The sequence below is a fragment of the Molothrus ater genome, chromosome 3 (genome assembly GCF_012460135.2).
Source record: "Molothrus ater isolate BHLD 08-10-18 breed brown headed cowbird chromosome 3, BPBGC_Mater_1.1, whole genome shotgun sequence".
Classification (NCBI taxonomy): domain Eukaryota; kingdom Metazoa; phylum Chordata; class Aves; order Passeriformes; family Icteridae; genus Molothrus; species Molothrus ater.
In genome coordinates, this window is record NC_050480.2 from 92,517,356 (window position 1) to 92,588,860 (window position 71,505).

The 71,505-nt window shown below is 42.6% G+C and overlaps 2 protein-coding genes and 3 pseudogenes across 4 annotated transcripts in view; 2 read left to right on the forward strand and 3 right to left on the reverse strand.

Moving 5' to 3' along the window:
• Positions 1 to 563, forward strand: part of LOC129046651 (uncharacterized) — a 3,843-nt gene extending 3,280 nt beyond the window's left edge. Inside the window, exon 2 of the mRNA XM_054514437.1 lies at positions 1 to 563. This exon is cut by the window's left edge and continues 1,809 nt beyond it. Within this exon, the coding sequence (XP_054370412.1) occupies positions 1 to 285 (285 nt within the window). The 3' untranslated portion in view covers positions 286 to 563.
• A 1,247-nt stretch (positions 564 to 1,810) lies between these two features.
• Positions 1,811 to 3,932, reverse strand: LOC118684717 (inositol 1,4,5-trisphosphate receptor-interacting protein-like 1; annotated as a pseudogene).
• A 9,788-nt stretch (positions 3,933 to 13,720) lies between these two features.
• On the reverse strand, positions 13,721 to 15,257 carry LOC118684718 (inositol 1,4,5-trisphosphate receptor-interacting protein-like 1; annotated as a pseudogene).
• A 1,600-nt stretch (positions 15,258 to 16,857) lies between these two features.
• On the reverse strand, positions 16,858 to 18,394 carry LOC118684719 (inositol 1,4,5-trisphosphate receptor-interacting protein-like 1; annotated as a pseudogene).
• A 4,645-nt stretch (positions 18,395 to 23,039) lies between these two features.
• LCA5 (lebercilin LCA5) lies at positions 23,040 to 40,759 on the forward strand. 3 transcript variants are annotated; one of them, XM_036381249.2, is made up of 11 exons: positions 23,040 to 23,068; positions 23,360 to 23,431; positions 23,534 to 23,655; positions 24,244 to 24,304; positions 27,801 to 28,182; positions 30,665 to 31,194; positions 32,795 to 32,932; positions 34,149 to 34,245; positions 35,365 to 35,510; positions 37,389 to 37,527; positions 39,347 to 40,759. In XM_036381249.2, the coding sequence occupies exons 5-11, from the start codon at positions 27,984 to 27,986 to the stop codon at positions 40,144 to 40,146; spliced, it is 2,049 nt and encodes a 682-aa protein (XP_036237142.1). In that variant the 5' UTR covers positions 23,040 to 23,068; positions 23,360 to 23,431; positions 23,534 to 23,655; positions 24,244 to 24,304; positions 27,801 to 27,983; the 3' UTR covers positions 40,147 to 40,759. The 3 variants fall into 3 exon arrangements, with proteins under 3 accessions (XP_036237142.1, XP_036237141.1, XP_036237143.1); XM_036381248.2 differs by lacking the exon at positions 23,040 to 23,068 and having other exon boundaries at positions 23,258 to 23,431; XM_036381250.2 differs by lacking the exons at positions 23,040 to 23,068; positions 24,244 to 24,304 and having other exon boundaries at positions 23,258 to 23,431.
• The last annotated feature ends 30,746 nt before the right edge of the window (positions 40,760 to 71,505 follow it).

Sequence of the window (71,505 nt, forward strand, 5' to 3'; positions counted from 1 at the left end):
CTCAAATCTTTAAGCTTAGGGTCATGGTTACGTTCTATTGTTAAGGTTAGCATTGTAGTAGCTATTGTAGCTTTGTTGTTAATACTAATTTTGCCATGTTTTTGTATATGCTTGCAGAATATGGTGCGAAAGATGATAACTACCGCATTTAACCAAACCATGCTTGTTCAACAGAAAAACAGGGGAAATGTAGAGAGTTTTTTGGATAATTGGTTAGCTGAGAAAGGACATTTCGATGTGATACCGATGGATAAGGATAGGGGAAACAAGCTGGGGATTATGTAACCGGTGTCCAATCACTGACAAAGGTCATAGTGACCTTCGCTGAAACGGGAAGACGGGGGAGAAAATCGCTTGCCAGAAAATGTAGATATCCTAGGTAGAGAAGCTAGAAGAATGCAAACATAGAAACAAAATAATCATTAGAAGATAGAAGTAGGTGTGGTTGATCTAAGTGTGCTTTAACCAATAATGAGCTCAGCTTTTGCAATATGTATAAGCTTCATTAACACCAATATAAATATGTGTGAGTTTTCAATAAACTTTGGGATTTGTCATCCACGCATATTGTGTGAGGCATTTCTTCCGCCGTTCACGACAGTGTGGGATCACAACAGCCGAGGATGTGGGAGGGAAGTTGGAAAACAGATCCTAGGCTTCTGATTTCTAAAGATAGATAAGCATGAAGTAAGAAAAAGAGCGAGTTTTCAACAAAATAACACCTTATTTTGAAACAAGTATCAAAAAGTACAAGGAGATCATGAATATGTATAAAGTCAAAACACACGAATATTTATTTGCATTACACTATGAAATCATTTGATTATATGACTACAGATAGCTCCCAGTAATGGAAAGGATATGCTAATACAAAATGTATGGTTATGCTCAGGAAAATATTCCAAAATATATCAAGGAAAAAGCCTTGACCAGGACCCTGAATAAGTCCATATTCATGCTCTAATACAGAGATCTCAGTAATCTCCCAGGAAATCTCTATAGCAGTGGAAAGAGGGGGTGATTACCAGCAGGCAACTCCCACTGCCAGCAGTGTTCTGCACGTCCAACAATTTCATTTCTGCAGTGCCAAAGCCCAGCAGAGCATCTGGGATGGGCACGGCCTTCATTGTCACCCCAGTGAACGCAAGGAGTCACAGCAGCGGTGGCTCTTGTTTGGTCCCTGCCCAGCCACAGCTGCCAGGGAGCTTTGGAGCCCATGTGGAATGGCCATCATGGCCTGAGAGGGCAAGGACAAAACAGGGCAAAAATCATCTTTGTAGCTACCGTGGCCATCAGTGGCTGCTGCCCCAGGAAGACAACTGAGAGGAGCAACACAAAGGGATTATTTTGTGCGTTTGTTACAAAAGGCTTGCAAATAAGAGGGCCTACTCCCAGCCAGTCACAACTAGTGCAATTTACAAATGCACTAGTTCTGCTCCACTTCAAGAAGAGCTTGCACACTCCAGATACTGGAATAGCCAATTTATTGAAACAAATCCAAAGAAGGATGGGGATTGCCAAAGGCACTAACTAGAGGGTAATTATGTATCTATATAGTAAAGGCACTAACTAGAGTGTCCGAATACCTATGGTAAATTCAGTAACTACTGGGTCCTAATATATATATACAGTAAAGGCATTACTTATAAGGTATTATTAAATATAGTAAGAGCACTAATTACAGAATACTAATATATACCATAAATGCACTAACTATGGGAGGTTAATATATACAGGGTCAGTCACGAGGCCCCACAGGCACAGCTCTGTGCACCAGGATCTCCTTCAATGACTGTGGATCAGCAGTTGTTCAAACGGATGCAGCAGGCAATTCTTCTCCTGCTCGGCCTTCCTGCTTGGTATCCAGACTGCTGGCCAGGTGCTCAAGGAGATTGGGTGCTACAGCCACCCGGAGGCCGGAGGGCAAGCTGATCTCCATAGGAAAGCTCTCATTGCCAATGACAAAGTGGTGAAGCTGTTTTGTCTCCAGTGAGCAGCGGAGGGACTTCAGGATATCCATCAGTCACAGACCAAAATCCCTCCTGCCCCACCGTGTCGGGGGTGCAGTGCTCAGGAGGTGTATCACCACTGTCTTCAGGACACAGCTGGAAAAACTTACACCCATCAGGAAGCCCGTGAGGAGCTGCAGGCTGGGAGACCTGTCTGGAAACGTGCCTGAAGAATTTTGCCTCTGCCACGGCGTAAGTCTCCAGCCACGTTGTGCTTGGGATGCCTACTTCTGTAGGCTGGCTGCTCACAAAGACATCTGAGTCTCCTTGCCGCACGGCAAAGAACATCTCAACCGTGAAGCTTTCCTTGTCTTTGCTCAGCCGAAATTTGCAGGAGCGGCTGGAGGGCTGCAACCTTAAACGCCAGTGGCACGATTCAGGCAACAGCAGCCAGGCTACTCTCACAAATCGATAGAACCAGTGGACAGTTTTCTCCACATCTAGATAGCAGCCGGTGCAGAGGGTCTGCAGGAGGCTGGGGTCCTGTTTCCTTCTCAGCTCCTCCTCGGGGTGGTGGAGGAAACACAGCATGTCCTCCCCCAGCCTCTCCCTCCTGCAGGTGCACACCAGCTCCACACGGACACAGAAGTTCCTCTGGACCATCCCTGCAGTGTCCAGCTCCAGGTGGAAGGCATGTCCTGGAGGGGGACTCAGGGGTACAAGCAAACGGTACACAACACCTTGTGCATGGGCACTCCAGCCTTCAAAGGCGCTGCCCACTCCCATGGCTGCTTGTGGCACCGGGTAGAAACTGTTGGACAAGCCTTCTCCAAAGACGTGGATGAGTTTGTCCACCAGGTCCGTAATCACGGAGAATCCTTTGTCCAGATCCAGAACAGGCAACTCCTGTATGCGCTCCTCTGAAAGGCTTCCAAGCTTCCTTTGCACATGGTTACCATTGTCGTCTTCTCCGTTTGCCGTCTCCTGCTTGTCATCGACATCGCCCTCTTCCGCATTTCCAACGACGTTCCGTCTTTCTTCCTTGTGGTGTTCTGTTTTTGGTTCATCCCAGTTTTCCCCTACCCTGAGCAGCAGTGGTTTGTCCCTGCCTTAGGCAGTTTGCTGTCAATCTATTTCCTCCACCCAGGTTACCATGGTTTCTCGATGTATCCAAGTTCTCCCCACCCCAAGCCCCTTGTCTATCACCCAGCAACCCATCCCTTTCTTCTAGATTCTTCCCTCCTGGGCGTCGGGTGATTGGACAGGAGCTAGGGCTCCTCCTCGATTTTTCGTTGATTTGTTGAGTTGGCTGGTCACTCGCAACATGTATCTAAGTTTTGATGTTCCTATTCGTTGCTGTAAGTGTACACCCCTACCCACCCCCTGCCTTTATAAGTTGCTGCACTCCAGTTTTCTGGGTCTCAGGTTGCTCAGGCCATTCCAGGTTGCCCTTCCCCGTCCTGTACCCACCTAGTCAGACAATAAATCTGACTTTTCTCAGCTGCCTGAGTCCTCCCTTTCTTCTCGCGTGCTTCGTGGCTTTCGCCCTCCCGTGAACTGCGGACCCACGGGTGCGGACCTGACTCAGAGTCGGGCAAGCACCTGGACTGCGAGCTGGGCTGTGGAGTGCCGGGACTCCAGCCATCCGCGCGGCCGCAGACTTGGCGCCCAACGTGGGGCGGGAATAGGACGCCGCCGTTCCAGCACAGCTTCGAGGAGTCGCCCGGGGAGTCCCCCTGGAGAGCTGTCGGCTGGGACCGGAGCCTACCGCCTCGCGAAATTGGATTATAAATTTCCTGCTGGGCGACAAGCCGCCCCTTAGTGCAGCACGCCCTCGTTTTAGAGGAGCGGTGCTCCTGGGGGACAAGGACAGCACCTCCTTGCAGCACCTCAAGGAACTGTCCTGCACGCGAGACCTCCCCTGTACTGCAGCTTTCGTTGGACCCACCGGCAGGGTGAGTTTCCTGGGGCCGTTTGCGGCATCACCACCTTGCTCTCTTCTCCGTTTTCTCTTTCCTTCTCTTTTTGGAGCAAGGGCCGGGTTGGTTCCCCCTTTTTCTCTTTTCCTTTCGGTTTCTTTGACTTTTCCTGCAGTATTTGGGTTGAGCTGAGTTGCGGATTTCCCCAATTTCTATTTCCGCGGGATGGGTGCTAAATTGTCCGCAACTCAAAAGGGAATTTATTACCAAGTTGTGGGATCCCTAGAGGGAAAGAGTTTCAAAGTTAATAAGAAAGAAATAAAATGTTTAATTCGGTGGCTGACCTCCAACTTTCCAGACGTTTCTCCAGCCTCGGTCCTGGACCCCAGTTTCTTAAAAAGAGTCCAGTCTAAATTGCTAAAGGGAATCCAGACCGGGGAGCGTTCGTTAGAGAAACACCTATATTGGATTTCGCTTTTGATGTCTGTTCAAAAATCTAAATTCGATTCTAAAAGACAGCCACCAGATCCCCAGTTCTGTCCCAGTTCTCCCTGTCCCTCTGCCCCTGTCCCTCGTCCCTGTAACCCTCTTTCCCGCTCCGAGTCCCGGGGGAGAGCAGCCCGCGCCAGCCCCGCGCCAGGTGTCCACCATTCCCTGGGCTCCCCCCCAACTCGGACCCCTCGCCCCAGAAGACCTGGCCAGTCTCCTGAGGAGCCTAACCCAGTACCCCTCACTCCTACCCCCACTACCCCCGTTAAGTCCAGAGTTCGTTTTCGGTCTCCCCATCAAAATGGCTCCTCAAAGCCACAAGATGGCGGAGACCGCATGGTTGTGGCGGGAAACCCCCCTTCTTCTTCCCAAAATCCTCCAAACCCTAAGCCCAACCCCTTCCCTTCTCCCGCCCTTCCCTCTTCCTCCTTTCCCCTTCCTCCGCCTCCGTCTCCTCCCTCAACTCCTCCCCCTTCTCCTCTCCTCCCTCCGCCTCCTGCTTTCCTTTTGGAGTCGGCAAGCTCCTCCCAAGGGGGTGTGCAGTCTGCTGTAGATCCTCCCACCCAGTTCCCACGCCACGCCTCCTCCTCCCCCACTTCCAGTTCCCACGCCTCCCCTTCCGTTTCCCACGGTTCGGCGGGGGGGGGGGGGAGAAGACGTGGGATTCCGGAGAACGGGGCCGGCTGCTGTCCCATCAGCCGCCCCGGTCGCTTTTCATCCTGTGGGGGAGGGTGCGACGCTGGCGCAGTGGGTCCCCTTCTCCCACTCCTCAATGAAGGAGCTGTGCAAGGCCCAGAGGGAGTTCGGGCGGGACTCTGAATATTTTCGGGGACTCCTTCAGGCCGCTCTGTCGGAGTCGGCAGTAACACCAGCCGATCTTCGCAGAGTTTTCTCCTGCCTCCTCAACCCCACCGAGCAGGTGCTTTGGGAGGGGGCATGGAGAAAGGAAATCCTGAAGGTGCTCCCGTCCCTATGGGACAGCCCGAGCTCTGGCCTTAGCACAACAGGAGAAGTGCTTTCAGTGGATCTGCTTTTAGGGACTGGGAACTGGGCAGATGGCTACTCCCAAGCGAGAGCCATCCCCTTGGAGGCACTACAGCAGACTGCCCGAGCGGCAGAAAAAGCGTTTCTGGGGTTGCGGGCGGCAGCGCCTCAAATCCCATACTCCCAAGTGTTGCAGGGCGCGGAGGAGCCTTTCTTAGAATTTGTTGAACGGCTCCGAAAATCAATCAACAATCAAGTGGAAGGCGAGAGCGTGCGAGCCGAACTACTAAAGCAAGTAGCGTTTCTAAACGCGAACCCGGCCTGCCGCGAGGCTATCAACAGCCTTCCTCTGGAGCCGTCTCCCACGCTGCGTGAGATGCTAGAGGTGTGTGGGAAGAAGGTCCTGTTTCCATCACCCGCTGGGGCGCCGCCTGCTGTCATTCACCGCCAAAAGACGCCGTCTCGTCACATCGCTGCTGCCGCTGAAGAAACCACTCTGCCTGCCGACTGCTGTCCTGCCCTCAAGGGACCAACTCCATCATCTGCCCCTGCTCCCAACGAAACTGCTGCGCCTTGCCACCTGTGCGGCAAGGTTGGGCATTGGATGCCTCAGTGTCCACTGAGGAAACAGTTTTATGAGTTCAAGAAGGCACAGCAGGGGGCCCCAGAAAGGGCACCGCAAAAAAACTAGTTCTGCAGCGCAGTGCCCCCCTGCGCCAGGACAAAAATAAGGAGGCAGATCCTGGTACCGTAACACCTAGAGGAGAAGGGGGGAATGAAGGGAGTCAGCCTCCATCATCACCGGACTTGACCTTTCGCCAAACTCAAACAGAACTAACTCCTTTGTCTTGTGTTTCCTCCTGCAGGCTGCAGCTTGCGGAGCCACTCCATCTCCGTTCCGCCGATTTTCATCAGGTTGCTGTGCTTCCAGAGTGCCCGAAGGATTGGGAGCGGGTGCGCTGCAAGTATATCGTACTCGGGGACACAAAAACGACTCCACCAGGAGTGAACATTGTTCCGGGTCTGTTATCAGCAGGCTCGGAGCAATTTTCGCTCCTGCTGCACTGTGTCAGCCCTCCTCTTTTCCTGCCCAAGGGGCAAGTCATTGCGCAAGCCATCCGAGTGTCGGAACTGAGCCCAAGAACAGCATCCTCATCAAGCACTCGGCCTGCGTCAACGCAACAGTACTCGGTAGCCTGGGCACAAGTCCTTGGGCGAGAGAAGCCAAAAATAATGTGTCAACTTTCTAAGGGAGGAGAGAGAGTCGCAATGTGCGGCCTGCTAGACACCAGTGCAGATGTCACGGTCATTCCCTCTCGGGAATGGCCGTCGCATTGGGATCTGCAAAACGCTCCTGGGCAGATCCGAGGTGTAGGGGGTCTTCAATTGGCGAGGCAATCTAAGAGCATTGTACAAATTACGGGGCCTGACGGACAATTGGCCTCAGTCCGTCCGTTTGTCTTAGATTACACAGAGCCCCTGTGGGGAAGAGACCTTTTAGCCCAGTGGGGAGCCAGAATTGACCTACCTGCGGCTCCCCAGGTTTTTCGGGCGGCAGCCACTGGTGAGCACCCCACCTGGAAACTGAATTGGCTCTCTGATACACCGGTTCAGGTGGCCCAGTGGCCGCTCAATAGACAAAAATTAGCGGCGCTCAATGAGCTCGTGCAAGAACAAGTGCGTAAAGGCCATTTAGTGGAGTCCATGTCGCCCTGGAACTCCCCCGTTTTTGTTATCAAAAAGCCAAACAAAGATAAGTGGCGACTCTTGCACGACCTCCGGCAAATTAATGCCATCATAAAAGACATGGGGTCTCTTCAACCAGGGATGCCCTCCCCAGCAATGCTCCCCCAAAATTGGAATCTGGCCATCGTTGATATTAAAGACTGTTTTTTTCAAATTCCCCTACACCCGGAAGACGCGCCACGTTTTGCCTTCACGGTTCCCTCCATCAACCGTGAAGCCCCAGGCAAGCGCTACCACTGGACAGTTCTTCCGCAGGGCATGAAATGCAGCCCTGTGATCTGCCAGTGGTATGTCGCTTCCCTGCTGTCCCCGATTCGTGCAGCGGTGGAGGACGTTGTCATTCATCATTATATGGATGACATTTTGATTTGTGCGCCGACCGATGACTTGCTAGCCCATGCTCTTGACCTGACAACCAATGCGTTGGTTGCTGCAGGGTTTGAATTGGCGCAAGACAAAATTCAACGGATGCCGCCTTGGAAGTACCTTGGCCTTGAGATCACAAAGAGGACCATTGTTCCTCAAAAATTGGCAATTAAGACAAACATCAAGAGCTTGGCTGATGTCCATCAGCTGTGTGGGTCGTTAAATTGGGTAAGGCCTTGGCTAGGCATTCCGACCGAAGACCTAGCTCCCCTTTTCAATTTATTGAAAGGGGGAGAGGAGCTTTGTTCTCCTAGGACCCTTACTCCGGAGGCCCAGGCAGCGCTGGAAAAGATTCAAAGTTCGATTGCGGCCAGGCAGGCCCACTGTTACCAACCGGGCCTGCCCTTTCGTTTCATAGTGTTGGGGAAATTGCCACACCTCCATGGACTGCTCTTTCAATGGAACAGTAACATCAAAAAGGGCAAGGACCAGGGCTCGGGGGACCCCCTCTTGATAATAGAGTGGGTGTTCCTCAGCCATCACAGGTCCAAAAGAATGACACAGCCACTTGAGCTGGTGGCGGACCTGATCCGGAAGGCAAGATCACGGATCAGGGAGCTGGCTGGTGTGGACCTGGAATGCATTCACGTCCCTATTAAATTTGATTCGGGCCACCTCAAAATGAGGATGTTTGAGAACGTCTTTGAAACTAATGAAATGCTTCAATTAGCCCTGGATAGTTACACCGGCCAAATTTCGGTTAATCGGCCGGCCCACAAATTGTTCAATCAAGAATTTACATTGACACTCAAGTCAGTTCAAAGCAAGGTTCCCCTTGACGCCTTAACAGTTTTTACAGACGCATCAGGAGCATCCCACAAGTCAGTGATGACTTGGCGGGATCCTCAAACTCAGCGGTGGGAGGCAGACATTACGATGGTAGAAGGCTCACCACAAGTGGCTGAGTTGGATGCAGTCGTTAGGGCGTTTGAGAGGTTTTCCGAGCCTTTTAATTTGGTCACAGATTCGGCGTATGTTGCTGGTGTAGTATCCAGAGCGGAGGGTGCTATCCTCCAAGACGTTGCAAACATCCGACTTTTCGAGTTGCTCTCGAAGCTTGTCGCTCTAGTCTCCCACCGAGAGCAACCCTTTTACGTGATGCATGTCCGGTCCCACACTGACTTGCCAGGGTTCATTGCGGAGGGCAATAGGCGTGCAGACGCCCTTGCCTCCCCTGTTCAAGTAGCCCCGCTCCCTGATCTTTTCGGGCAGGCCAAACTTAGCCACCAGCGGTTCCACCAGAACGCTCCTGGCCTGGTTCGCCAGTTCCACCTCACCCGCGAACAGGCCAGAGCGATCGTGGCAACATGTCCCCAGTGTCAGTCCCACCAAATGCCATCCATGGGCCTGGGGACAAACCCTCGTGGTCTATCGAGTTGTGAGGTGTGGCAAATGGATGTCACGCACATCCCCGCCTTCGGCCGGTTGAACTTTGTGCATGTCTCAATTGATACCTTTTCCGGCGCTATCTACGCCTCCGCCCACACAGGTGAAAGGGCGGCGGATTGTGAGAAGCATCTGCTTCAAGCATTCGCCGTCCTGGGCATCCCCAAACTCATTAAAACTGACAATGGGCCAGCGTACACGTCCAAGGAATTGCGCCAGTTCCTGCAGCAATGGGGAATAGAGCATAAGACCGGCATCCCCTATTCCCCGACAGGCCAAGCCATGGTGGAGAGGGCCCACCAGAGCCTGAAAAAGGTTCTCGAACACCAGAAAGCGGCAATGAAGGTCGAGCCCCCCCACATCCGCCTCGCACGGGCAATGTTCACTCTTAACTTCCTGAACTGCTCGTTCGAGAACCTCAATCCTCCGATGGTAAGGCACTTTGGGAAACACAACCAGCTGCAGCCTGAATCCAGGCCTCCGGTCCTTATCAAGGATCCGGAGACCTGGAAGACGGAGGGGCCATTTAACCTTGTGACCTGGGGGAGAGGATATGCCTGTGTTTCTACTCCCTCAGGCCCCAAGTGGGTCCCCTCCAAATGGGTACGGCCTTACGTACCGAAAGGGGCGAAGCACAAGACAACGGTCGGGCAAGTCCAAGTTGCGCATTGGAGGCGGAAGAAGAGAACCCCTGACCCCCTTGTCATCCTCCCTGACATATGTTACCTGTTTAGCCCAGAATCCCCTTGTGGTTAACCTCTTGTTGTGCCTGACATCCTGTGTTTTTAGTTCTTTTCCAGACATGGCCCGGACCCAAAGCTACCTCCTCCTGCTCGCAACCATCCTGTGGTCCACGCAGTTCGTCATCTACGCGTGGATCGTCCCCCAGCCCAAGGCGAATGTCTGGCGCACTCTTGCGGAGGCCCTAGGACAAGATCACATCTGCCTGGACACCGGCGCAGCAAAGGACCCGATGTCGTCCTGCCTTGTGGGGATCCCTCTCCCCCCCTCAGAGTTACCCCCTCCTTTTAATTATGCCTTTTCGTTGTCCACCACCCGCGATGCTATCGCAACCTTCTGGAGCGCCTGGAGGGACGGAGTCCGAGGTCTTGTCCCCTTAGACTCCGAACCCCAAGAGCTCCATTTGCTCGGTTCCGCAGCTGCTCCTGTTTGTATTCAGTTTCGATTTACCCCCCGCCCCGGAGAGAAAGGGTACACGGTCCTGAACCCGTCCGATCCCAGGTATCAAGCCGCCCGGTGGTGCAAAAAACCCATTAAAGTTCCACTCTCTTCCACCCCGGGCGGGAAGCCGTTAGCCCTCCCCCGGGGCATCTTTTTCATTTGCGGAGACCGGGCTTGGGCAGGCATCCCCTCTCACCACATAGGAGGCCCTTGCGCATTTGGTCGGCTGTCGCTGTTGACCCCCAACATTACTCAAATTTATGATTGGAGAAACAAGAGTTACAGCCTGAATTCGACCTCTGATTCGGCCCGCGCAAAAAGAGACCTAAAAGATCTTGATCCAGACTGTGACTCAGTCATTGAACATTGGGCTAAACCGAAAATCGTAGCGCTCACCATCTTTTTGCCGTGGGTGTCTATTGCGAAGTCTCTAGGCGAATTGGCCCGCCTAGAGTGTTGGGTGGAAAAACAAGCCAACTTTACCTCAGCCACCCTTTCCGACCTCCTATTTGATGAGAAAATGACGCGGCAGGCGACTTTGCAGAATAGAGCAGCAATAGATTTTCTGTTGCTGCTCCACAATCACAAATGTGAAGAGTTTGAGGGCCTTTGCTGCATGAACTTGTCCTCTCGGGCCGAAGATGCAAGGGTCGCTATTGACAAGATGCATGGCCTTCTTTCCAACATCAAGCAACAAACTGCGGACTGGCTGGGGGACCTGTTTTCAGGGTGGGGGTTGTCGGGCTGGGTCAGTTCTGTCTTAAAATCAGTTGTCTATATGTGTTTTACTTTAATAATTATTTTAATCTCGGGGTCAATCCTTTGGGGTTGTGTTAGGAGACTCATTTTCAAGGTAGCTCACTCCCCAGAAGTTCTTCATCTTCAGCCTGTCAATCTCCCGGAAGAGAACTCTTGGGAAGAGACGTCTTCCCAATCAGAGATGAGTGGAAATTCAGGAGATCCTGGTGCCTCCGATGGAAATGACCCCGAGTCGGTTTCTCTCAGAGACTGATTTGCTGTGTTCGATGTCCAAAAAGTTTTGCTCTTCCGCCCCTCCCCTTTTTCTTTTTAAACAAAAAAGGGGGAGATGTGGTGTTCTGTTTTTGGTTCATCCCAGTTTTCCCCTACCCTGAGCAGCAGTGGTTTGTCCCTGCCTTAGGCAGTTTGTTGTCAATCTATTTCCTCCACCCAGGTTACCATGGTTTCTCGATGTATCCAAGTTCTCCCCACCCCAAGCCCCTTGTCTATCACCCAGCAACCCATCCCTTTCTTCTAGATTCTTCCCTCCTGGGCGTCGGGTGATTGGACAGGAGCTAGGGCTCCTCCTCGATTTTTCGTTGATTTGTTGAGTTGGCTGGTCACTCGCAACATGTATCTAAGTTTTGATGTTCCTATTCGTTGCTGTAAGTGTACACCCCTACCCACCCCCTGCCTTTATAAGTTGCTGCACTCCAGTTTTCTGGGTCTCAGGTTGCTCAGGCCATTCCAGGTTGCCCTTCCCCGTCCTGTACCCGCCTAGTCAGACAATAAATCTGACTTTTCTCAGCTGCCTGAGTCCTCCCTTTCTTCTCGCGTGCTTCGTGGCTTTCGCCCTCCCGTGAACTGCGGACCCACGGGTGCGGACCTGACTCAGAGTCGGGCAAGCACCTGGACTGCGAGCTGGGCTGTGGAGTGCCGGGACTCCAGCCATCCGCGCGGCCGCACTTCCTCCTCCACTAAGTTGCTGCTGGACCTCTCCTTGTGGCCACCTTTGTCTGGATCACATTGAATTTTCCCACGTCAAACCACAGCACCAAGAGAAGCGTGAGGATTCCACTCAGAGCCCAGAACTGCCACCCAAACCGGGCTCCCCAGGCGCCACCACTCTGCTCCAGCTTCATCTGCTCCAGTTCCTGAACCAGCTGAGTCATCTGCTGCTTCAGATACTCAGCACGCTGCTGCATGCGCTCCAGGCTGGCCTCGTCCAGCCCATCCCCGGCCTGCTGCGGGTACTGGATGAGGCCTTGCACAAGCAAGAGAAGGAATGTAATGGCAAGCATGGCCAAGGGCAGAGAGCAGGGGTTCAGTGGGGATGGCAGGGAGCTACTGATAGGGAAAGTGGGGACAGGAGCCCCAGGGATCTCAAGGCGGGATAGAGGGGGCCGGCCAGCTGGCAGCCTGCCAGGCCTGTGCTGCTGCCCCAGCACCGGCACAAAGGGTCTGGCCAAAGGCGCTGCCACCGGGGACTGGCCTCTGGATGCCCGCCGAGAAGCCGCTCCCCGACTACTCGCGTTTCTGCCGTGGGCCTCGCTCCGCCTTCAGCACAGCCTCCTGTCTGCGTGCACGCTCGCCCCTCGCCGAGGCTGCTCTGGGGCAGCGTTACCTGCTGCTCCTGTTGGCAGCTGCCCCCATTGTCACACTGCGGCTGTGATGTCACACGTGCCAGTGTGCATCCAGGCCAGGCCTGCCCCTCCCTCCATCTCTGCCGCAGCTCTGGGAATCCTAATGGCCCCTGGCAAGCAAAGACCTGACATGCAAAAACAGCAGACCCGTGGGTCGGCAATGGACACCCTGGCTGTTCCCTTCACAAAACATGTAGTAGGCCTCAAAGCCTTCGTAATCTGAAATTGCGTGACGTGACCCATGAGTGCTTTGTTCCTCGAAGTCTTCTGCTCAGAGATACAACTGGTTGCCTTGCTGCTGACCTGTGTGCTTTTGGGGTCACTCTTGCAACCTAAGTGACACCCCTGGGTGTGTAGTGATGAATGGCCTGGAGGTGACATGGGGCTTCTCCATAGCAGGATCTCTGTTCCTGCTGTGCCACGGCGAGAGGACCTTGATTCCCTGGAGACGCTTCGTAAGGATGATCAGCAGCTGTGGGGGAGGTGATTTCCAGCAGGCAATTCTCACTGCCCACATAGCACAGTGTTCTGCATGTCCAACAACTTCATTTCTGCAGTGCCAAAGCCCAGCAGAGCATCTGGGATGGGCACGGCCTTCATTGTCACCCCAGTGAACGCAAGGAGTCACAGCAGCGGTGGCTCTTGTTTGGTCCCTGCCCAGCCACAGCTGCCAGGGAGCTTTGGAGCCCATGTGGAATGGCCATCATGGCCTGAGAGGGCAAGGACAAAACAGGGCAAAAATCATCTTTGTAGCTACCGTGGCCATCAGTGGCTGCTGCCCCAGGAAGACAACTGAGAGGAGCAACACAAAGGGATTATTTTGTGCGTTTGTTACAAAAGGCTTGCAAATAAGAGGGCCTACTCCCAGCCAGTCACAACTAGTGCAATTTACAAATGCACTAGTTCTGCTCCACTTCAAGAAGAGCTTGCACACTCCAGATACTGGAATAGCCAATTTATTGAAACAAATCCAAAGAAGGATGGGGATTGCCGAAGGCACTAACTAGAGGGTAATTATGTATCTATATAGTAAAGGCACTAACTAGAGTGCCTGAATACCTATGGTAAATTCAGTAACTACTGGGTCCTAATATATATATACAGTAAAGGCATTACTTATAAGGTATTATTAAATATAGTAAGAGCACTAATTACAGAATACTAATATATACCATAAATGCACTAACTATGGGAGGTTAATATATACAGGGTCAGTCACGAGGCCCCACAGGCACAGCTCTGTGCACCAGGATCTCCTTCAATGACTGTGGATCAGCAGTTGTTCAAACGGATGCAGCAGGCAATTCTTCTCCTGCTTGGCCTTCCTGTGGGTATCCAGACTGCTGGCCAGGTGCTCAAGGAGGTTGGGTGCTACAGCCACCCGGAGGCCGGAGGGCAAGCTGATCTCCATAGGAAAGCTCTCATTGCCAATGACAAAGTGGTGAAGCTGTTTTGTCTCCAGTGAGCAGCGGAGGGACTTCAGGATATCCATCAGTCACAGACCAAAATCCCTCCTGCCCCACCGTGTCGGGGGTGCAGTGCTCAGGAGGTGCATCACCACTGTCTTCAGGACACAGCTGGAAAAACTTACACCCATCAGGAAGCCCGTGAGGAGCTGCAGGCTGGGAGACCTGTCTGGAAACGTGCCTGAAGAATTTTGCCTCTGCCACGGCGTAAGTCTCCAGCCACGTTGTGCTTGGGATGCCTACTTCTGTAGGCTGGCTGCTCACAAAGACATCTGAGTCTCCTTGCCGCACGGCAAAGAACATCTCAACCGTGAAGCTTTCCTTGTCTTTGCTCAGCCGAAATTTGCAGGAGCGGCTGGAGGGCTGCAACCTTAAACGCCAGTGGCACGATTCAGGCAACAGCAGCCAGGCTACTCTCACAAATCGATAGAACCAGTGGACAGTTTTCTCCACATCTAGATAGCAGCCGGTGCAGAGGGTCTGCAGGAGGCTGGGGTCCTGTTTCCTTCTCAGCTCCTCCTCGGGGTGGTGGAGGAAACACAGCATGTCCTCCCCCAGCCTCTCCCTCCTGCAGGTGCACACCAGCTCCACACGGACACAGAAGTTCCTCTGGACCATCCCTGCAGTGTCCAGCTCCAGGTGGAAGGCATGTCCTGGAGGGGGACTCAGGGGTACAAGCAAACAGTACACAACACCTTGTGCATGGGCACTCCAGCCTTCAAAGGCGCTGCCCACTCCCATGGCTGCTTGTGGCACCGGGTAGAAACTGTTGGACAAGCCTTCTCCAAAGACGTGGATGAGTTTGTCCACCAGGTCCGTAATCACGGAGAATCCTTTGTCCAGATCCAGAACAGGCAACTCCTGTATGCGCTCCTCTGAAAGGCTTCCAAGCTTCCTTTGCACATGGTTACCATCGTCGTCTTCTCCGTTTGCCGTCTCCTGCTTGTCATCGACATCGCCCTCTTCCGCATTTCCAACGACGTTCCGTCTTTCTTCCTCCTCCACTAAGTTGCTGCTGGACCTCTCCTTGTGGCCACCTTTGTCTGGATCACATTGAATTTTCCCACGTCCAAACCACAGCACCAAGAGAAGCGTGAGGATTCCACCCAGAGCCCAGAACTGCCACCCAAGCCGGGCTCCCCAGGCGCCACCACTCTGCTCCAGCTTCATCTGCTCCAGTTCCTGAACCAGCTGAGTCATCTGCTGCTTCAGATACTCAGCACGCTGCTGCATGCGCTCCAGGCTGGCCTCGTCCAGCCCATCCCCGGCCTGCTGCGGGTACTGGATGAGGCCTTGCACAAGCAAGAGAAGGAATGTAATGGCAAGCATGGCCAAGGGCAGAGAGCAGGGGTTCAGTGGGGATGGCAGGGAGCTACTGATAGGGAAAGTGGGGACAGGAGCCCCAGGGATCTCAAGGCGGGATAGAGTGGGCCAGCCAGCTGGCAGCCTGCCAGGCCTGTGCTGCTGCCCCAGCACCGGCACAAAGGGTCTGGCCAAAGGCGCTGCCACCGGGGACTGGCCTCTGGATGCCCGCCGAGAAGCCGCTCCCCGACTACTCGCGTTTCTGCCGTGGGCCTCGCTCCGCCTTCAGCACAGCCTCCTGTCTGCGTGCACGCTCGCCCCTCGCCGAGGCTGCTCTGGGGCAGCGTTACCTGCTGCTCCTGTTGGCAGCTGCCCCCATTGTCACACTGCGGCTGTGATGTCACACGTGCCAGTGTGCATCCAGGCCAGGCCTGCCCCTCCCTCCATCTCTGCCGCAGCTCTGGGAATCCTAATGGCCCCTGGCAAGCAAAGACCTGACATGCAAAAACAGCAGACCCGTGGGTCGGCAATGGACACCCTGGCTGTTCCCTTCACAAAACATGTAGTAGGCCTCAAAGCCTTCGTAATCTGAAATTGCGTGACGTGACCCATGAGTGCTTTGTTCCTCGAAGTCTTCTGCTCAGAGATACAACTGGTTGCCTTGCTGCTGACCTGTGTGCTTTTGGGGTCACTCTTGCAACCTAAGTGACACCCCTGGGTGTGTAGTGATGAATGGCCTGGAGGTGACATGGGGCTTCTCCATAGCAGGATCTCTGTTCCTGCTGTGCCACGGCGAGAGGACCTTGATTCCCTGGAGACGCTTCGTAAGGATGATCAGCAGCTGTGGGGGAGGTGATTTCCAGCAGGCAATTCTCACTGCCCACATAGCACAGTGTTCTGCATGTCCAACAACTTCATTTCTGCAGTGCCAAAGCCCAGCAGAGCATCTGGGATGGGCACGGCCTTCATTGTCACCCCAGTGAACGCAAGGAGTCACAGCAGCGGTGGCTCTTGTTTGGTCCCTGCCCAGCCACAGCTGCCAGGGAGCTTTGGAGCCCATGTGGAATGGCCATCATGGCCTGAGAGGGCAAGGACAAAACAGGGCAAAAATCATCTTTGTAGCTACCGTGGCCATCAGTGGCTGCTGCCCCAGGAAGACAACTGAGAGGAGCAACACAAAGGGATTATTTTGTGCGTTTGTTACAAAAGGCTTGCAAATAAGAGGGCCTACTCCCAGCCAGTCACAACTAGTGCAATTTACAAATGCACTAGTTCTGCTCCACTTCAAGAAGAGCTTGCACACTCCAGATACTGGAATAGCCAATTTATTGAAACAAATCCAAAGAAGGATGGGGATTGCCGAAGGCACTAACTAGAGGGTAATTATGTATCTATATAGTAAAGGCACTAACTAGAGTGCCTGAATACCTATGGTAAATTCAGTAACTACTGGGTCCTAATATATATATACAGTAAAGGCATTACTTATAAGGTATTATTAAATATAGTAAGAGCACTAATTACAGAATACTAATATATACCATAAATGCACTAACTATGGGAGGTTAATATATACAGGGTCAGTCACGAGGCCCCACAGGCACAGCTCTGTGCACCAGGATCTCCTTCAATGACTGTGGATCAGCAGTTGTTCAAACGGATGCAGCAGGCAATTCTTCTCCTGCTCGGCCTTCCTGTGGGTATCCAGACTGCTGGCCAGGTGCTCAAGGAGGTAGGGTGCTACAGCCACCCGGAGGCCGGAGGGCAAGCTGATCTCCATAGGAAAGCTCTCATTGCCAATGACAAAGTGGTGAAGCTGTTTTGTCTCCAGTGAGCAGCGGAGGGACTTCAGGATATCCATCAGTCACAGACCAAAATCCCTCCTGCCCCACCGTGTCGGGGGTGCAGTGCTCAGGAGGTGTATCACCACTGTCTTCAGGACACAGCTGGAAAAACTTACACCCATCAGGAAGCCCGTGAGGAGCTGCAGGCTGGGAGACCTGTCTGGAAACGTGCCTGAAGAATTTTGCCTCTGCCACGGCGTAAGTCTCCAGCCACGTTGTGCTTGGGATGCCTACTTCTGTAGGCTGGCTGCTCACAAAGACATCTGAGTCTCCTTGCCGCACGGCAAAGAACATCTCAACCGTGAAGCTTTCCTTGTCTTTGCTCAGCCGAAATTTGCAGGAGCGGCTGGAGGGCTGCAACCTTAAACGCCAGTGGCACGATTCAGGCAACAGCAGCCAGGCTACTCTCACAAATCGATAGAACCAGTGGACAGTTTTCTCCACATCTAGATAGCAGCCGGTGCAGAGGGTCTGCAGGAGGCTGGGGTCCTGTTTCCTTCTCAGCTCCTCCTCGGGGTGGTGGAGGAAACACAGCATGTCCTCCCCCAGCCTCTCCCTCCTGCAGGTGCACACCAGCTCCACACGGACACAGAAGTTCCTCTGGACCATCCCTGCAGTGTCCAGCTCCAGGTGGAAGGCATGTCCTGGAGGGGGACTCAGGGGTACAAGCAAACAGTACACAACACCTTGTGCATGGGCACTCCAGCCTTCAAAGGCGCTGCCCACTCCCATGGCTGCTTGTGGCACCGGGTAGAAACTGTTGGACAAGCCTTCTCCAAAGACGTGGATGAGTTTGTCCACCAGGTCCGTAATCACGGAGAATCCTTTGTCCAGATCCAGAACAGGCAACTCCTGTATGCGCTCCTCTGAAAGGCTTCCAAGCTTCCTTTGCACATGGTTACCATCGTCGTCTTCTCCGTTTGCCGTCTCCTGCTTGTCATCGACATCGCCCTCTTCCGCATTTCCAACGACGTTCCGTCTTTCTTCCTCCTCCACTAAGTTGCTGCTGGACCTCTCCTTGTGGCCACCTTTGTCTGGATCACATTGAATTTTCCCACGTCCAAACCACAGCACCAAGAGAAGCGTGAGGATTCCACTCAGAGCCCAGAACTGCCACCCAAGCCGGGCTCCCCAGGCGCCACCACTCTGCTCCAGCTTCATCTGCTCCAGTTCCTGAACCAGCTGAGTCATCTGCTGCTTCAGATACTCAGCACGCTGCTGCATGCGCTCCAGGCTGGCCTCGTCCAGCCCATCCCCGGCCTGCTGCGGGTACTGGATGAGGCCTTGCACAAGCAAGAGAAGGAATGTAATGGCAAGCATGGCCAAGGGCAGAGAGCAGGGGTTCAGTGGGGATGGCAGGGAGCTACTGATAGGGAAAGTGGGGACAGGAGCCCCAGGGATCTCAAGGCGGGATAGAGGGGGCCGGCCAGCTGGCAGCCTGCCAGGCCTGTGCTGCTGCCCCAGCACCGGCACAAAGGGTCTGGCCAAAGGCGCTGCCACCGGGGACTGGCCTCTGGATGCCCGCCGAGAAGCCGCTCCCCGACTACTCGCGTTTCTGCCGTGGGCCTCGCTCCGCCTTCAGCACAGCCTCCTGTCTGCGTGCACGCTCGCCCCTCGCCGAGGCTGCTCTGGGGCAGCGTTACCTGCTGCTCCTGTTGGCAGCTGCCCCCATTGTCACACTGCGGCTGTGATGTCACACGTGTCACCATGCATCTACGCCACTATTAAATTCTGGTGGACCTAGTGATCTTAAAACTCTTTTCTGAGCTTAATGATGCTGTGTCTTTCTTCCATAAATATCTCCCTTGCTACTGGACATTGATAAACCACTCCTGGCTACCCAGACCTGCTTTGAGCCAAAACCTCTATAGTACAAACTCCTCAAATCTGAACAAAGACGTTTTTGCTGATGTCTATGGATATACAGCTTTGGTGTATATGCAGCTTGATGTATAGAAGGGTTTATGCACACAGAAGGCACTCTCATATGGCCTATTCTGAGGGAACACGTGATAAAACATGAGGCCTGAAGGATTTAAAAGGGGTCTTCTTTGGTACTTTCTGCCTTTTCTGATAGTTTTAACCAGCCTTTGATCTTATTCAGAAACTGAATATCTAAGTCTGAATCTCATGTGAATTTTCCCATCACGTACTCAGGTTAACCAAGCAACACATCCCTTTGATTCCATCATTTGTATGACCATGCACTTTTTTATGTCCCCACTTTTTATAGAAATTGTGGTACTGAAAGCAATACTAGAAAGGTATTCCCTTTTCAGATTTGATCATCATCTTTGTTGTGTCTATTCAGGGAATCTATTTTATCCACCACGTTAGGTGCTGTTATTGTCATAGTTCCCACCGTGTTTGCCACAGCTATTACTATGGTGCAGTAGAAATCAATAGCATTTTTTCCATGCATCAGGGATTTCTCATCAATACTTTTGTACAACAATTAAATGAGCACAGGTTCCACTCATCTGAATAAGCCTGGTAGCTTTATCCTGTTTTGGAACCTCTGGAAGTAGCAAACTGTGACATTAGGACCTGATTTAGTGTGTGACGGTTTCCACCCCCCTTTCTAGAGCATCCCTCCCCTCAGTTCAGCTCTGAGGCTCAGGCTGTTCCTTCTGAGCCTTCTACTTCCCCCTCCAGCTCTTGAATTTAATACTCTGTTTAAATGACATTCCCAACTAAGCAAGCAGTTAAGACATCAAACTTGCTTTACACAGACTTAAGAAAACTTTATGTCTTGCTCAGGTGATTCATCTATTTGTCCTGTCTAAGGGAATGTGAAATACAGCACCATCAATTATCTGCTGTGTATCGACTGTTAGGTTGTTAGGACTACATCTAAAATACATTATTTGTAGTTTTTAGACTAACAATTTCTATCAATTTTCTATCAATTTTCTATCAATTAATCCCTATGTCAACATTTCACAATATCTGAATTTATTCCAGCTCAGCAGCTAATTCAAGTCTGTTGGCATTATTTTGGATGGAGCATTTGATGGAGAAATCTGATGTCATTTGTTGTGAACAACAGACCTGTTTTCATTATAACTCAATACCTGTATTAAATACTTGGATTACACATGCACACTGCTTAAATTCAATACCTGTGTTACCCATATTCAGTAAGTAATGCTCAGTTAGTCACTAACCAGGCCTCAAATGGTTAGCCATGGCATTTAGTCTATAAATCACCAACACAAAAAAAAAGGTCTCTCCCACATATTTTAATGCTTTCTTCTGTTTGTTTGTTTAATTGCTTTTTCTGCTTACAATTTTCCTAGCTACAGTGGGCATGGAGATGGATTATGAATCCCTTTCATCCTATTTACAGCAGCAACAGCATCTCAAATTTTAGCCTGGCTTGCTGCCAGATGCAAGCAATACATTTCCTCCAGTTGCAAGCTATAAAATTATTCTGTCTTTGTCATTCCCTGGATCTTTTTGAAGGACATCAATGATTCTCTGCCAGTGTTGCTGTGATGAATTATATGCTTTTGCTGTCTAGCACAAGGGTGAGCTACACAAAGCCACAGAGGATGAATTTAAAAAAGATCCACATGAGTTTTTATTGTTTATTGAAACCAATTTCATAATAGCAATGCAAGTACAGCAAAAATATTACATGCAATTAGGGAGACAATTGAAATTAGGAAATTCAAAGACATTGTTGGAGTTTTTTGCATACTTCACGCCTGTTTTCTTGCATAGTAGGATCAAAAAATGACTTGGGAGACTCCATGTCAGGTTTATGCCACACAGCTACTTCTGTGCTTCTGAAATACCAGCATACATATCCTCTCCTTTTATAGGAGTTTATGCTGACATATTTCTGACTGCATTCTAGCCTACTCACTAAATTAAATTTTCCAGTAATTTAATTAAACATATTCAGAGTTCTTGTGCACAATACACATAATTTTTGAGGATCTCTTAAGTCTTTCATAATCATGTTTGGTTTTCTTTCCTTTTTCCTCCTAAAATTTATAGTTAGGGAAGAGGGATGGCAATATTTTAATTTCAAGTGCATTAAAACTGTATTTTCCTCACATATTTCCTTATTTTTATTGTGAAGTGACAGGTTGTGCCTGAGAAATATTGCCTTGGTTAAGAAAAACTGGTAAACAAGAATCAAAACTTTGTCCTGTTCCTCCATTTTTATTATTTTCATTTAATGGTCACTGAGTATTTATTTTGAACATTCAGAATTGTGGAGACATACTTCTGCCAAGACTAAATATGTCTGCCTCTCAAGAATGTCCCATTTATATTTTCCCATACAGGCAGGTTATAATCTTCGTCTGAAATGTTCTACTTTATTCTACTCCACCCAAATTCTTGTGTTACTTTCATCACTGTGCTAACATAACATACTCCAGCAAGGGAAGCAAGCAAGATCTCCTGTTTCCTTTTCCCTTCCTCTCTCCACAAAGAAATTTGCTTAACTACATTTTTTAATAAAGATTAGCATTAGGGGGAAAAAAATAGCAGTAACTTGGAGTAATAAAAGCCAATGTTTAGAAACCCTCTTACTTTTTTGTGGAATAAACCACAACAGCCTCATTACATTGGGCCTGCCTTTGAATCCAAGCCTTTTTGCCAGCTTTTTGGAATATTTTCATCCTTTTGTCAGTACAATCCATTCCTGCTCCCCCCTTTTGCTCTCATCCCTGACCTGTCATTATCCCCAGGTGCCACCCTGACCCAAAGCCTTGTGTTCAAACTGGCAATGCCAGAACGTGCCCAAGGCTCCCCAAAGGCTTCCTTGGTCCCACTGCCCGGAGGGGACACAATGGGTCTCAGCACTGTGGTAGGCTGCTCTGCTACCCTTGTGCTCCTGGGCAGCTCTCTGAACAAAATCACAGATATAATTAGGTTGGGAAAGACCTCTGAGATCATCAAGTCCAACCTATGACCGAACAACACCATGTTAATTAGACCATGGCACTAAGTGCCACATCCAGTCTGTCCTTAAACACCCCAGGGATGGTGCCTCTACCACTTCCCTGGGCAGCCCATTCCAATGTCCAGTCTCCCTTTCTGTGAAGAAATGCCTCCTAATGTCCAACCTAAAGCTCCCCTGGAGCAGCTTGAAGGAAGCTATGTCCTCTTGTTCTGTCATTACCCGCGTGGAAGGAAAGGCTGACCCCCACCTGGCTACAACCACCTACCAGGGAGTTGTAGAGAGCCAAAAAGCCTCCCCTGAGACCCCTCCTTTCCAGGCGAAACATCTTCAGCTCCCTCAGCTGTGCTCGAGACCCTTCACCAGCTTCAATGCCCTTCTCTGGACTACTCCAGCAGTTCGATGTCCTTCTTGTAGTGAGGGACCCAGAACTGGACACAGCACCAAGGTGTGGCCTCACCAGTGCTGAGTGCTCACAATCACTGCCCTGGTCCTGCTGGCCACACTATTACTGATACAGGCCAGGTGCCTCTCGGCCACCTGGGCACACTCTGGCTCATGTTTACCCGGCTATCAACCAGCACCCCCCGTGCTTTTCCATGGGCTGCTTTCCTTCGATGGCACAGAGGCGCCCAACAGAACCAAGATGGTGAGGGCAGGCCAGGGCGGGGTTTCGGGGCCCGCCGCTCTGGGGGCACAGCCCCGAGGAGGCGGCCCTGTCTCCCCTCGGCCGCTGCTCGGCGGAGCTCACCTGGCCCCGGGCCCGGCCCGCAGCGCCCCCTGCAGGCGCTGCCGGGGCACAGCAGCGAAGAAAGGCAGCGCCGCAGGGTTCAGCCCCTTCATATTCCCGCCTCTTTAGCAGAGTCTCAACCAATCAGCAGCCAGGGCTCGGCCTCCCGCCAATGGAAAGAGCGGCTGCCGCCAAGCTGGCAGGGCGGACAGCCAATGGCTGACGAGGAGAGCCCGCCCCGCCGCCGGTTGCCGGGCAGCCGCTGTCAATGGCCGCCGCGCGGCCCCTTTAAGCGTAACGCGGCAACCGCCGGCGCGTCCTCCGGGCGGGCCGAGGGGCCGGGCAGGTACCGCCGAGACGGGCCGGGGGCGGCGGGCACATCGCGGACATCGCGGGGCGAAGGGAGCGCCACGGGGGGGAAACAGGACTGCCGCGGGGCCGCCTTTTTCCTGGGGGCTGTGGGGGCTGGGAACGAGCCCGGGCCTAGGCCTGGGGTTGGCCTCCGAAAGGTCTCGGGCCGCTGGTGTTCAGTTCCTTTCCTCCGAAGTCGTTTAGTGTATGTCGGTTTCGGTGATTGCATTTAAAATTTGCCATCGCGAAGTGCTGCTTGAAAATAACATTCAATGTGTTCTTCAAGAGCGTCTCGGCTGAGTGAAGGAAAGCTTCGGGAAGCGGAGGGCTGCCCTCGGGGCTGGCTGGGCTGAGCTGGGTAAGTCCGCACGCACCGGGCTGGGGGTGGGAGTGTGAGCGACGGCACGGGCTAACGTGATGCAGTCTGATTTAGAAACATAATCTCTGCTCCTCCATTTAGGACTGGCCTGCATGTGCTCCGTTTGAAGTGCCATTTCCTCATTTTTGACCTGGGACTTAGAGCAGCTTCTTCATTTTGAGATCTGACACAAGTAGCGTTGCGGCTTACTGGGGCAGAGCCAGGTAAATGTAACATAGGCTTTTAAAATCATAGAGCGTTTTAATTCACCAAAATGCAGGACAAGGCAACAATCTTAAACTGTTCCAGGGGAGATTTATTTATGTTGGACATTATGAACAATTTCTTCACAGAAAGGGTGATTAAACATAGGAATGGGCTATTCAGGGTGGTAAAGTCATCATCCCTCGAATTGTTTAAGGAAAGACTGGATGTGGCACTTTGTGCCCTGAATTAGTTGACATGCTGATGTCCAGTCATAGGTTGGACTTGATGATATCTGAGGTCTTTTCCAACCTAATTGATTCTGTGATTTTGTTAAAAGCTAGTAAACCTAGAAAAACTGCATACAGTTAAGCCAGCAGCTGCAGTACCTAATGAAGTTTTACTTAGTCCTCACTAAGGCTCATCACTCAGTATGTTTTGATGTCATAAAAGTAAATAATTTTGCTTGGCTCTCTTCTGTAAAACCTAAAGTATTTGGATATGAAGAAGATGGATGCAGGGAGAGGAGGGAGACAAATTTCTTTTGAAATTATTCTTAAGTTCAGCACTTCAATGACTTGGATTGATGCTTTTGTACTTGTCTGCAGCTGGTTTTCTTGCAGTGTCCCTGTCTCAGAGCAGGTGGAAGAACTGAGCGGGCCATTAGAGGTCAGTGTTTGTGCGGGGAAGTGCCATTCGGTGACTAGCAAAAGCACTGAGCTTCCCCTGGTCTGTGAGGGGCAAAGGACACTCAAAGTTCTATGATTCTTGCACTACAGGACTAAGCTTTAGATGCACTGCATGGGAAGAATTGCTGAGTAATTTTCCTTGCTTTCTATTGCATAATACCTGTAATCCCACGGTTCAATTTCTGTTTGTGTGATTTACTTAGGAGTAATAGGGAATCTCCTGTCACTGTTGCAGTTGTTTTTTGTTCTCTGTTTTGTCTGTCATGTCCTTTGCAGTGACCTGGTGCTTGATTGTTTTTTGTAATGATGAACATGGTTTTGATACAAAATATGTAAATAATAGCAATAGACAGAAGAAATGAAGGAGTATGAAATCATGGAAACAAAACCCTTTCTAAAGTTCATGCAAGTTCCAGATTTCCTTCAGCCACTCTGTATTGATGTGATCTCAATTCATTAGGCTTTTAAAAGCATGCCTTGAGCTTTTGAGGGGACAGGATTGGGATTTTGGTGGTGGTGGTGGAGCTTAGTAGACCCACTGCTAATCCATAATGTTTCACTCATCACAACTTATTAAACCTACAGTGGAAAATAGATATCTTTGTGATCTTATTCACATGAGTTAAACTCTCTTTATAATCAACTCAAACTAGTTTGTAACAATTGGAAAGTCAGGGAACCAAAACATTTCTTAATTAAACAGTCCTTAGGCTCACTGAAGTGAAACTCAAATATCCTAGTTACTCTTTTGTTCTTAAAATAAACTGCGCATTCTTTTGTTAATCAAATTGTATTATAAAGTGTTGGAAAATTAATTTGGCAAGACTTGACAGATTAAGGTTTTTTTGTATTGTATGGAAAATATGATAATATTACCAGTTTATGGAACTGAAAACCATTTGAAGATCCAAGAGATGTTTTTGGGTATTCCTCAAGAGGGCTTTCTTTGTTTTACCTTTTTCAATTTGTTTTCATTCCATTACTTTTCAAGTACTTGCAAAATGCATAGAAAATTCTTGTTCATTTATATCACTGTCTGTCAAAATGATACTTAGCAAAATATTCTCAGGAGTGGGGAATATCCAGTACAGAAGTGGTGGATAATTCTAATCCTCCAGTTCTTAGAATTTGTTTGTTTTAAATATACTGAGTTATGAAAAGCATTCTTCAAAAAGATTATTGCCTCTTCAGTGAACTCTTGTGAGGCTATAAAATAACTGATCAGCTTTAATTTGGTACGTGGAAGTGAGGGCTCTTGTTTTATATATATAATTAGACATGACTGTAGGCATTTATGCTTTCCTTAAATGTAAGAATATGAGGTCTGTGCCTCCAGAGTACTATTTTTATATCTCATTTTATTTTAGTACTTTAATATAAATATATTTGTTTATATTTTTTTGCATTCCCTGAAATTCTGTCCTGTGGAACCACACCTGATGCAGTCTTGCCTGTGCATCCTCTAGAGAACAGATTGTACCCAAAATGCTGCCTATTCAGGCTTGTTTTGCTCTTCAAGGAGCAAAATCATATCCATTCTGCACAGGTGTTTGTGGGGCCAGGAGTTAGGCAAGGAAGTGTTTGGGAGTAGGGAAGCACCCCGACATGTTCTAATATTCTTACATGATCTTAGTTATAGTTATGATTAGGTATGTCCTTTTGAAATTTTAATAACTCCACTATCTTGTAAGGAAAAAGAAAAATCATTCCTGATTATTTGAATGTTCACAATAATGATACCTTTCAGCATGTGTTTAGCAATCTCTAGGACAGGTGATCTCAAGCATAGCTTATTTAACTTTCTAGGCTTTGCAGTGAAATTTTAGTTTTTCTCAGATTCTTTTGACATAAGTTTTTGGCATCTAATTTTTTTGGATCACTTTGAAAATATTTGGGTGTTTTAAAAACATTATTTTGGAAAGTTACTTCCTAAGTAACAAAAAATACTCTTTTCCAGGTAATTCAGTATTCATTTCCAACTATCTTCCTAATTTAGAAACCTGATGGGATATTTATTCCTCTGATTCCTTCTGTATAGATTATGAGGCCAAATGGATTCCAGTCACTAGAGACAGAGTTGTGCTAACACTGAACTGAGCCAGAAAGCTTGAATTTGTAATGAAAACTGTCTTGGCAGCTGACATTTCTGTTCTGCTTGGCTCTGCAATAATGCATGTATAGGCAGTGAAGGCTGAGAAGAAGGCCAAGTTTATTTTATTTGGGATATAAAAATATAGTGAAAAATTTACAGCTCATTTACAGGTATGTTGAATGTCCTGCAGCATAGAACAGTTTTGACTGAAAGCAGCTCAATTTTTTGGTGTGTAATTTGCTTTGCCATTTAGAAATCAGCTAGGAGGTTATGTCATTCAACAGGTGGAACTGATGGGCTCTGATGCAGACCCTATTTATTCACCCACTAGAGGCATGATATCTCAAAAGAAAGAGATGGTGAAATTAAGCTTGAAAGCTGCCAAGAGTGGTGAGAGAGCCAAAAGACAAGGGAAGCCAAGCACAGTCAGTAAAACACATCTAAACTATTGAGAAAATTCTTTTGACCTTCTTTGAAGGTGAAGAAAATTTAGAATATATTTGCTCCATTACATTCTCAGGAAGTGTCTCCAAATACAAAATGGGATGATTTTACCTTGAGATATGGGATTTTTCAGTTTGCATCAGGCTGCAGGAATAGCCCTTCTTATTTTATATCTGCTTCAGATGTAATGTTTATCATGTACTGGTGTTGTGGTCTCTCTTATCAGATACAAAAAACATATAAATATAGATGTAAATATATAAATACACATGACACAAATGTGTTTGCTCTGGCCAATCCTTGAAGGCATGAAGCACCAGATGTTGTAGGGTATGGGAGTACTTTTCGGGGTGAAGATTGGGATAGATAGTGCAGTCTCATTAGGGGTTAGGGACTGGATGTTTTCCAGACAAATGGGCCAATTGATATTCAAGCCCATTATTTAACATTGTTGGAATGTCAAAAATTGAGAAATGGAAGATTTACTCAAATTTTACAAATATCTCAATTCAAGTCACACAAATAAGTTGTTAATTCATTTGGTTAAAAAGTTTTAAAACATGTCTAAATTAGTTTCCTGAATATCAACAAACTTTCACTTGTGTTCTCTTTTGTTTTTCAAATTATTCTTTTTCCTTCTCTAACTTGGGAGTAGTTTCTTATTCTGGATTTGGCTGTGTTAATATTTTGATTTCTCTTTTGGGATTGAAATACCTCAGACTATTGAATGTAATGCTAGTAGCATTCCTAGAGTGATGCCTGTCACATTTAATATAAATAATTAATGTAAATATAATTACTAATATAAACAATAGGTAGCACAGTGTGTGTCGTAAGGTTATAGGAGTCATGAATAATTTTACAGCTTTTTTACTTTTCTTTCTTTCTTAAAACCAAAGCCATTCTCACTGGTTTTTTTCCTCTCTCTAAATTGTTGCAGAAAAATGCATTCTGAATGATAGCTACTGCTTGCTGAACTGAACTGCAGAGATCTCGTGCTTGGAGATGGAGATGATAAACCGGAGGAAATAATCAAACTGCTGCCATTGTGACAACTAAAAGATCCTTTGTGCCAAAATGAGCAGTCTTTGAGAAAATCCTGGAACGCCGTTAAACCTGAAAAATGGGAGAAAGAGTAAGGAGCCCAGATTCTGAGCAGGAGAGGAAATCAGAAGAGGATAAAAATAGTGACTCCTATTATTCAGATGAAGGGAATGCATCTCATTCATCCAGCCAGTCGCCAGCACTAAGCTCTCCATCTACAAACCAAGAAAAAAGACATCACAAAACACAGACTTCAAACAGCCTGTTGCACTACCAAGGTAGGTAGGTAGCAGAAATTGCTGCTTTGTAACTGTTCCAAAGAGTTAATTATCTTTGAAAACTCAAAATAGAGAAACTAGCATTACGAGCATCTACAAGTACAGTTCATGTGAATTATACTACAGATGGCAGGTAGACAGTAGCTGCTCCATTGAAAATTGAAATTAACCCTCTCCTGCATAAGGAGAAATTTTGGCAATTTTCAAAATTCTTCATAATTCTCTAAGCAAGTGAATATGGCTTTTATACTAGCCTTCTGTTGTTGCTGGTGTTTTCTTTTTGTCACTGACAAAAAGCTCAAGGCCAAAAACCCAAGGCGTGTCCTTGCTGTGCAGTCTGTAAAAAGGAGACAGTTGTTAAAATTTCCCTGACCAAATAACCTACAGATACCTGTCTTGTGGAAGTCTAGTTGACTCAGCTTTACAGGATAATACTGTGACTTTAAATAAACAAAAGACTGCTAATGTGGCAAAAAAAAAGAAGACGTTTTTGGTGAAAATTAGGTTCAGATGGAGATTCAAAAGAAAGCTTTTCCTGCTGCTTCTCTGAGGGTAAAATATTTCCAATTTGAGATGACACAACTCCACTTTGAGCTCCCTCACAGACATAGGCTGCTTTTTTGATTGTTTGTTGGGAGGTGAACATCTCTGCAAAGAAGAGTAGCATGGTTATGCAGGCCCTGGGCTGAAGTAGGGCTGTAAAGGCTTTCTGCCACACTTTGACAGCTTCTTCTAAATAATTGTATACATTTTTCAGTGAAGTCATAGCGTGTCCTACCTTTCTTGGGCAGATGTTTTTGCTCACTGATAAATGCTTGATAGTGTGTGAATCATTTGGTCTGTGTTACGATCTAGGCTGTGCCAAAAGGTCTGACCTTAAGTGTTTAATTTGCTCAGGGAATGTATCTCTACCGATCCTTAACAGTGTGGGTATCCTGCTGCAACTGGTGTTTTGCTGAGCATCTCTGCATTCAGAAGTGGCATCTCCTCCATGGTAGTTATGGGTTGACTGTCTGGGAACCAAAAGCAGCAGTTCCAACATGCTGTTTAATTTGGAGGGGGCAAATGTGTGACCAGTTCTTTGTTTACATAGCCAGAATTGAATATAATTATTACATGAAGGTACTGTGAATGTCGTATTACATTGTCTTGAAATCCACTATTCCCCAATGTAACTCTATGATCAAAAGTAAAATATTGGTTGTGGAATTTTATGTGTGCCCTAAATAAGGAGAAATTCTTACAGGGACTGCAAGTCTAGGGTTAATGGGAACTCCCTTAGTTGGTGATAGGAGTGGCATCATTCCTGCAGTGCATGTATTAGATAATCTTTTCATACTTGAATGTGACATAAGTGTTCTTTGTAAAGGAAAAAACACACCTTCTTTTGTTTGCCCAAGCTGTGGAAAAAAATGAGCACCGAGCAGAAAATGAATATATTTGCAAAATGTCTAGAGGAAATTATAAGAAGGTATTTTTAAGCCATTATTTTTGCTAACAAGTATTCTCAGTAGAATAGAAACATGGTGAGTGGCAAAGGTAGGAGGAAGAATTTGCTGTCACACACACTGTCCGTGTACATGTAACTGGACTAGTGCTGTATCCCAGCTTTCAACCCAGAATTACAAACTGCTGCTTGGATTGTAATTGCTTCTTTCAAACACTGATGTACCTTAAGGAATTATGCACTCTATTAATTAACTCTATTAATTCAGTCGTTTTAAGAGATATTTTTAGTGGATTATATGATTCATTCTTTGAGCTTGGCATGATAGGCACATAAGATAGAAACAAAATGTTCAGCTTTTATGTGTGGGGATGACAATAATAATAATAGCAATAAATAGGAATGCAAGCAGTGCATACAAGTAATCAAATGAGAATACTGTGTGGAAAATAATTTGTGATACAAGAATAAATTACTCAGGGAGAACTGAATTTTCATGGGATTTATCATTTTGCTTTGGAAGCTTTTTGCATTGAGCCTTTGAAATCTGCTGTTTTGTCTGTAAGCATGGCAGCTGGATTTGAAAATACTACTGCACTTGTCTGGGAGAATTACATCTGGCATAATACATAACTGGTTAATGCTCAGCTAATTGTTGCCATTTTAAAAGGATGTGATAATTTTGTATGCATTTACAGTATAGTATTTCTAAACCATTTTAATAAACAATATCAAATATTAACAAAATATGACTCTTATTTCTGATACGATTTGCAGATTATTACTTTACAAGGGTCCTATATTAATGGCTGCAGATATTACCTCCTACAGTAGATCACAGACATAAATCTCCATTTTTCAGCTATCAAAAGGAGCATAACTCTCATATATATGCCTTTTATTGTCTAGTTTGAAAGCTGCCATCTCTGCTAGATATTGTATGATTGTTTCAAGCAGAGCTTGGTTCCAAGGACGTCTGAATAGACAAACTGCATTGTCTAATAGTAAACATGCTTTTTATTTTTCCTCTCTCAGCCACAAAGAAATTGGATTCCAAATATGCACCAAGCAAAAGAGGGACACGGTGGGGTTTCCGTTCTCAGAGCCTCACTAGGGATTCTCCTGCAAAAGATATAGATCTTGTTACAAAAAGAGTTCTTTCTGCTAGGCTGCTGAAAATCAATGAGCTCCGAAATGAACTGACTGAACTCCACATCAAACTGGATGAGCTGCAGAAGGAAAACAGGGCACTGAAGAGGCTTCAGCACAGGCAGGAGAAAGCCTTGAATAAGTTTGAAGATACAGAAAACGAAATCTCTCAGCTCCTTGCTCGGCACAACAATGAGATTAGAATATTAAGGGAGCGCCTACGAAAATCTCAGGAGAAGGAACGTGCAACTGAGAGACAGCTGAAAGATACAGAAGATGAACTGTACAGGAAAAAAACTGTCTTGCAGAAACTGAAAAAACTGTCTGCAGATAAGCACCTTGCTGAAAGAGATGACCTGGCAAAGAAACTAGCCTTAGCAGAGAGCAAACTGGAAGACAGGGAAAAAAGAATTAAGGTGGGATGACTTTCTTTTTGCAAGAAATTCTGGTACAGATATTTCTTTCCACAATGACTTGTAATTTTACACAGCTGTGGAGCAAATAAAAAACCAGTATTTTTTGGTTTTACCCATAAGTAGAATCAAGTAAATTATTTCTAAGGTGATTATATAGTTACATATGAGATAATTGTACATTCAAATTTCTCTTTACAAATTAAGCATATTTTGTCAGAATATATCCAGTGGATTTGTGCTTTTAAATGTTTTTATACCTAGCAATAACATTTCAGATGTAGGTGCAGATGTAATACAACTTTATGCAATCTAGTTTCTCCTTTTTGAAGGAAAGAGTTTGTAAAATTTTCTGCGTATTTAGGAAACTTTACACTAAAATTCTAAAAAAAAAAAATTATGTAATAATTCTTTTTCAATTTTTGAAGAGCATTCATACAATGTTTGATTGTCCACTATTCCGCACATCTAAGAGCGCAGCTGGACAAAATTACATCATGTTTTTTAAATACTGAAATATCTTTAGACCTTTTTATAGGTATCTATTATAAGGAATTTGTCCAATATATTTTAATTTCATCCAGCAAAAATGTTTATATTTTTGTAAACATGTCTAAACATGTCATAAACATATTTACAGTGTATGTAAATGCTTACATGCTTTTACATACATTTACAGTGTATGTAAAAGCATGTATGCATTTACATACACTGTAAATATGTTTATGGACTCATTTTACATAAATTGTGTTAACACTATTAAATCTGTTGGTAGTTGTACTATTTTGATAGTAGATATATTTTATATATTGTATATAAATTTTATACTATTCTTAGCTTAAGTTATGCCATTGAGATGATGGTTTGGTGTCTATATTAGTAATTAAACCTAAATTATATTACAGAGATTAGAGATCTGGAAATCCAAGGATTAAGCTGGAAACTAAGCTTTCATAAAATAAATCCCACAGTACCAATATATAAATGGCTGAGTTAGTTAAACCACTTCATCCTGTAGTGTCACCATCTGTCATCTGTACTTTTATGATTAGGTATTTCAGCATTTATATACTGGATCATGTTAAAATGAATCATGCTTTAAAAAGTAAGGGATTTTCTTCTAGTTTTTTCCCACTTTCATCAACACAGCTTCACTTAAAACAGCTATTACAAGATGAGGGTGTGTAAATGAAATCAAAATCACAAGCTAGTTTTCAGTAGAAAGGTTAAAAATTCCTTCTTGTTTTCTTCCTTCTAATGCTGCACTCTCAGGGAAGGATTCTCTCTCTTACCCATCAGTAGGAGATTTGTCTTAGAGATCTGGAGGTGATCTAGAGATCACTGTGGCAAGAGCCTTGCAGAAAGTAGTGTGAGTTTCTATTATGTCCTCAAATCACCTCTGAATGCTCAAAAGGATGAGCTGCAGCATCTGCAGGTGCTTTGCCCCCTCAAAGTTAGGATTAAAGGTTTAAATTATTTCAGTGTTAGCAATGGTTGAGCCCATATCTAAACTCAAGACGCTGGTTTACTTAATTTTATATAAGTAATTTGACTATAAAAATTACTTCAGTTATTAAAAAATATTATTTTGTTTTAATTGAAGGATCTGGAAAGAAATCTTGAATTAAATAGTAGCAGTTTTCAACGGGAGTTACATTCAAAGAAAAAAAAGTTGTATGAGGCTCAAGAAGAAAACAGAGTTCTCCAAGAGGAGCTTAATCATCTAAATCAGAAGCTGAAGGTAAAATGTGAAAAGAATTGAAGTTGCTAACCATGTTCTGGGATTTTATCTTCGAGAGTATCTGTAATCAGGTTTGAATAGTTAACCAGTAGCTGCACTCTCTGATGTGTATTTAATTATATACAACATGTGAGTTCTTTTTTTGCATTAAATTGAAATGTTCTGTGCTCTGACCCTACAGTTTTTATAACAGGAATGCTTCTGTGTTAATCATTATTGTTAGCACTAGTTAAGAAAAGCAAGATCAAATACTTGGTCAAACATTGAGAATAAACCACAAAATCTATGAAAAAATAGATTTGAAGGCTTGAATTTAAAATTAAATCTGCAGGTGTAAATAGTGCTTTGTTACTAATATACTTGCATTAAAGTAGGTTTGAATGAAGATTAATGTACTTTATTTGTGATATTCACATGTGTTGCTAAATGTGTGCAAATGTTTATTTAGACCCCACACCATCATCATTGTTGTCCAAATTCTCAATAAAAGTACTTAAAATATTGTTATGTTCTTCTTAGTATATAAAGTACTTTGTTTCTGGGAGAATTTTCCTCAAACTCCAGGTCTCAATATGTTGGAGATGAACCAGTTCACCATGTTCCCAGCTATCCAGCAAATAGCAGTAATGTTAGTAGCTCTAAAATGTTTATAGTAAGAGTTTTAAGATTTGTTAGTGGAGAGTTTACAGTTTGAAAACCTTGTCATTGTCAGATGAATTCTGATAACTCGCTGTTCATTTCTATACTTTATTCAGTAAATGTGCTAAAAGAAAAGTATCTCTACCTGTATGATGCAATGGGCCTCTGCTAACTGAGGCTGACATGCCCTGTGAAAAGTATCATTGCTTGCTTTGAAATGTTTAATTCTTCACAACACTTAAAATTCAGTTGTGCAGTCTATACACATGGTGTAAGTCTTGTTCATGTTTATGGAAGCACTGACATTTAGTTTTATTTTCACTGCAGAGATAGGGTTTTTTCCTTCATAATATTTTGTTAAGGAGTTTTTTGTGGGGGGAGAAAGTTGTCTATTTTCTCATGGCATAAACAGAGTTAGGAATGTGATTGTTATCCTTAAAACAGAAAGAGTGGATGGAACAATTGTTTATCTGTTTCTATTTACCATATCTATTTTTAATTTAATTTACAGCTTTTCTAGTGACTGGTAAATAAAATACTAGTGACTTGTTCTTATACCTACCTCTTCCATTCACAGGAAAAAGAAAGAGAACTTGAAGCAAAAAATATATATGCTAATCGTATGTTGAAGTCATCACCTAGAAAAGACACGGATATTGTACAAAGAAAAAGAGGTAACTTGTATAAAGCAGTAAAAGCAGAAAAATGATTAGCATCACTTTGAAATGTCTCAGCTGGGTTATAGCTTTCATGCCACTCAGTGCTCAACCCTGATGCTGCTTGTTCAAGCACATTTACCTTTTTACACTTCTTTCAACACAGCACTGGTGCAGAGCTCTGGGTTTTTGTCTGTTCCCTAACACAGCAGAGCCAAAACACTGAACTTCACCAAACAGCAGTTTTAACTCCTTTCATACCAGAACTTCCTCAGTAAAGGAGGAGGGGAATGTTGGTAGTAAAATCTCCAGTAGATGATATATATTTATTCGACAATAAATGAGAGAGGCTTTAAAAATACATATCTCCACTGCTAAGAATATTTTCATGATCTGTTTTATTTATTTTTTACTAATTCAAATGTATTGTCTGTCAGATGAACTGCACTTATTTTTTCCTCAGAGTATATGTGTCCCAGAACATAATCTTTCTAAAAGTATCAGTACAGTGATTTCTTCTGGTGTGACAAGACAGTCTCAAACCTTATCCTACCTACATAAATATGTGTATCTGTGTGTGTGCTGAGGCTGTTTTCACTGGATCAGTAGAATCTACTTGTCGGAAGAAGCAGAAATTTATGGGACTGTTTTAAATATTTCATGCCAGTATTTCAAACAGTTTGTCTGCTGCTTGTTTTATTATAGATGCTCTACCATTATTCCATTTTAGGTTCAGATTTTTTTTAATGTCATTCCGTAGAGATAAGTATATGTGTTTCAAAGATTCAAGTAAGTGAATTTTAATTTTATGAGTTGGATTCTGTGACAAGCAGTAAGATGAGTGAGATATTTTGTGGGGGTTTTTAACTAATATTCAGTGCACTGTAATGACCCTATAAGTAGCATTAAGGTGGGGTTTAAATTATTTTTTTTCAGTAGAATTTTTGCATGCATATTTCTTTATGATTAGGTTTTACAGATGCTGAAAACAACTATGTGAAATTCATCAATGCTTTCCACGCCCACTGACTTCAGTACAGTCTTTTGTTTGCTGCAAATCATGAAAAATGAGAGACAGGTATATAGTGAGATATTTTCAAGTGAAAACACCATTTAATTAGTTTGTATTTTCTACAGCCAACAACCAAAATATAAAAAAGGGACTACAGCTCACAAAAAGTGTACAGACCAGTGGATGTTTCTCACCAGCAGAACTTCTTCCAGAATCAGAACTTGCCTGTGGTGATGCAGCAAACAAGAAAGAGGGAATTCTTCCTAAAATAGTGAGTTCCATAAAAATTTGAGACCCAGTCCAATTCACCTATCAGATTGTAAAATGCAGAGCTTATATTTTAGAAAATGTGTAATATACATGTGTAAATATATAGAAAATACAATTTCAAAAACATTCTGTTCTTTAAGACAAGATCTACCTTTCTAGAAATATACTCCATTTTTTAGAGAGTTTGTCATATTCTTTGTCTTACTGAGAGCCATTAGCTCAATTTATTTTTTTTCCTGCCACTGTTACTTCTTTGAAGTTTTTACGACTTCATTTTCATTTTCACCCTTTTTCTTTGTTTCTAATGCTTATTTAAGGAATCTGTTAAACAGTGATAGCTGCCTTCTCTCTGTTTTCAATTTGGTCTTAATTGTGGTTTCTTTTACTTTCCAGAATTATTTCACAATGCATAAATCTAACACCTTCTCTTATTGTCACAGTGCTGGTACTTCTTCTGGCTTTCCAGCTTTGTCAATATGCTTGGGTTTTTGTTTTTTTTTTGTTTTTCCATTTCCCTTTTTAGTACAAAATAGTACCAATTAGAAGTATTGCTAACACTTTTGTGTATTGCTAACCCTAGGCTAAAATCAGAGATTTGTAAGGTATTACAAATCAGAATGACATATCTGACAAATCAGATTCTGGTACAAATTTTACAAATTCTGATTACATGAGGGTAGGACCTTTTTCCAGAAATAAAAGTCTGAGGATGGTCTTGGCTGGCTTCCTGCTAGGCCTGAAGCTTTTTCATGGCAGTTTATTTGTATGTTTTCTCTTCCCAAACCCTTTCTGTAACTATGGATGCAATTTAATGTATTCTTGCAGTATATCCTTGGGTGAGTAAGTTACAGAACCACCCAGCTGGTACAAGTGCAGCTCATGGAGTCCAGCTGTGTGTTTTCTATATGTCTATTGCTTTAAATAATGTAAATTAGATTTGGGTAGTCTAGGCTTTCATCAGTTCTTAAAGTCAAGCATTTTAAATACCTGGCCACCATCTCCTTATGTAGTTTATATTTTTTAATATAACAATGATAACCTTGTTCATGAAGGAAAAATACTTGAAGGTTTTTTGGCTATCAGTCATCTTTTCTTTGTTCATTAAGGAGTAACTATTTCTCTTAGAAAGGTATTTTTAATCTAGAAGTTTTTGTTCTAAAATAAGCACAATATACAAAGTTAACTCCCATGTGTTGGACTATGCAGACTTTCTCTTCATTGCCATTACTTTTCTGTGTTAGTGATTTTGTTTTAACAGCAGATTAACAACCGCTGTTGTTAAGATCACTTCTGCAGGTTCTTGCTTTTTACATATGTATGTGTAGTCACTAGCTAAAATTGTCATCTGAGATTAAACCTTCCTCTTTGATTGTTTGTTACTTAATACTCCATAAATTTAAGTACCAAAAGGAAATTGTCTGAATCTACAACTGACTCATTTGAATTAAAAGGTCAGACTGTAAAAGTAGAGGGCAACTAATTGCTTGCTTATTAAGAGAATATGATGGTGAAATGTGGCCTTCTATTAAACTGCTTGAAGAAGACAATGTCTGGTTTCTAAGGAGAACCACCCTGGGAGTGATAATTTTGCTTTATGGCATTGGAGCTACAACTTCCCTGAAAGGTGGAATACAAAATAGAGTTGATTGTCTATTCATTTTGTTTCAGGTGTATAAAAGTATTCTAGAGGTGATAATATTTTGGGACCAAACCCCTGAGTCATCAAAGCTAGTTTGGTTTAAGGTGACTTACTCATTTTACGTTTAGCAGTAAGAATGTGATTTCAAACTGACATAGAAGTTCTTATGATTTTGTTAAGTGGTTCATTTTATTGACTGCTTTTCCCCATCAGCTTCAGTTTTCTATTAATTTATTTCAGGAAAAAGAAACTCAAGACAAAGCATGGAAAGAACAAGCAGAACTCCTAAGACAAGAACAAGACAGGGAGAGGGAAGAGAAACTGAAACATTTTCAGGAAATGCAGTCCTTGGAGGAGAGGGTTCCAAAACTTCCTGACGGTAAGGAAATGGGCAGCTGAAGGCTGAAAAATGCACCATAGAATACTAATCAAGTGAGGCTGCTGGTTTCTGGTGAAAAGAGCAAAATGATTTTGCAGAGATCACTACAGTGGAAAATTATTTTCAGTTATATTATGCAAAGAAGAATCAAAAAGAAATACAGGATATAGAATAATCCATTCCCTGTACTCAGCTGTGATTAACTATGCAGCAGCAAAAAACGCTGTCCACAAAAAAGTATTGGAGTCTGAGAGACTGTGCTTTACAAAACAAGAATGACATAGAAGGTAAATGCTGATGTTATCTCTCACTTGCTAAATGTTATTGAGGTAGGAAGTAGATTTTTAGTATTGAGATTTGAGTTACTATTTTTACTATTGTGCTATTATAGTAGAACAAATATGTTTTCCTTAATATAGCCCTTTTTTTCAGTACTTTCTACTGCCTTATATAATTTGAAATTTTAGTTTATCTTTTCAGGTCTGGTTATCTGGATCATTTGGTCTGGCTATTTGAGAAATGTCAGTTTGTATCATTATATATTAATACCGCTTTTTTATTCATTTAGTTTTCACAGCATCTTAATCACTTAAATGCACAAATCAATCTCAGGTATTTTAGATGGTCTGCACCCTGTCATGTTAAAGAACTCTTTCAGTGATTGCAGCTAATGAACAGTAGTACTTATTCTATATGAGAGGAATTCTAAAAATCTATAGCTGTGTTCAGAAGTAAAATCTTTGAAAAATCTTCTATCATGACTTACATAAGCTAAGAATCTGATTTTATGTCTCTGAATAAGATGATTTACCCACCTTACACATCATTTGGAATAAGCTGGTAGTTCCCCCACCTTACAGACAGAAACATGGCTCTTGACTTAACTTGCATAATGATCTGCTACTGAAAAAAATCTCTATGTTAAATATATTAATTAAACTACAGCAATTGTTTCTGAAAGCCTGAGCCAAAGTACAGTTGGTAACAGGGAACTTTGTGAAAGCCTAAGTCAGAAATTTGAGTAAAGTGTTCAAAGGAGAATGCCACTGTGTTGGAGGGACCAAGTAGTCCCTCACATTCAAGTTTTGGCCAAATATACATCTGTTATCTTGGGGGAAAAATATTTTGAAGAGAGAAATATTTGAGAAGCTTCCTCCCTCTTCTACACATGAACATTACCAGGTTCTGTCCATAAGTTGCTGTTTTGTACCTTTGGTGTCCCTTCATAGCTGTGCACAGTCACTCTGAGTCCAGGCAGTGAAGCACAGAACACTCATGTAAAGGTCTTTTCTGTATGCAACTGATGCAGGGTATTTTAAATCATTCACTGCTTGAAACAGGTGATGACTCCTATGACTTTGAGGCCTGATTACTTCACAGAAATTATTCCCTTTATGGAAAAAAAACGAACCCACACAAACATCCCAGTACTGTCCTAATGTCAGCAGTGGTGAAAAATAAAAATAAAGTAAAAAAGTTCTGCAAGTCAGAACTATTAAAATCAGTAATGTTGTATTCATCTTCATTCAAACTCAGGAAATGGGAAGGCAATTGGCTGAAATCAAATTGCTTTGAAAATTCTGAAGCATGGGTAATGTCCTTTGGAAGATGACAGTAAACTTTTATATCTTATCAGAGAACCAGGAGTGGATTTAGTTGCCATTTTTGAAGAATTTATTTTTGTAGCAGAAAAATGTTATTGTACATAGAAGAGCATGTTAAAAACTCAATGGCTTTTTGTGCTTGCATTATTTTCAAAATCTTATAAGGGTATTTTAAAATTAAAACATTTTAAATATTGTTCAAAAATTTTTTGCAGAGTGGCAAAGGAAAGAATATGACAAAATTAAAAAAGAAAGCAACTTTTTATTGGATAAAGAAGAGAAAATAAAGATGGAGACAGAAATTCAAAAATCTGAAGTAGAGAGAGAAGGCACTGAAACGCTGGAAGAGCGGCGAAAAAGAGAGTTCCTGCTTGCTAAAATGCAAGAAATTGATAGAGAAATTCAAAATACAACAAACACAAAACCAACTTCCCAAGCACCACTCATAAATACAGCAAGAAAATCTGATTCCTTGGAGAAAAAAGAGAAAATGAATCCATTCTTTGAGATTCCTGGGAAAGTTACTAATGGATTTCCTGTAAAGGACAGCCAGGATGATGGCACAAGAGCACAAGGGCAGAAGCAGCGAAGCGTAAGGACTGTAGATTTAAGTGGTGAGTTAGCATTTGGTAGTTATGTACCTTCCTTTGGGAAGGGATCAGGGAGACCAAGTTGGCTTACTCAGAAAAGTGACAAATTAGAAGAAAATGTTAAGGAAAATGCAGATTTCGATAGTAAGAAAGAAAAGAAGTCCAATTTAATGGAACAACTCTTTGGAAGCAGTGCCAGTACCATTCTTCTTTCTAAAAATAACAATACACCACCTTTGGACATAGATTGGGGCTCTAGTAATAAGCCTTTTGTTGATAAAAACAGTAAAGTCAAAGAAGACAATGGGCTGTTTGGTGAAGGAAGAAGCCTAAACAGACACCGTCTGCAATACACTACAAACAAGCCAGGAATTAATACCCTTGGTTCTTTAGAAGATGAAGTTGAAGAAGTAGTCTTACAGTGATCGTGTTTTACATGTTTCATATGTAAATACTGAAAAACTATTTTCTTGTAATATTTATTAGGTATAGATTTGAAATATTTCAGATTTAATGTAAAGCCTTATGAAGAAATAATTTACATAGATGGGTATGTGTATAGAGGAGAGATGCAGAGGAGAGATGCTTGGGGTTTTTTTACTTGTATTTTTACCTGTAGGCTGCTCACAGTACATTGCTTTTCATTTGGAATATTTCTTTTAGGCCTCAGATACTTTCTTTATTGGGCATTTTAAGAACCTCTTAACTGTGCCAGGAGAAGGCATGTGTAATATCAGTCAGGAAATGAGTAGAAGAGACATTCTTAGCACTAATTCTCTTAGAAAGAGTATCTTACACTGCTGCCATGTTATCTCAGAAGAATATCAAAAAAAGCACAATTAACTCAGGAACAGCTGCTCTCTCCTTTTGCGTAGGTTTTTGTGGACCTTACTACCAAATGTGTCACTCTTCTCATATATTCAGATTATATTTATTATACGATGCCATCTTTTGTAATTTCTGAATTTTCTATGTAAAATTCCAATCATTACTAAGTAATTTTTTAACAAAATGGTTTTATTAAATGAGTTGAGTAAATTTCTTGTGTGTAGATCATCTTTAACACAAAGTTCTGACTTCTTATATCATATTATTGTTATTGGGGGTGATGCCTTGTGAGGGCTGACTTGGAGCAGAGACTAGATGAAGTTAAAGTAGGTATTTAATAGAAGGCCTCAGTGGATACACCTTGGGCAGGACAACAACCCAACCAGGGCTACACCCAAGATAAACCCAAAATGGTCACCAAAATGGATGACCAGTCATGGGGTCTCACACTTTTATATGTTCTGGTCCATTTGCATAGTGGAGTTAATTGTCCAATTATAGCTTCAGGTCATGAAGTCCCATTATGAAGTTACATCCTTCTTGTTTTTCTCTCTTCAGTCTGCATTGCTTTTGGGCCTGAAATGTAGATCATTTGTCCTTCCAGCTAGAGAAAGAATTGTTTTGTCTACCTACTCTGTGAAGAAGCTTACTATCCCCTAATATGAAGCTCAGAATTACACACTAAAGCAGTACAGAATCTGAAAAATACAAAGGCTAAAACCTGAGGCATCAGGGGGAGTTGGTTGCAACTTCACTTGTGATGTTATTTACTGGTTGTGCTGTGTGCACAAATGAAAAAGGCAATGAAGAATTTAGCAGTATTCCAGGAAATAAGCTGAAGGTCATTCCTTAAGCTGAAGGTCATTCCTTACTAGAACAAGAGATTTTCAAACACCCTCTGATATGCTCCCTCTGAGCCTGATTCAAAACACACTAAAATACAGAGAATTCTTATGATTTAAAGATGTATTGAGTCAAGATTTTTCTGAACACAGTGGCTCTTCTGAAGAGAAAGGCTGGTGTCTTCATCATGCAGTAACTCTCTTTGCTCCCGTCATTCAGAAAGAAAATTAGTCACAGATTGTGACCGTGGTCACAGGGGTTTTCAGGTGAAGGAAGAGACGAGAATGTTGACTCCATGATCAGAAGGCTTGATTTATTATTTTATGATATACATATATTACATTATCAGTATACTAAAAAGAAAAAGAAGGACAGGTTTTCTCAGATGCTAACTAAGCTAAGAATAGAAAAGAAAAGAATGATAACAAAGGCAGCTCTCTCAGACTCTGTCCGAGATAGCTTGGTCCTTGATTGGCCATTAATTATACACATCCAAGATGGGCCAATCCCAGGTGGACCTGTTGCATTCCACAGCAGCAGACAACCATTGTTTACATTCTGTCTCTGAGGCCTCTCAGCTTCTCAGAAGGAGAAATCCTAAAGAAAGGATTTTTAGTGAAAAGATGTCTGCGACAACAGATCCAGATCCAGGGTGTGGGACAGTTCTCACCAGGTGCCCAGTAGTGAAGAGCAGCTCATGTTCACCTGCTTGCTTACAATCCCAATTACATTCATTGTGGTACTACAGAACTTATCTGGCTCATTTTGCCTGCAGATGGTCAGAATATCAGAAATATTTTAACCAGCAACAGTGAATTTAACTCTGTGTTGCTTTCCTGCAATGACTTTTTGGGGTGAATACTGTGGTGTAAGAGGTAGGAGAGGGCTGTAGGTAAACACTGTGCATGTTTGTGACTGGGTAGTTACTTGTCTTGTCCTACCTGTGGGTGGTGTTGCCTGTTTGGAAGCAGGTGCTTTGCTCTTGAAGATGACATTGAGGTGGATTGTTTATTTTTATTTCCTGTGGTTGAGGATTATAAGGCATAAAACAATAATGTATCTGCTGCAGGTATTAAGAAGGGGACTATTGGTTTTGTTTAGAAGTCAGCTCATTAACAACTGACAAATTCCAACTATTGAACTGAACTGATGTGCTGAACTGATGTGCCCTGCTGTTTCAATTACAAATGTATAGTTTCTAAGCTGTTTTTTATTATCAGCCCTTTCTTAAGCTCACAAATATTCACATCCTGTTACCAGCCTCTTCCTAAAGCAAATACTGTGGTGACTCACACCAAAAATAAAAGGTGTATCTGCATTAGGAAGGTGAAAATAAATTGATCTGATGGTAACAGTGTTGCAGGTATAATTTCTCTTTTCCTCTCATGTCTGTCCATCTCTACAGTTTATTCTTTTCTCTTGCCGCACTTTCTAGTTTTAGAGTTACTGGCAAAAGTACCATTACAGATAAAATGTGTGAAAGCACAGGTAATCTTCTGATTGTGGGAGGAAAACTTTGTGTCCTTGTAACATCTGTAAGTAGCATTTCTGCTGTGGAGTAAAGTTTTCTGCTCACTGGAAGAAACTTTTGCAAGGTCTTAAAAGGCTCTGTAGACCTTACAAATGGGCACATTGATCCCCTGTAGTCCTCTGGACCCCTGGTCTCAGCTGCTGTAGCTGGACAGTCTGCATGTTTTAGTGCTTTTTAGTGGTAGCAGTGTCTTAACAGCACTTGATTGACTGCAAAAAAAAATCCAGCTTTTGCAGTAAAAAGTAGGTCACAACAGTTTTTGATGGCGATTTGTGTATGAGTTGATGTTTTTGCCCAGTTGTAGGTTCTGTTTGATGTTTAGACCATATGGCTATTACATCTGTTCTTGCTTTCCTTCTGAACCATCAAAGGTGATGGAAGAAATTCCTCCATTCCAACAAGGAAGGATCATTAAATTTTGATTAACAGTTTTAGTACAATATTCAGGTTCATTATTACTGTCCTGGAAAAAATGGCCTTACAGTTCTGACCCCCAAGAGAGTGGTCATCAAACAAAAGTATCTGAGGAGCATCTGATGAGGGTGGTCAGGTGTCAGGGCTCACCTGACAGAGAAAACAGGAAGTTTTAAGAAGGAATATTTTTCTCTTTGAAAGAGGAAATGAACCGGTGAGTGTGTTGGGGGGAGTAGAATACATGTTCTGTAATCCAGAAGAAATGTAAACCACTGGAGGAGAACTTGGGAGACCCTTCACAACTTTGAACTGAAGCCTCTCAGCTGAGGTAAGAAAAGGGAAGTGAGAAATGCTTAAACACCTTTAGTATTTTTCCCAGATCTGTGGAATATTTGGGCTAACTAAAAAGTGGGACTGGGGGGGGGGAAGTGATTTTCTATTACCTTATGGGATATTATATTTGTGATTTTGCTTTTTCTGTTGCACCTGTGCCTAAAGAGGTGAATTGCAAATCTGATGCTTCCAAAACAAGGACAGTTAGAGAGGATGAGCTTAGGCTACTTGGTAGCCCCAAGTTCATTGCTGGTCCTGAGACAGAAGGTCTTATCCAGCCAGGCCTGGGCCTATTTGCACTGTCAGGAGGTGGGACAGAATATCTAATCTGGCACATTAGGAGTACCAATTTGATTTTGGGGCAGGTGGCTACAGGAGCATCAGCAGGGCTTTCACTGATACTAGTGCTCTACAAAGTGCTTTGGGTGAGCCTTTGCTATTCAAGAGAATAGTAATAAATTCTGCATAGTGCTCTGAAGCAGAGACCAGCACAAACCAGTGTGGCAGACACGAGTGCCTTCAGGAGAGTCATGGTTCCAGGAAGGGAGGTTTTGTTCCCAGCATCACACGGCTCTGCTAAGCCTGACCTACTCTTGTTCCAAGATGACAACTTTAGGCATAAGAGATGCCCCGGGTGACATTGCTCATTTATAAAATTCCCTTTTGTTGGATCAAATTTAACGTGGTCTCCTGTTTCGAATTATCTCTTTGATTAGCTGCAAAGTTTTGATGTCTGCAGGAGGAGAACAATTGCATCAGTGTGTGCTGTCAGCCGGGACTCGTGGCTGCTGGGGAGTTGCTAGGATACCTCTCTAAAAGGTACGATTCACTTGATTAACCACCAACCCAGTTTGCATGAGAAATATTTTTCCTATCTTTGTTTTGTGCTAGCATCAACTGTGCATTAGATGTGCATGTGTGTTTAGAGCAAGCTACAGGTTGATTTCATGTGTGTCCATTTCCTCCTTTTGATATGCAATAAAACCCTCTCTTCTTCACAGCAAAGAATCCAGAGCAGTTAGAGTAGCAATTCCAGTAATCTGTAAAATGAGCATGGCTTCCAGAGGGGACCATCAACCTAGAGAACCAGGGGAAGGTTTGACTTTGGATATGAATTTTTGGCATTATAGCTAAAGCTTCATTTTATATGTGTGAAGATGCAAGGGAATTTTAATCTCCTATGTATTATTTTCTTTCCCCACTCTGAGCAGGGGGTTGGACCAGATGACCTGCCACTGTCCCAACCAAAACTATTCTATGATTCTGTCATCCTTTCCACATTCCTCTGGTATTAATGCTCCCTTCCAGTGGAAATGCCTTGCACAAAGCTACTTTGTTACACTTGCACAAAGTTGTCTCAGAATACCTCCTGTGTGCCCGACTGTTCCTGAATATGGGAGTATTGTATTCAGGATGCAAACCCTAACTCAAGTCTCTCCCCAGTAGCTGCTTCCTACATGCTTACCTTTCCAATGCCTTCTTTTTACCTCCATTCTCCTGTTTCCTGAAATGTATTGTTCAAACATTAGAGCGTCTTGCCATCATTTCTGTGAATCCTCTTTTGTCCCACAACTCTCTGTACTTTCCCTCAGACTTCCATAAACTCCTTCTGTTGCTTCCACCATGTCTTTCCTCTGATGGACCATCATTCCTTCCTTCTGTCTGAACTGACTTCTGCTTTTCATCCCCTGAAGGATGAAGAAAAGGCATGACAGGGGATGTTCTCCCTATGTTCCCTTTATCTCCTCTCCCGTGGTTTCTTTCCCCACTCTCAAGCTCCTGAGGAGCTGTGCTGTGGTCCCTCTCACCTGTGGGTGGAAGTAGTGTTGCAAGAGGGTAGGAAAGACACTGGAAAGAGATGTGACCTTGTTTTGGAATGGAGTTGCCCACACATGAGCACTAAGAGGCAGGTGCTGGAGCACTCTGCCCAGCGAGCAGGTACCAAGATATGGATACTACCTAGAGCATAAGGCTTGCCTGCTCAGAAGTTCTCCTCAATCTTCTGTTCACTCTTTTAATTGGGGAGAGTGGCTGCCTTTGGAAGTGCCATTTGTGTCCTTTAGGAGCTGCCCATCTTATCCCACCTCTGCAAGTCATTAGGTTTTCCTCACTGTCCTTTCTTGCCTTCTTGAAACTGCCAAGTGCTCCAGGCTGTTCTTCCCAACATCCTCCCTCAATGGCATATCTGTTTTAGTCTGGGTATAGATCACCCCTGCTGTTCCAAGCAACCAAAAAAGCTGCACATTTCTGTGCTAGGATCTTGATGGCCTGCTAATCTGAGTGCCTCTGACAGCCCTTCTGCCAATCCTCCTGCTGCTCCCACATCCCAGCCTTCCCAGTTGTTTTTCCTTTTTGCAGTCTTCTTGTCTCCACTGCTGTGATATATTGGGAGTCATGGGACTGGGGCTGTGTGCTGCTGTGTTGTGCAGAGCTTCTAACGAGCTGTGAGCTTCACAGTTTGCTGCTTAATAATTCTCATGGTAGCAAGGATGGGTAACGCAGGTGCTGTTATTCACTGGAGATCACTTAATTACTAGTACTCAGCATGAAAAAATCATGTTCAGATTGGCAAAGGGCACACACTGAACTCCCATACCTGACCTTCCTCTTGCTGTAAAGCTAACTCTGGCTTTGAATTCTCGGTTGAAACATCTTAAACTGCCTGTGTGAACCAAGCCCCTGAGTCTTGGGGAATGATCTTTGTTTAACAAGTAAGCCTTAGTTTGACTGGTACATGGTTTTCCTTGTCTCATAACCCATCATGTACAGTAACAACAGCAGCACCTGGGTTTCAGAGACATTTTTGACTCAACATGCTCTCTAAACCTACAGGTCTCATGCCACCCATGTGAAAACCCTGAGGAGATGAGAGGTGAAAGGAGACTTGGAGTGGCCTTCTCCAAGTCACAGTGGCCAGTGGTGGAAGTTAGACTAGGCATTTCCACATTGTCATGCATTATCAGCCACTGTCCTCAATTTTCTTTGTGTAAGGGCATCCTCTATCCAAGTGTCAGGTATAGTGCAGTTCTGGAATGAGTTGTGTCCAATTTTTTTTTTTTTTTTCAGAAAAGCATAAGTCTAAGATGGAAACATTCCCAAGATTATTCTAATGTCTTCTGAAAATCATTCTGAAAATCATGTCTCTCTGATATTTTTGTTTGGACTACATCACAAATGCTGGCACCTGTAACATTTGTGAGCAAAGGATGTAGCTTTACCTTATCTGCTAAATCACAGCATCCTCCTACTACACCTGCAATCCAGTGGAGAAAAAAGCATGGTTAAAGATTGAGCATGATCAAAATTTAGAAGACTCACTGGAAATACTTAATTTTAAGCAATATTAATATTTTTATCTTCTCATCAGTTATAAATTACACTCAGGGTCTAGAGTTTCTCCAAAATGTAATCAAGTAAATCCTGATTTTAATGAGTGGCAATCACTAAACCTGGGAATAATTGTCCTGACTTTCTTAGCAGCAAAGCATTGCAGCACCTCTTGAATTCAACACAAGATTAACCTTCCTGGGGAAGCAGACTCTTGTCCTGGAATAATGTATCCCCCTGTATAAGGTCTGCACATCAGTACATTGGAGATCAATAGCTCTTCTCCTGATTTGGCCAAATGATGGTGCAATCAGCCAGAGCTCAACTAGGAGATTGAGACAAAGTGTGTGTTGCTGTTCAAGGTACTTCATACTTCTTGGAAGGGAACATGTTGAGTTTTATAAGTGAATCACAAAGTAATTGCAGGCTCCTGATGGCTAAAGCTGAGACAAAGCACTGCTTACAGTGCTCTGGTTGCTCTCTGGTGCTTGTTCAGTCACATGTTCCATTCCTGAGGAGCTCTTGTAATCACTGTCTGTGTACCTGCTGCTGTGCTGTGTTATCACACACTCACACGAGGAGCAGGGTTGGAAGGCACCCCAGTAGGTCACCAGGTACAACCTCCCTGCTCAGGCTGGGTCATCCTACACCACATTGCACAGGATTGCATCCAGATGGTTCTCAAGAAAGGCTCCACAATCTCTGTGCAAAAATTTTTTAGCTCAGATTAAAGTTTTATGAACTATATCAGGGCTTTCACTTGTTCAGACTCTCCTGGTAGTTTGATGTACCTTTCTTTCCCTAGCCATGATCTGAGGTCTTGGTCCCAACATTTATGTTGCTTGGGACAAGGGTGCCTTCTCACCATAAGCAATAAATGTTTGAAAAAAGCTTTCCATAAGGTTCGTTTCCAAATTCAAAAGATATATTTATGACTCTGCATTTTATCATCTTACAGATTATTAAAGTTATTGCACGTAGGCTGTTGCTGGGCTGTTCCATGGCTGTATGAGCAGTGGGTCCCATAGCTGTGAAGCTCTCCTGTGTATCACACTAGCTCCCTTTAGAGGGCACCATTGACCTCCCTGAAGCCTACGTTGATGCTTGTGCTTGCTGTTAACGAGGCTTGTTACCCCTCTCAGGTAGGTTTCAGTATTTTTTTGCTCTAAATATTTTGGATGCTCTAGGCTACTGCACATTATCTACCGTGTGCAAATAATGGATATAAAATTCACCTTGTCATAGACTTCTGAGGTCTTGGCTATGATCATTTTCTCAGCCACCAAGCAAAATGCTGGAAGGAACATACACTCCAGGATGCTGAACTGTGTCTTCTCACAAAGACCTTAAGAGGACTGGAAGGCTCAGCTTCAAAACATAGAGGCCAGCACAAAAGTGAGACTTCATTTCTACTGTGTGGTCTGGGAGATGCAGCTTCTCCTGTCACATCTGTGTGACTGGATCTGCAGAGATGTAGTGGATTCTCCTTCCCTACAAATGTAGCTGTTTTACATCAGATGGGATGTTTCTGCAGACAGATGTTTCATTTCATCTTCCTCTCTCCCACACTCAATTTCTTTCTTTGTCTGCTGTCCCCAAGGTGGGCAGGACGTGGCTGCATGGTCGTCTTACTTCATAAAGTGGTACCAAATGAGCACAGCCTTTGGAGGCTGTTTGTGACATGAGTTCCTTTCTAGAATGAAGGAAGTTGCTTTTAGATTTTTAAATCTACATTTCTGCTTCTTGTCTTTAATGAAGTATGGATATCAGGGAGGTATAGAAAGGGCCTACTGCAGCCTCACAGCTTCAGGCAATGCACGGTTCAAGGGAAGTCCACAGTGATGTAAGCAGGATAATTGTGAAAATAAATGTCTGCTCTGCAACAAAAAATGAGATTTAATTTTAGATTTGAACACTCAAAAGGATGTAACTCATTTTTCCAGACAATTATTGTAATTTCATGAAGAGCATGCAACAAAGTAGTCATTGAGATGCTTACCTGGTCTCTCACTCCTTATTATTTCTTATATCCTCTTCAGTGCAATTGCATCAATGTGGTCCTCATACATGAGTTTATATTTTCTATTTATGCAGTTAATTAACTGCAGGGCTGCCTGAGCCTTTCTCTAATATTGCAGATGACTGAGGACTTTTCAGTGTTTGCAGCACCTGAGCTGGGTTTTTGATCGTGCTCGTAACATTGTCTTCTTCATAGGCTTGAGAGGTGCCCCTGGCCCCCAGTGGGAGCAGCTGACAGCTACAGGCAGAGGGGCAGAGCTGGGTTGAAGGCTGAAGAAAAGCCCAGGTGAGGGTGTAAAAGCCATCCTTTGGAGGATTGCAAGGGGGTATGGCAAGCACCATGGAGCTCTCATTGGGCAGAGGCAGTAGCTGGAAGGCAGCCCAGAAGATGTCCCCAGGTGTGTAATCCTATGAATATCACCAACCCATCACTTACCTCTTCTTCCAACCCTTCACTTACCTCTTCTTCCAACCCTGTCACAGGTGATTTTCATAACACCCAGCAGATTAAACCTCTTATTCAGCAAACTCAACATAATTTTCTTTTGTGTTAGTGGTACTTACTGTTACACTGTTGCACCTCTATCCCCAAAAGCTTTTCAACCTCACTCTTGCAACACACTGAAAACATCAAATCTCTTCTGAAATATTACAAACTGTCTTTTTTTTTCCTAGTTAAATCAGCAGACCCAAGTTGGAAGAAAAATCTAGTTCTACCAAACTTCTAGTTTATGTAGTCATTGATGGCAGGCATGTTTACATCTCTGTGATCCTAAACCTTAGGGAATTACATTTCATTTCAGGGCTTCTGGGTCTGCAAAATCCCATGAGATTTTTGGCTTTGATTTAAAAATAAACAGGGTGTTTTTTTCCTATGGTTGTGGAGCAAGCCTTGAAAGACAGAAGTTGGAGACCTCAAACAAAAATAAAAGAAAGCACATTTAAGAGATAAAAATGTATGATTAAATAATAAAAGTTTGCAAGTGCATATTTCATCTTGTGCCTTTTTTAGAAAAATATTTTCATTTTCATGACAGAAAGTGAGAATTCATGATTTTGGATTTCCTTGAAGGAAGATTTCTTCAAGTCCCCATCAAGAAGACCACGAGTTTCAGGCTGGAATACACCATAAACTGAACTCTGTGTTCTTCCTAAGTAACAGAGGATGTATCCTCTATTAATTAAATAAATATATATTATTGGTATTATATATATTATACCAATATATATTATATTGGTATAATATATATTATTATACCAATTGCAGGAGAAGAACAAGTACACAGAATCTGACTCTTCCACAGCTCCTGACTCCCAGGTACATTAAGGGAGCCATGCAGTTACCCACTGTGTCCAGTTTCAGACTTGAAGGGCCATGTTTTAATCTTGGCGCATATGGGAGCCAGTGGAGTTGGTGACAGCCTCTCTGAAATCATGGGTTCTTTGTACATTTATTCTTCTCTCTTCAAAAAGGTGAGAACAGTGGTGTGTCTCAAAGCATTACCAGTTAACTTAGTAGTAATTGTAACCCTTTCTGTGATCTTCCTCCTCTCACAGTTCAATGGTCTGAGACACCTCAGAGTTGTAAGCATTCCAGTTTGTACAATCCAAACTGAAATGAAATCTGCTATCTGGTGATCTCAGATGTTTCACCTGCTCTGTTTGAAAACCACTGATAAAACACTTGATTCTCAAACCAAGTTCAAGAGCACTCAGGCTCCTGATCTGCAGGGAAAGCAGTGGACAGCAGGTCTTGAAACACTCTTGAGGCCACCAAGTGTGGAGCACCTCTGACTGAGAAGGACCCAGCGGGCTGCAGCAGTGTGTAGGTGGATGGAACATGGGTGCTTTATGTGATATCTGGGGTTTATCTCCTTAACTTGCTGCTCATAGTGATCCTTCATGGGATGACCTGGTGCCCAGCTGTCAAAAAAACAGAACTAGCAAAGCAGAAGGTGGCCACAGACACAAACTAAACCTCAGCCTGGTGTTGGTTCTTGCACTTTCTAAGCAGTTCCCTGCCACAGGCTCAGCTATTGCATAAAAAAGAAAAATACCTGGCACCCTGGATACCTTGTAGGCTCCAAATTCACCTTTCTACCACAAATTGCACAGGTAATCCTAGACCTCAAGTGAGTTAACACAGCAGCTGAGAGAGAGGCTTTCAGCAGCAGAGGAGGATGCTTCTCTTCTCACAAGTACACTCTTGGCTCTCAGCTTTCTGGAGGCTCATCCCAAAGAGAGCAGCACTTCACCTGCCTGAGCCTGACAGAGGTTTTCTACAAAAGTGTTTTCTCCTGATCTTCCTCTTCTGATGGTCAGTTACTGTCAGTGCTGCCCCTGGATGGTCTGCAGCCATTGATGCCAAAATTATGAAATTTTTCCTCTGTCACTAAGTCTATAATGTGTTCTGCTTGGATTTTAAGCTAGACTTACCTGTCCAAAACACAGTTGGCTTATTCCCTGAAAAGCCCCAATTCAAAAGTCCAATTTTCTTTATTTAAGTGGAGGCTGTAAGTAATACAGCAAGAGAGTTGCATGTTTCACATTTTTGTAAAGATTTTCTTTTTATTCCATTGTATGGTCTTTTATAACTTTCATGCAACGTTTAAATGACCAGCACATAGACCTCTGTTTCAGTGTAACAGCAGAGAAGCAGAAGGCACCTCTTCATCATAAAACCCAGTCCTGCAGAGAGACAAAGGAACATGGCATCTCATCCTTGGCTTAAGCTGAATTATCTCAGTCTTAAGACTGAGTTGTCTGGGTTGCTTGTGCTTCCTTCTAGAAAGCCATTCTCACAGCTTCAGTGACAAGAAAGCCTCTGATTTTCAAAATTACTTAAATGGTACTCTTCTGTTTTCCCACTGACTCTAAGGTATTTCTGAAAGAAGCTACTCTTGCTCTGCTTTCTGATGCTAAACAAGTCAGGTTCCTCTTATCTCCTCTGGAAACACGGCTCTGTGTGCCCTTCACTGTCCATATACCCTGCAAATTTGTATGAAGTCCTTTCCCTATGAGCTTCTCAGGCAGAGGTAAATTGGAGCAGGCGTCTGCTAGAATCATTACTAAATATTGAGATGAATTTGATACATGGATGTGACGAGCTTCAAAACTAAGGGAGCTAAGACCCAGGCATGTGATCTGTGCTTCATCTTTTAATAGTGAATAATTATTATGTATTATTGATTTCTTATCAGTTACTCTAGTTTACAGTATTTTGCTCAAAACACTAATGAAAATGTGGCTGCAGCTATATTAAAATTCTGTGACAGTTATTCAAATATAATTAAATTTGTCATCCAATGTATTGCTGATAACTGATGGAACCTACACAATCCCTGTAATTTTCAGCTTTGTGGGCTAACTGCCTTTCACACCTAGCAAACACAAAGGACAGTTATGATGACAATTTCCCATTGTTTCTGTTGAGGGACAGGAATATTATTATTTAAGCAACTGGTGTGAAATACAAAAGGCATGAAAGCTCTTGCTCCTACTCAGGGTGTCATGCCTTAAACATTTAAAGATAGTGTTAATCTTTTAAGCCATCACTATGCACCGAAGCTTCAGGACTAGCTCACCATCTAGTGTGACTCCTCAATTTCTTTTCCCTTCTCCAGGATACAATTTCTGCTCCCATAAGCACTAATGTTCTTTTTCCAACTATTTAACTCTTTGGCTTCACTGTAAATTAATTCTGTTTGCTTGTTTGTGCTCAGTTTATTGCATCTGCTAGAGGGAACACTAGTCTCTTTTTTTTTTTCTTTTTTTGTTTAACAATCCTCCTGGTTTTGTTTTATGTACAAACTTTATCAACAGTATTATATATGCTCCCAGTTCACTGATACAAGTTAAATAATGGGAAGACACAGGGCAATGCACTAAAAATATGCTTCCTTAGTAAGGATTTTCCAGGAATGCTTATATTTGAGATCAGCCAGTTGACTGCTTGTATCATCTACTACCTTAGTGATGATTCAGCAAAGGTGTAATCTACAATAATCAAAATTTCATATATACATACATATATATATATATATGTATATGTATATATTTGTATTTGATATATTGGATTGGCATTTAGACATTTATCAACCAAATCTGTGACATGACTAAAAGGATATTGAGTTGCTTTAGAAAAAGACTTTGTTCTCTTATTTTCTCACTGGTATTGATTGTACGCCTCTCTTGTAATTGTTTAATAATGAAATCCCATATATACTCTTCTGTTAAATTTGCTAGAACTGATATTAGGCTGACAGAAGAATGGTTAATTTGGTAATCCTTTCAACACCATTGACATACAAAAACACATTGAGAGCAGCCCTGTAGAGAAAGATTAGGTGGTTCTCATTAATGAAAAACAGGACAAAAGCCAACAGTGTGGACTTGCAACCCAAAAAGCCAACCACATCCTGGCTGCATCAAAAGAGGGATGGCCAGCACGCTGAGGGAGGTGATTCTCCCCCTCTACTTTTGATACCCTACCTGGAGTGCTGCATCCAGGCCTGAAGTCCTCAGCACAAGAGAGACATGGACCCATCAGAGCAGGTTCATAGAAGGGCCACAAAGATGCTCCAAGGGGTGGAACTTCTATGTGGACAGGCTGAGAGATCTGGGACTGTTTGGCCTTGAAAAGAAAAAGTTTCAGGGACACCTTATAGCAGCCTTCCAGTACCTCAAGGGGGCTTATAAAAAGACTGAGAATGACATTTCACACAGGCAGTTAGTGATAGGACAAGTGGGAAAAATTTTAAACTGAAAGAGAAGAGATTAAGATTAGATGTTCGAAAAACATTCTTGACTGTGAGGATGGTGAGGCAGTGGAACAGGTTGCCCATTGAAGCTGTGGATGCCCCATCCCTGGAAGTGTTCAAGGCCAGGTTAGACAGGACTTGGAACAACCTGGTCTAGTGGGAGGTGTCCCTGCCCATGACAGGGAGGTTGGAACCAGATGATTTTTGAGGTCCCTCCCAACCCAGACCATTATATGATTCTATGATTCATTCTTATATGTAGCTACATTTTTTTTTCTTCTTGCTTGTCTTACTTTTAAAGGCAAAAAATATACTTCAATATAGAGTTGCTGTTGGGATAAACCAGCTTATTTCCTGCTGCCTTCTTTTCAGTTTGGGACAGGATGAGACTACCAAAGTCTAAAATCAGATGCAAAAAACATTAATGAATCATCCAGAGAAGAAAGAGCAATATGTATTTGTATATTAAGTCCATCTATTTCCAGGGAGCATCCTTTAGTGATGAGAGAATTGCTTCTCTTCATCTTGTGGGTACAATCATTGCTGCTGTCCTTTGACACTGATGCTTCTCCACTGTGACACACTCTTCTTTCTTCATTAATTTCAGGTGACTACTGCTCTTGTCTCTGTTCTCAGCATCTTTTGTAGCTATTTGCAGACTAGGAAGGTTGGTTTGCTCTCTTCAGACTTACTTTGGCTACTCCTGGCAAGACCCCAGATTTGTTTATCTGAGGAAGTGGTTGGGATCTCATTGCTTTTCTCATCAAACCATAGTGAGGTTTTCCTTTCACACAGAAATGTCTCAGACACCTGAGAAGCTGAGAGCTAGAGATGGGTAGAAAACAGTTTCCCCTTGCTGCAAAATTATTTCAGATTTCAAAAGCTGTCCTATCCTATTCTGGACAAATATTTTTCCAGACAAACAAGTTGAGAGAGCTGGAGGTGGTTTGGGGTACAGCACATGTATGTAGACTCTGCCACCCTCACCCAGGGTAGGAATTTGGTCTGTCCTCTGCAAGGCCCACAAGGCAGCTTTGAGGAGAAGTAGGTATAGGTTAAGAAACCTAAGTTTAGGAATCTGATTGTAGGTTGTAGAAGCATATCAGACATCTGAGCTTCTCCAGCTGGTGGGTATCAATGGAGCCAGTTCAACTCCCTCTGAAGCAGGTGCCCTGTGCCGAGTCAGACAAACTGTGTTGATTCACTGCTTGTTCAGTCACCTGCACTTTGAAATGCTCTGTGCTGCCTTGCCTGGCTTTGCAAGGTGCACATCTCTCCTACTTCCTGTGTAACCCTTGCATGAAATAAACATCCCTATCCTATTGGGCAGGGACTTTGACCCGAATCCATCACCCCTAAGTAAAGAACAAATTTCTTTCTCTGGTTGGTAGATATGTCACTTATACAAAGTGGAACAGCCTGGATAGCTAAGGAGAATTTGTTAGAGTGGGAGAAGAAGAAGGATCAAAGTGAGCAGTGCCTGCATCCCAAAAGTTATTGAATGTTGCCAGAGGAGCCATTGCCATAGTTATTAGTAGTAGAATATTTTGGGAAAGAAATGTTTGTAGCAAACACATTCCAAAAAAAAAAAAAAAAACCCACATAGAAAATTCCTGACCTGATGTTCCTAATCAACACACTTGGAGTACAGTTCATGCTCAGAGCAGTGCTGAGAGCCTGGTTTATCTGCCTGCCTGGAGTGCAGCTCTGCCCTTGGGGGAATTGCTGAGCTGTGTCCCTTCCTGCCTCTGTCCCCTGGAGCTGGCCCTGCAGCAGGGAGCTCTCCTGCAGAGGAGTCTCTCCAGGCAGGCAGCACTTAACCTCCACAAGGAAGGAACATATACAGGCAGTGGAGGATGATGGGGTGAGTCTGCTGTGGCACACAGGTGTTCTGTCAAGGAAATAAGAATGCTCCTTTTGACAGACAAAGTTGGACTGCTTGCCCCTGTGTCCCTTAAATCTCCATGGCTGGCACCTTTGCAGAGACCATTTGAAGCCTCTTTCTGCTTTCAGTCTCCATTTTACAACTGAAGATGGAATTTTGGAGATAAAGCTTATGCTTCTAAAATCCCACTTCATGTATTATGATCTTTCGAAATGTTGGTGGGTTTCTTCTGGCTTAATTATACTATGAAACACAGAAGGCCACTTCTCACATCCTCTGTTATAGCATGATTTTTTAATGGACAAGGAGAAAATGCAAATACTGCTTGGATTGACAGGGTGTTGAAGTAATGTCATATTTTCTCTGTTGATTTTTTATTAATTAAGCAGTATTTCTGTATGTCATTCCTCAAGTTCAACATGATTCTTCATCCCCTCTTGAAATTACTTTGCTTTTGAGGCTTCTCAGTCCAAAATGGCCTGCGTGCTGCAAGTTAGGATACTTCCTTTTTCTTCTTTTTTCTTCTTTTTTTTTCCCCTCTCCTTTCTTGTTGTCTGGGATGAAAAACTTTGGATAAAAAAGTCTAGGAAGTTATCAGCCCAAATACAAATCAGCTATTATATATCCACTTACCCCAGTGCAAGTTCTTTCAATGTTACTATTTAGCTTCAGTTCTCTGTTACCTGAAAGAACACAAGGACAGTTTTGGTTTTGTGTTTTTGAGGGTTGAATAAACTCATCATCTTCCTACATCTATCCCCCAGCAAATCTGGAGTTTCTACTTTCAGAAATTCTTTTGAGACAGCTAAAAAAACTGCCTAATTTCTGATTTTATTAACAGGGAATATTTACAGAATGCCAAATCTCTGCTGAGATCCTTCATTGAGGCTCTTCTTTAATACTGGGGCTTGGAAGGCTGCATGTGTTCCAGGTCACCCAGTGTTCAGAGTAATTGATAGCCTTTGGAAACCAGAAATTTAGGAGCTGTTAGTCAGTGTTTCTAACAGAAGTATGAGCATTATTTCATGCACAGACACTACTAGTTAAAATGACTCCTGGGAGGTATTCTCTTTTGGGTTGTGAGTGGCTGACAAGAAGGTACTATGGTTTTGGCAACTGTTTTCTGCATGGTATTTTTTCCCCTCTCCTTTAAGAAGTATGCTATCTAGGTATAGCCTAGGGGCATATCTTCTGTACTGAAATGAGTTGAATTTTTCCAACTGCTTTTTTTCCCCTGACCCCATTCTATGTAGAATTTATCTTAAGAGCAGTAACCATTGAGATGGTCCCCTATTGGTGAGCCAGTCCATAATGACAAGGACAAACCAGCAAGCCTGCAGATCCACTGGGAAAAGAGAGAATCATATATTTGAGTCAGGCACAAATACCTGAAAGCTGATTCAGCAGCTGCAGGACTCAAACAACTCTCTTTACAGAACAAATTCTTCTTTCTACAGAGAGGGAGAGAGAGAGAGAGAGAGAGAGAGAGAGAGAGAGAGAGGGAGAGAGAGGAAGAGAGAGAGAGGGAAAGAGAGAGAGATACTTTTCTTCTTCTCTCCCACCTTTCAGACCTATTCCTAACTGCCTCTCCATCTGTTTCTCAAGAACCTTAACATAATTTCAGGCTGTCTCCTTCACCCACTTCTCTTTCTGGGATGCCCCAATAGAGCTCCACTTCTGCTTCTTTTCTCTCCTTGTGTAACTGCTGGCTGTTCCCTTATACAGCAAATATTTCTATGCAGGTGATAGAGAGGGTTTAACTTCTATGCCTCTCTCCCCTGTTCAATCCTGTCCTGCTAGCAGCTCTTGAATAATTATCAGCTCCCAGACTGATTAACACAGATCTCAGCCAAGCCTTCTCCCAGGCTCCTTTCTTTGTGGGGGAAGATTGTGCTGGTGATCCCATGCTGCTGACATTAAGAGCCTAGAACCAGGGATATACTTTAAGTCACACCTCCCATCTTCAGGCTCTTTCTATGACTTTCATAAATGGAGATGTTTACATGCCAAACAGCACATGTATAAAATATATTTATTTGTGGCTTTATTCTTCTAGGAGATGCAGTTTCACTATCCACCAGCTGGTAGAGAAGTCACAAGCAGGTGCCAAATGTGACAGCCCTTTCTTCCTACAGACAACCAGGTACCTTGGTGCTTTCTTACCACTTACAAACACTGTGCAAGGACCTATCAGTGGCATGGACCAGGAAAGGCTGGGGGATGCTCATTGCTCTTCAGGGGCAGGGAGGCTGTGAGATCACGGGCAGAGGAGCACTTGGGGAGTGACACTCCAGCTGTGAGCTGTGTGTGATGGGAGTCCCTAAGCCAGCTGAGTGGGAATGGCTGCTCCAACAGCACTGATCCCACACAGATGCTGCAAGGTCAGTTTGAACTGGTCAAACAGCATTGCTCAAGTTTTGGAAAGGTGAAAATTCAAAGTCAGGCTCTACCCATGCCATGCCACCAACAATCTCTGATTTTTAAAAATTAATGGCCTTGTTGTTCTGGCTTTGTGCATCATGCAATGAGATCATGATCCATGACTACAACTCCTATGCAATAAAATAATACAAATAATTAATAATAATAATAATTATAATAATGAGTTGAGTTTTCTTACGTGTCTTGCACTGCTTAAAATCCCCTGTGAGCAGTTACTGTCAGTGAGAATATTTAATGTCTTGATGCAATTTGAAAATGTAGTGCAAATGACAGTGTAATAAAACAAAGAACTTCATCAGCTTCTAATTGAAATTAATGAGGACTGAACTTCTACTTTGTGCATTAAAGAAGAGACTTTTCCCCCGACCTTAAAAGCTGTCGGCTCCAGGAGGGGCATGACTCAATTTGAATTATCTTCTTTTTCTACCTCATAAAGATTTTACTGCAGAAAACTAGTCTTATTTCAGACAACCAGTAAATATCATGTGGATTTAAAAGTTAGACTTTTCTCTCGATTCCTGCAGAAATGTTTTCCCTATGTATTAGCAGATCTGTAAGAAATCATAACCATCTGTATTTTGTGAGACTAGGAGCTGAAAATACATTCCTTATCTAAGAGACTATTTTCTACAATACTATTTCAGAAATTTATACATAGACCAAATCTTAACAAAAAAGACTCTGTTATTTCAAGGTCATTTTGAACCTCTGTGGCAGAGGTTTGAATATTAGTAATGTCATCAGGCAGAAGCACAGTGCACTGAGGCATGCCAGCGTGTTTGTCAAAATGGCTGTGGAAGCCCTTTTCCCATCCCCGGGCAGCAGAAGGGAATAACAGAGATGGCTGGAACTGGCCATTGCATTTTATTACCATGCAATAAGACAGGCAAATATAATTCTCCATGCTAACATTTGGCACTGGTACAATTTCACAGACTCCTAATGACTGCAGTGGAGCACAGTTCAAGCCACGCAGCTCCAGGTAACTGAAGTGTTCCTTGTCTTCCAAGTTTTCCAAGTTATATGTAATATCTACTTTTCTTGTAACTTTTTTGCTATAAAACCTGCTAAACCAAGAATTAATATTTTATTTTTTCATTTCTTTACTAGTTTGCACAGCTTTGCAGAGCTTTATGAATGTCTAAATTTCTTCAAGCTTTAGCACAGACATTTAGGTCATTCCACATTGCTATACTGCAGCTGTTTGCATTACATCTTGTGGGTCACTTGTGAAGGGAAGAGTTTTTGTGATGTACTGCACTGGCCAACAGCAGGCACAAATCAGGAGAATTGTACTTGGAGGCATATCATTAAATTTCAACAAACAGGCTTACTGGAGAAGTCATTCTTCCTGTGAGATCACTAAAGCTGCCATTGCCCATAAACTATTTAGAAGACCTGAGTAAAGGGCTACTTAAAGTCTTCAGCTGATAAGGCTTAATGCTGTGTTTTCTCATTCCTTTGTTTATGATTCTCCTGCTTGCCAATGGTTTCTTCTCAGTGCCTGAATAATTTGTGTTCATGGGCACCTACTTTCAGGACTGTTGGAAAGATAGGATATTTAAATACTACCTCCATCTAGTACCTACAGAGAGAACTAAAGGTCTGTAAGGTTTTTTGATGCCACAACATAAATGGATGTTTATCTTGTGATAAAAGCATGCCACACAAGCCTCAAAGAAGGTGAGTTCAGGTGACAGTTTTTACCTCAGATACTGTTGGTTTGTTTCTTTTCATAGCAGTTACATACACTGCTTCTAAAAATAATTTTTTTTATACCATCAGCCTGCATTCTAGGTCTAACTCAAAGACTGTGAAGAAAATTGAGATTATTCTAAGCAAAGATTAAAAAAATCTCTATAAATAGGATAGAACTTGTGATATTTTGTTCCATTTTACTTTAACCAAATGTGACGATATAAAAACTAAAACTTCTGTTTTCTGAAAATGTTATTAGTCTGCACCTTCCAGAGACAAAGGAAGCAATGCACAGAATCCACAAACTCTTCTCCAAAATGGTTACCCTCTTGGAACAAGAAACAGCTTGTCAAAATCCCATCTTTCATAATGGAATTTGCTACTTCTTGATGGAGAAGGATGCTTCCTGCAGCAGTATTATACACTTACAAGACATGAATCAATTTACATTTTAATCATGGGGGGCCCATGCCATCAATTGGTGAGAGGGCTTTTAATTTACCTGAACTCAGTCACTGGGTTGATCCCAGCAGATTTGCTTCTACGGCAACACCTGCTTTTATCATATCATCTCTTGAGTATTCAGCCTCCATAAAAATAAATAAATTCTCCTGAAACTGTGCTTAATTCCTTACCAATGAATCTCCTTTCACTATATGAAATTCTAAATAAAAAAAGACAGGTTTATTTTAAGCTTTTAACAGACTGTTGTAGTTAATCGTGTGTATCAGGCAAGAGGCTTGGTTGCTAAGAAAATCTTTGGCATGTTTCCATGGGATTTGTGTGTTATTGACAGAAAAAGTACCAAATGATAGGAAATGCATCTGCTAATTTGAATAGTGAAACAAAAAAAAAAGAATAGAACAATTTTCTGCCCAACTTTTGAGTTAATGCAAGCTCAGGCCAAAAATAACATACATCCCATCAATTTACAGAGAAGATTTTTGGCTTCAAAGACTTGATTAAGATTATAAAAAAAATAGAATACCCATTTCAATGTGGATAGAACATATGGATCTCTGGTTGTCAGTGGTTTCCCTTCCACTGCTGCACAGAGTTTCCTAGGATGAGCTCAAAGCTAAAATACGTTCTGGAGGTGATTTGCAGAAACACCCGATGTGTTTGTTACTTCCAGAAGAAATATCAGCTGTATTTACATTGAATGTTCTCCCGTGTGCAGTTGTCTGCCATGTGATCAGGCAGACCTTTCTCCATAGTTTTTCCAGCTGTCCCAATTATCATGGTCCAGAAGAGAGGGAGAAAAACAGCCAGAGATGGGGAAGGCAGAGTGGGGCCTCCTTTAAAAATTCCTGACAGTGTTTACCTCAGGAAAGGACACAGCAGTAGGCATCCAGGGCTTTAGTTGAGCAAAGCCTGCCTAGAGGAACAGATGCCTAGTACTGGGTCATAGCCTGGAGCTCAAAATGCTGCCAGAGAAGTTTTGCCAGGTGCTGGAGCAGCCAGTTGCAGAGAAAGCCAGCAACCCCAGCGTGGAGATGGAGCCCTGCACAGGCCAAGTTTTAAAGACTGGCTGACCATGAAAAACATACTTATTCCACTTCGAAACTTTTTCTTTTTTGTACTTAAATATAGGCCAGAGTCATCTGGAAGTCAAGAATCAAGCAATGGGTTAGATCTTATTGATATATTCTCAGAAACCATCATTTTAACTGCTCTGTATTTAGACCTTTGGCTACACTCCATAATCAGTGCATGACCCCATAATTTAGGATTTTGGAAAAGGAATGAGTCCCTCAGGTCTACAAGCCAAAGAAAACAGTGGATGTATTGTGGGAGGATATATTGTTTAACAGGATAACATAGTTCAACAAAGTAGTGTGGTGGCCAAGGAGACTACTCTGAGAACAAAGTTCCTGGGCACCCTGAGAACACTGATCTACAGTGTAAAGTTCATAAAATCTTGTGGAAAGTTAGTTATTCTGTGGGGTAATAATTTTATTTTGACTTCTTGAATTCCTGCTGCTTTTAGGCATCATTTTTTATTCCTGAACAAGGAAAATCAACTGTAGAGCTGAAGTCTATAGCCACATAAGGCGTGTGTGGGGCTCAGTAGTTGCTGCTTACAGTGTTCTTTTACCTTGTGAAAGAAACCTGGATTTTTTGTTCTCTCTCATTTAAAATAATTGTTTCTTATTTCAGTTTAAACATGGGAGGATTTTAAAGGCCAAGGAACAGGGTTTATGCCTCTAGTTACTATTGAGCTAATTAAGCAACAAAGCAGTACTGGACAATGAGGGAATCTTATGGAGGCAAGAAAATTGAGAGTATAAGACTCCCTGTTACAATGCAGTAATAGCATTGGAGAGAATGCTTCATTTCTTGTGGAAGATAAGCAAGCCAGGGATCTTTTCTGTTTTCTTTCTGCTTCTCTTTTTTTATCCATTCTGTGACTTTGGGCAAATCCTCCCAACTTCTTGGTCCCTTAGTTTTCCCTTTCTGCAAAACAACGAATCAAACTACTTTGCTAGAATTTTGGAGGAATGGATGTAGTGCTTTATAAATATGTAACGAGTTCTATTTTTGCTAGGAGGCAAAATGGACTACTATATATATAAATTTAATGTTTGCCACTGGCTTTGGAATTTTTTCAAGACATGCCAGTAAGAAGTAAGAGAATATACTTAGAAGCTAGTCTGACATATCTCGTTGAGTGTCAAAGGTTTGCATCAAATATGTGATTTGAGCTTCTCTATGAGTCTGTTTTTAAAACAGCACAGAGACAAGGCACATTTGCTTAGCCTGCATATCCCTAGAAAGAAATGGGATATACATTTTTAAACCATTTTCATTTACTTATGAGAAGAATATCTATCTGTAATACTTCATGTATAAAATGCTTCATGGGTGCATAACATATGTACAGAGCATATGTTTTAATTTTAGTTCAGTACAGAATTTCAAATTTAAACAAATTAGCCCAAGGCAGAAAGTACTACCGACCATTTTTTCTGTTTTTAATACAAGCCAGATTGTAGAGAAGCATTACTAATGAAAACAGCAATCATAAACCTGAGCATATTTTACTTACCACATGTTAGTAACACAATATACCTCATTTTTTTAATTTAGATTTTCATATAGTGAAAAAAAAAATTGGTAATGATCTTCTCCTACTATTTCTTCACAGATTTTTGTCATCACTGTTTTAAGAAATTTTGATTTGATAGTACCATTAAAACATTCTTATTCAGGGCTATCTGCCTTCAACTTGTTCAGTTTCCATGCTTGGTAACCAGGAAACTCGGACACCACAATCCCTGAACTACTTCTAAGATAACTGCTAATGATAACTAGGAAAAGCAAGTCAGAAGGTTTAAATTTACTGTTCAGGAGTCCACATTTGTAACCCTGAGAAATGGTATCTATTATGTGTATTGAACATGTACTCCAGTAAATTCTCCTTCTCCCACGGAAGGCTCAGCTATACAAATAGGATGCTGTTTTAACAGTTACAAATATTCTATGGCAATACCATATGTAGTTGCATTGCTAGTTATATAAAATTTTATGGTGAAGCCTCTAACTTCATTCAGAAGTCAGAAGTACCCTCTTGAGAATCCTCTCACTAAAGGGAAATTGAATAGTTAATATGATTGGATGTTATTGAATACTCAGCTACTACAAAGAATAATAAATAGACTGCTTTTTCTTTCCTGTGCAGCAAATGGGGCTTTGTTACAAAAAAAAAAGATTAAAGACCAGGTTTAAAGTCTATGTAAAGCAATACATTTAAGTCTCCTATCAAAATGTATTTGGGTACCCTTCCCTCTGTTCACAAGAACTCTTTCATCAGACAGGGCTTCCTACAGCATCCTCATTTGTGGAATCCATCTATCTGACTTGCTCGTATGAACCCTCCTCATTGGTACTAAGTGAAGGTATCTGGGATGGCTTGAGCAGAACTCATTTAGGTCTTTGACACCTTCTCAGGAATGACTTACAAGCAGCTCAGCTGGGAGGCTGAGGAGGAGGGAGATCTCTGGTGCAAAGAGGCAGAGAAAAGGAGGGAAAGGGTGGTGTGTCTGTATGGAGAGGGCACTCAAGGGGAATGAGGGTAGGAGAAGAGGAGTGAAAACTCTCCCATTGGCTCAGCTAGAACTGGAGGGAGACGTGCCCATGGCAGGGTGGGTCAGAAAGGGATCCAAAGGATGAACTTGGTGGAACTTGTGGAACTTGCTTTCAGGCACTCAGTTAAAGTTGTCCTGCTCAGTGCAGCACCAGCAGAGCATGAGTACAGCATGTGCAGCTGTGATCCCACCCTGAGTCTGCTTCCCATGCCACACAGAGATGCACACACCCACAGATCACCCTCTGCAGGGAGACTCCTACACCCCTTGCAATCACAACTGTCTCCCTGTTTCTCCCCCAGAAAGGAGAAGGCTGAGCGACTCACTTTTTACAATTGTCTTAGAGTGAGAAACCTAAACTAAGGTCTGGTTCCAGATCTCTTTCCAGCTTGAGAGAATTTTAACTCCAGTCACTCCTCTGAGGAATTTCCAACCCTGTATGAATAAAGAAATATTTTAACTTGATGTGCCATTTTCCAGAAATCCTCTATTTTTAAATATTTATTTGAATAGCAGCACCTAAGTACCACCCTGAAGGGTTTATGTTCCCCCAGTGAGTACAGTGGGGTTCTGCAGGGAGCCAAGCCTTGTCAGCATGCATTCCACGTGTTCTGACAATGCCTGCCAGACACACCCCCCTTGGGGACAATCTGCCTCTTTCCTGGAGAGTCCTGTAGTTGAGCAGACACCAGACTACTCAGCCTTGTAGGACTGCCCTAAAACAGGAGTGTGGTTTAGGTGTATAAGGAATGGAAAAGCACTGCCAGGATTAGACAGAACAGATTCAGATTCTAATTTCTGTATGAATCTTGTTTTAATTTCCCTTTTCTTTTTTATCTTTCTGAGATCTGGTCCTAAAACTCTTGCCTGGCATCATATAAAGATGCTGCAATGGAGCAAGAAGTGGAATTCTATGTCCAGCTCTCAGATTAATTGAATACCTAATTTGTGTTTCAGCACAGCCACAAGTATTCATTTATTTATTGAAAGATGCATCAGTGCAACAAAATAAACTTTTCACATGAGCTCCCACAGACCTATTCTTGATTTATGGCATTATACTAGAAGCTCAGTCAAGCTAATTTTGTTCACCAGATATCAAGAGAACAAATTTTAAGTGCTCTGTTGAAGCACTTTTCTAGTTTGAATTTTATGTGAAAACCAACAGAGTCTACTTTGACTCATTCCAGTGCAGATGAGAAGAAACTCTACTGCAACTGTGGCACATGAAAAGCTGCCTGTTTCAAATAGTCTTAACATGGTAGTCACTTTCCCATCTCTCTTTGTTTCTTGGTTATAATTAATCTTTAAAAGAAGAATGATCCAAAATTTAAATTAACTATAAAATCTATAAAAATATAAAATGAAGTATCTGAACCCAGGCCTTTGACAATTACATTTATTACTGCACACCGACTGAAAAAGATTCTGCATTAGATACAGAAGGACAATTGACATCAAGCAGGCACTCAACATAAAGTGCAACAATATGTATTAGAGAGGAAAGGCATTTGTGGGGCATTTGATTAACATACTTTTAATTGGACTTTCCTGCCTCATTGGTTTTATTCTTTCAATTTAGTTCAAGCTGCTCAAATACATAAATAGGCAAGACACCTACTATAATTAACACAATACACTGTTTGCAAATTACCAAATTTCTCAGATTGTGTACACACAAATAAGATACTGTGCAAATATTGCTGAACTCCTACAGAAATATAAACAGGCAAGGAAATCCCATTATTGAGCAAGAAAAAAACCAAACAACCAAAGAAAAATAACAACACCACCCTCCTCTTTGAAGGCTATTTGAGTCCCTTGACCTTTCTGATTCGTTTTCAACAGCAATTTTAACTTTAGTTCTACATGTCAGTAAAAATTCATAGGATGTTCTGTCATTATCATTCAAGCTCAAATTTGGGAGTACTAATGCTAAGTTTTGTTTCCCATGTGATGCTCTCTAATCATATAAAAGAATGCATGAGATCATACTTGTATATCCAAATTGAAGAAACAACACTGAAAAGCAAGCATATACTGCATAAAGGATGCCTAGAGCATAGAAACACAACAGAAAATGCTAAATCCTATTGCTATTTATAATGCTGAAAATATTCCAGGATCTTTTTTTTTAAGATCACATTTTAGGTGCTATTAATCTAGGATGTAATTAAAAAAGAATATTTAAATTGCACAATTGCCAATAAAACACATTAAACATTTAACAACTGAAAATCATATAGGTAATTTGGATTTGATAGTTGCATTCTCAGAAAATGTGAATGGCATCTGGGCAATAAAGCACATGGACAGAAATTCCATAGCCAGGATATAAGCTGAGTGAACAATTTGTTGTGTGAATATTTGGAAGAAAAATAACAGACTGAAAACTGCACATCTTCCATGTTTGAGTGGTTGACAAGCTTTACACGATTTAAAAATTAGAGTCAGTATAATATTTAATATATTTTTAGAGGTTTTACCCTTTAAATACTTTTCAGTTGCCATATTAAAAATCCCAGAGTTCTCCTTTCTCAATAAACACTATTTAATTTTTATTTTAGACTATGATTTACCTTGGGAGCACCACCTACTGTTGAACACCTACATGTAGAGTGGCCAGGGGGAACACCTACAAAATTGGTGGTTCTGGTCAAATACACCTTAGAAAAATACACAGCATTTGATTTAAAATAAACATAGACAATGAAAGACACAAGTTCCAAAAGTTACCTCTATATTATATGAGCCAACAGGGAAAGATATGATTCTTTTCCTCACACAGATTAGGTAAATGTTGCTCAGGAGAAATTAAATATTGGATTTGTTTTATATTTACTACTCTCCATCCCTTCTTCACTAAACTTTGCCACATAAAAGCATAAAATTCTTATTTGCTTTTTCTTTATAATGTTTTTTACCATTTCACCCACAAATTCAATCAAATAGGCTTGACTAGTTATTAAAATTAATATCGTTTCCCTCGATAATTATTCACAAATGATTTTACAAGCATTACTGGAGTCCTTACATGTTCTTTACTTACAGTTATGAAAAGCTAATAGTGTGTAAGATGTTACTATTTTCTCATTGGCAAGGAGGATTTTTGAACTTATACTCAGTTTGTGGTGCATCTGGGTATTTCTGGGGAATACCTAGGTATCTTGCAGGCTGACAGGGCACTGGGTGCTCATTATTGCCCTGAAACAAAAGGTTCTGTAATGTAGACACTTAGCTAAAGAATTCATTTTATGGGGGAAGGAATTTAAATTGAATCCTCCATATCTGTGTTGCAATCTTTTGTGCTGAGCAAAACAGTAGCAAGGCAAAGTGAATGTCCATTAGGAGGTAATAGCTGGAGTATGCTCCACTACTGCTATTTCTGCACTGATTATGTAAAGCAGCTGTCAGTCAGGAAATTCCTTTGGGAAAACAGCACTTCCTTCTTTCCAAATTAATTACATTAAATGTGGTGAATTACATTAGGGAATGGGAGCATGCAGGAATGGTTGTAGGAAGTTTGCTTCCATGCTATCAGAAAGTTTCAATCAGCTGTTTTCATGGAGGTGCACAATGCGACTGAACTGTCCATGTTAGTGTCTTCTCCAGCTGGAATGAATATAGAACAGACTTGGAGTTGTTTTTTTTAAATGCATGCACCATTGCTTTATTTTGAAGAGAAAGTCCTCACCTGCTTCCTTCTCATAATCTATGTAATTATGTACATTTCTGAATAATTGCCTGTAACGTGTTTCCAACACACATATCAGAATTAATGTTCCTCTTATTTGTATTTAAAACTTCTTCAGACCCAGAGTCTTTCAACAGAATTGCTTCCATACTTCTAAGAAATATGCTTCTCAATGGCCCAGCATCCTTTTAACTGAGGACAAAAAAAAAAAAAATTATACAACTGTTGACAAAATATTTTAAAATCTAAATGCTGATGAATGGCTCTCTTATCTCTACATCTAGCTGTCTTAAGGAAAGAAAAATAGCTTCCTTTAGTATTCTCTGTCCTCTTTAGTTCCACATCTTGTGTCCAAGACACAAGGAAGGCATTATAGGCTAGTTTTACTTGTGTCTATAAAATTTTCCAAACAGATTTTCAAAGCCTTCTCAAAACCACATCATTCTGATTGCTTAGATGTGGGGTTTGTTTCAGTGTACACATTTGTTTTGAATTCAGACTGCCATAGTTAATTTCTATTACCAGTAATCTCTTTTACCACTAAACCTTCTCATTCATTTACTTGCTGTTTCACTTTGAGGTACAAATAGTTCAATAACTACTGAATAATAATAGCTGAATAACTCTGATTGTATATATATATACATATATATATTTATATATGTATATATATATATATTTAAGTTAGCCATTATTTCCTGATCCCAGAATGGCAAGAGGTTGGATCTAAAGATGTAATTGAAATTTGTGTCACTGTAGTTATTGAACAATACCATTATAATGTAGTCTCCATATGTGGGTTGAATTAAATCAGTCAAGTTTGAGGCCAAAATGAGTAGAATTTCACAATGTTTATGGCTTTATGCTAAGCACCATCATTCTCCCAGTCAGTCATTCCAAGCTATGGATTTCCTAAAGTTATAGCTATAATCTAATATCATAAGTTTTTCTTCTGAAGTCAATGGATATTTCAGAGCAAGAAATGGAATTAAACATTTCAAATATACTTTCAATACATTTAGAACTGTCTGAAATCAGACTCTTGCTGCTAAAAGAGTTTTTTATAGTGTTCTAACACTAACAGTTTTCTTGACAACCCTGAGCAAGCTCTGCAAATATTCTCTTGTTAGAGATCTCCAGTTTCTCCACATTTAGGTCCCACCCTGAAAGCACAAGCAAGTATTACCACTGTGTTCAGTGTCATTATCCAATGTTCATATAATTCAGAAATAGTGGAAAGAGTGGATGAAAATTCACCTTCACTGAAGATAATGTAGTGACATCAGCAAAACAGAATTCACTCGAAATGCAAGAAATAGAGGTTTTTCACTTTTTCACTATATGGTTTATGCACCTGCAGTGTCCTTGAGCAAAAGCAACACTTAGAGCTAATTTAAGTAATCAGAAATATTTAAAGAAAATTACTGTTTCAACTAGTGAATTGTAATAACTATACACAGCTGTTAAAATTGCTTATGCTGCACCACCACCAAACTCACAAAGCATCTGTGATGAGAGATCAATCATTTCCTGGTATTTATCAAGACATAGCCAATTAGAACAATAAATAGGATCACACACATTTTCATGTTGTATCATCAATTCATCTTTTATAATATGTAGCTTTGATTGTAACCAACATTTGTTTTGCTGAATTCTGTCTAAATTCTCTTTTGGCTTCTCAATGCAAAACTCCTTTAATGCATTTCTTCTAAAAATATTCTAGTTTACCTTTTTCTATTGCTAAACTCACTCAAGCCCTTGAAAATAATTTGCAGTATATTAACTTCTGTAATACTTTATATTTGTCCTTCATGTCATATGCTGAGTGCTTGGGGTACAAAGTGTATTAATTTCAATATTGTAAGTTCTCTTGCTCCGAAGGGCCCAAAAGCTCCAGGGAACACAGAGAATCACTTCAAACAATTTTAACAAGTATTGTCATCTTATCTTGACTAGAAAGAAATCTTAATCAACTTCACTGCCAGGTAGTCCAGTCACCCTTCACACTCAAAAGGATTTGTTGTCTCTAAGTGCATCCAAAATTCTGGCTATCAACAAGACTTGATTTTATTCAGTTTTAGCTCTCTAATAGAAGGAAGAGGCTTAGTCTGTGCTAGTTCCTAAATTTCATCTTCCCTCAGTGAGGAATCTGGACTCCTCCAGATCCTGTTTGATCCTCTCTGTCTTGGAAACTTGTTCTGTGTCCATGCAGAAAGAGTCCAGCACTGCTGAGGCTGCTAAGGGTAAAAGAGATTCACTCCACAAAGAGCAAGCATTCACTCCACAAAGATGAAGGCACATTATAGAGACACTATTTCTACAGAAGTACAACCAAGAAATCAAAGGACACTATGCAGTGCAGCAATGCTATTTGAGCTTTCCCACTAGTTTGCACCACCTGTTACAACTGGCCACAGTCAGACTTTGCAGCTACAGCTTTCCAACAAACTTCTATTCACAACCACTGCCCAACATGACAGATTCTTCATTCTCAAGCATTACCTACATTACTCTTGTCCTCTAGATGTAGAGTTTCCCTCAGACTGTCCTGAAGTGCATGTTCAGCACACTTAGAGAGCAATCTGTGCTGCTGTCTGTCTCATTCTCTGTTACTTATTGCTTTCACAACCTCTTATGTCATCTTCAAATAGTATTAACATCAGAATTTTGTTGCAAGTCTGAGCCCCTCAGCTGAACCCTGTGGGACAAGTTAGAACCACCAGGCCATTGGTGATTCCAAATTTATGACTACATTTGGAGATACTGTAAGTGAAAGAGTTTATCCTTCTTTTACTCCATTACAAATACATATCAGTTAACTTTGTATGTGTGTAGATTTTTGTTGTGGTATGCCAGGTCATGCATTTTTTACTTACTCTATTATCTTTACAGATTAAACACGAAATGTCACTTTAAAAAATCAACAAAGCAGGATCAAATCTATTTTCAGTGAAGTCCTGTTAGCTGGTATTAATTATATTCCCTGGTTTTAATTCTTGATGAATCAAGTCCCATATCAGTCATTCCATTAATTCATCGAGGATTGAGATCAGGATGTCAGAACTATAATTAGCTGGGTCATCCTGTTTGGCTTTAGTGTAAAAACTAGTCACACTCTTTTCAAGTTGTCATAACTAGATTATATTCACTCTCTTCAACTGAAAAAAAGATCATTAGCTATGCGATTATTGCTGTAAATCAGAATTTCTTCAAAGTAATCTTCCAATGCAGAGATGTATAGTATTAAAGTATCACATTAGCTCACAATTTTCTTGTATCCAAGGGAAGCATTCAGGAAGGATGTTCTCCATGCTTAGACTGACAAGGACTTGGCTCTAGCTTCCCTTCACAGCCTTTCTAAACATAATCTCTTGTGGCTGTTTGTGAAGATGTTAAGGCAACCTCATCAAGCACAGAGACTTCTCTCCTCAGCCTAATGAGAGAAGGGACAACCTCCACAGGCTCATTTCCAAACTGCAACCCAGCTGCTGTGCTGCCCCAGCTATCCTCAGCTGCCAACTAGAAGTTATCTCAGAGTTGTGGTGTTGTATGGACAATGCTTACAATATCACAGAATCATTGAACCATTTAGGTTGGAAACACCTCTAAGGTCATCAAGTCCAATTGCTAACCCAGCACTGCCAAGTCCAACTCTAAACCATGTCTCCAAGTTTCTTTTAAATACCTCCAGGGATGGAGGTAATCTGCATAATCCACACTCATTGTATCATAGGGTACATCCCTGCTCATTTTCTTTACTATCTGAATTATGGAGTCATGGAATTATAGAATCACGATCTGGCTGTCAGATCTGCCTTAATTTGTCCAGCCTCATTTGAAGCTGCCCCCACAGTCCCCTCTGGCAACAGAAGTTCACTACCCAAACATGTAAAGATGTACTTTTTTAAATCTGGGCTTT

What these genes read in the sequence shown, in the direction of transcription:
- LCA5 (XM_036381249.2), top strand. Translation starts at nt 27,984, where the DNA reads ATGGGAGAAAGAGTAAGGAGCCCAGATTCTGAGCAGGAGAGGAAATCA. An exon ending in ACAGGGAAAAAAGAATTAAG is followed by an intron (nt 31,195 to 32,794) that starts GTGGGATGACTT and finishes TTTTAATTGAAG; the next exon opens with GATCTGGAAAGAAATCTTGA. An exon ending in AGGGAATTCTTCCTAAAATA is followed by an intron (nt 35,511 to 37,388) that starts GTGAGTTCCATA and finishes AATTTATTTCAG; the next exon opens with GAAAAAGAAACTCAAGACAA.